This window comes from Papaver somniferum, unplaced genomic scaffold (assembly GCF_003573695.1).
Source record: "Papaver somniferum cultivar HN1 unplaced genomic scaffold, ASM357369v1 unplaced-scaffold_118, whole genome shotgun sequence".
NCBI lineage: Eukaryota > Viridiplantae > Streptophyta > Magnoliopsida > Ranunculales > Papaveraceae > Papaver > Papaver somniferum.
In genome coordinates, this window is record NW_020620825.1 from 15,528,808 (window position 1) to 15,600,896 (window position 72,089).

Here is a 72,089-nt window from a genome sequence, read left to right on the forward strand (position 1 = left end):
AATAGATTGATGAATTCTTGAGAGTAGTTACTTGAGAAATTATGTGTAGACAATTGCTGATAGCTGGTGATCATTCTTTGTTTGTTGTTCATTCAATCATGGATTCAGAGACTTATATATATTGTCAGAGTTGTGAACACCTTGATTGTAAGTGTGACGGTTTCTTAAGTGAAAGAGTGGGAGAGTGGGAGATCGTGGTAAAACCAATTATGGATTGTGCGGAGACTTGGTTTATCATTCATCCACTACTTTGCTAACTCCCTCAACCGTTGACACGACTTACTCACACTTCTCGTTGTGGATGAACCTACATGTTGTAGGCCGCCAGACCAAAACCCTAGTTATTATCCCCCAATTTGACGTGATTGATGTGTCACGAATCATGGAGTCTGCATGACAGACGTGTATTAGTGAGTCAGTTGTTGACTGATTAGACAGTGAGTCTAGGTTTTGTTGAATCGAGCATGAGTGGTGAATGATCAACGATTCATGGATCGAACATGTAATTCTATTAAATGGTGTCAGTATTGTAGATTCATTGATGAATTACTGACCAGTATTTGAGAATCTGACGAGCAACTGAGCAAGTATTTCTCAGTTCGACAAAATACTGAATGTTGACAATTTTGACGAGCAATTGAGCAAGTATTGCTCAGTTCAACAAAATAATGAATGTTGATGATTTGACGTATAATTGAGCGATCAATTAGGCAAATTACTGAATCTTGATAATTTTTCGTGCAATTGAGCAAGTATTGCTCAATTCGACAAATTACGGATAAATTACTAAATATTGATAGCTGGATCAATATTTGAGCAACTGAGCAAGTATTGCTCGATTCGACGAAATATTTATTGGTGACGTGACCCAATAAAATATTAAAATATTGGTAAGCTACCAAATATTATATAATTAAGTCAGATGTTGGTTGCTGAATCCATCATAAATTCATTAGTGTTTGAATCGTGCTCAGAGTGATGATTCGTGGAGCATTTATTCAAAACCCTAATTTCAGATCATAGTTGATGAATCACTAAAAATAGGTCGTGAGTGATAGAGGGACCGAACACATGGGATGATGGGCGTCCATGTGGTGCCCAGTGCTCGAGTGAGCATGCACCAGGGTTCTCAGTTTGAGGATTGGTGAAAGAATGATGATTAAATGCTGGTTTCATCATTTACTGAAATATTGCTGGGTTCAGCATTAGGTGATAAAACCCAGATATGAAGGATGGGGACCGACCAAGAGAGCATGGGACCGGATCTTGGTGGTCACATGGCCAGTTGTTGGCCGTTTGATCAATCCCCAGGTTGGTTGGAGATAGTTTGGGCCCAATACGAGCAATTGAGAAAATTAGGTCAGAATTATGAAAATGTGTGGGACCGGCTTTGTGCAAGCCCTAAGGATGACCCTGGTCGGTCATGAAGGCATGCATGTGTTGCCGTGGTGCCCATACTGAGAGTTTCAGTATTTTCTGATGTGCGTTCGAGCAACGTTGTGAATTTTTAGAAGAGTTTCATCTTGACTGAAATTCTTGATTTTTGTTGGAATGAGCATGTATGCCCAATTGATCCATATTTTGTAAATATTAAAATAAGTGTATTTTAACATTTAAAATTGCCGTGGGAGGCTAGCTGGTCGTGTGACCATGTTGGCTTTTGGTTTTTCATGATTCGAGCAAAATTTGAGAAGTTATGACGAAATCATGATTTTTGCTCAAACCCAGGAGTTTCATGCATTGAGGTAAGTAATAATTATAAAAATCTAGGGACTGTGAGGTGTGGGACCGGCCACGGCTTGGGCATGCTCGGCCGGCTAGGTTGCCCGATCCCGCACACCTTTCTCTATTTTATAATATTATTTCATGAATCCATGAAGTTGTGGGAAATTCATGAGTTTTGCACAAAAACAAGGAAAGTTGCTAAAATCAAGGAGTTTTCATGAGTTCATGAAAAGTAACAAAATAGGGCAAAATAATAAAGGAGGCATGGGACCGGCCACGGCTAGGGCATGGCAGGCCGACAGGTGGGCCCGGCCTCTGGGCGTCTCTTATTATTTTATTTTTATTTGTTGTTTTCTCCAGTTTTGCGCAGAATTCCTCATCCGTCCATGTTTTTGGATGCTCGTTTGTGCATCCGGGTGCTCAGTCGTGCATCATTGTCGAGTACACTTGCACCATTTTGTGGGGCTTACTCAGTGATGGTCCAGATGCCCGATTGTTGAGTATTTATTACTAATTTATGAAATTCAGTGGAGAATGATTCATGAAACTAAGTAATAAAAGTGAGTAATTTTTTATGATCAATCCATAGGATCAGCCGTGGATTCGACCATGAATTCGGAATAATAAAATGAGTATTACCATTCCATGGGATCTCGGATTCGACCATAAAATCAGAGTAATGGTTGTTTATTAGCATTTCACGAGATCAGCCGTGGATTCGATCATGAAATCGGAGTAATACATTTATCTATTACCATTCCATAGAACCAGTCGTGAGTTTGACCATGGAATAGGAGCAATAAGATAAGATAGATAATTTTCTAGGAATTCAGTGGTGAATATGACGTAGAATTTAATCTCTTGCGTATAGTCAGTGAATCAGCGAGTGTTGCCAATGTCCCGAAAACGTTTTGCCCTCTCAACATTTCATGTATGGAGGACCGCCTGAGTCTATACACGGACACTCTACATAGTCAGGGAACAGTGAATGTCACCGGCCTCCTGAAGGCGTTATTGGTCTCAATCTTACGGAGAACCTCCCAATCGTTCTTCTATGTAGAGGCGAACTCCTCTATGTAGTCAGGGAACAGTGAGTGTCACCGGCATCCTGAAGGCGTTAAGATCTCAATCTTACGGAGAACCGCCCAATTACGTTATTCTACATAGAGGCTATGATAAAATGCCCAGTGTCGAACGCTGCGGAGAGGCCTTTCGAGGACATATGCATCATACTTCGTAAAACACGAATTGTCACATGGATTCCTGCAGCCGTGTCAGAAACATGCAGTATCATGATTTTACGGTTTTGACCTTTGTTGAAAATCTACCATCAACAAGAAGCAACACCGGGAATATAGCGAGAGGTAGATGGAGATAAGCATCCTAATGCACACCATCCAACAACACCGGAGAACCAAGGTCTATAGAGTGATGGAAGGGTCTTTTTTGCATATATATGTTGTTAAGGACAAATTCTAAATGAAGAACAATTGTTGTGTTTTGTGATTTTTTAAGTTAACTCATGGTTCCAATTATTACTCAGAATATCGGTCGAAGTATGTATGTGTATTTCTTCAACAGTTTGGATTGTAGTTTTCTTAATATGGATATTCTCTTGGTACATTTTTTGGTATCGTTTTGTGCTTGAATTGGGTTTTTCTTGGTTAAACATGTTGTAAGTTTCATCATGTGAATGGGTGCTTTCTTTTTTGTTGAAAAAGATTTGGTATTCATGAAAAAATGTCGTGGATGATTGAGCTTTTATAGGCAGGGTTTTATAGTAGTACGTTGAGTTAGTATGTATGATGGGTTTGAGATGAGGATTCTTTCTATAAGGAATAACAGGAAGAGTCGTTTGAAGGATAAATGAGGTTTTGAACTGTAATTAATTTTACGGTATCCTAGTTTCCTATCATAGTTTGAACATCCTTTCTTAAAGGTAGAGCTATAGCGAGGGAGGTCACAAGTAATGAAGAATTTAGGGGTGTTGTTTTAGAAGCTTATATTCCAATTGTAACAACAATTGAACTTGTGGTACTGAATAGGTAGCCAAAGGTAATTACAAGTACTATATTGCTTAGAGTTTAAATATTGATTGTTGGGGTTTATCATAGTAATTTTCATTCCCTTGTAAGGAAAAAAGAGACCCGAAAAGTGATTGATTTCTAGGTTGTGTTGGGGATGAGTAACTTGATTGGTCTTAAAATTATCCGATTCAGACTCATAGGATGTCTTGATTCCCGTAGTGACAGTGATGACTTCTTGTAATTGAAAAAGTAGACTAGTTGTTGATTGTAATTTGTAAGTTGAGGTGTAATTGAGTTTAGGGGTTGTAGTGATTGTTGTAGTTTCATTGGTATCCATGATTTTAGTGAGAGTAGCTGTTCCCGGGTGCTTTTTGATTCTTAAACAGACGATGATAAGAAAAAAAGAGAGGAACATAGATTAAAAACTTTGAAGATTGAGATATTCATGAAGATCCGGCAAGGATACCCGCAAAATAATAGCTAGAAGCCTGTGAAAAACGATCGTTGATAGGCTAACGGTAATAAAAGTTAGAAAAACCGACAAGATTCATGCATAAGAGAGAGGGCAGAGCTCATTTAATAAAATTTAAAAGGACATCATCGAGAGGATGTGATATAACTTGAGAGGCTTTGATATCTATCGAACTTGAGAATTTAGGGATCACATTTTGCTCAACTTTAATTTTTTGTTGTTCCGTAAAACAAACAATTAATCTACTTGAGCCACATCTGACTAATACTTCCTTAGTCCATAATTAGATGACCTAGTTCAAATTTGTACAATTATTAAGGCAAGAAGGAGATGAGACTATTTTTAAGTATTTTTTTAATAATTATATCCTTATGGATAATAACTATAAAAATTTAGAAATGATTTATTTCTTAAACTATACCACGGATATTCGTAAATTTTATATCGTTGAAAAGTACTTTAAAATAATTACATAACCAATATAAACATGGGTCCAGATCGTCTGTGCCACTGCTTGGGTGTGCCCTATGTGCCACACCAATAGAAACACGGTATTTTCTCTTGGATTTGTAATATCTTCTTTAACTAATTAATTATCTTTCCTAATCGATTAGTGTTGTATAAATAGAAAATCTATTTAGTTAGTCATGGTTAATGAGAGGAATGATGTGGCATGTTTCTATTGGTATGGCACATAGGGCACACACAAGCAGTGGCACAGACGATCTCGACCCTATAAACATGGCTATCAAATCATACATATTTCTTATTCCAAGGATAATCAATTAAAAGGTAATTTTAAAAATATCCCCTTATTTAGTGATATAGGTTATTTATTAGTGGAATTTTTTTTACAAATAAATAGGTCATCTATTTAGGGATGGAGGGAGTATTATATTTATATTTTTTTGTACAAAAAAGAGGCAGCGCCTCATTCATTTGCATAGTTTTCATAATTGATAAAGGGGATACCAATTCAGAAATTCAATGGTCATGTTTGTTTTGTTTTATATGGTTTGGTATCACCCAGCTAATATTGATATCCCCCGTTATCAATCATCTTCATTTGGTACATAAATTTGATGAGGTGAGATCCAATGGTTAGAACAACATTATTATGACATGACTACACAATTTTTTTCTACAAAATCCAAATGGCGATAAATTTGAAGCTAATTTTTTAACGATATGTTCCTCTTACAAAGCTCTACACTCCATCCAAAGTGGAGTTCATTGGCTTGAAAGAAGTTAGGTGGGAACCCATTAGGACTTGGAGCTTTATCTCCTTCCATACTGAATAAGACATTCCTGATTTCTAAAGTGTCAGGTATTGACATGAGGTGTTCATTTTCAGCAAAGGATGTGGATGAGGGTATGCGGTTGATGATATCTGGGTTAATGGTGATGATGTCAGCAGTAGTCATTCTTTCAAATGATCTGTAAAGAAATTTGTTATCTCATAACTTTCAGTGTTACAGTCACCTTTATCATTTTGTATAGCAACATTCTTGTTTTTTTTCATTATTTTTTGGGCTTAATCACGAAAGAATTTAGTGTTTCTATCCCTTTATCTAATAGATTGATCTCTTCTTTTTGTTTTCCAGAAACTTTCTTGAATGCCATACCAATGCTTTATGTTTACATTGGCTTCTCTAATGGAAACACCTCTAGAGTTTTCAAAGATATTTTTGGTGATCCAATCCATCTTAGCTTTACAATCTTCAATATTAGTTTTTGTGTTGCCATAAACTTATTTATTCCAGAGTTTAACTTTGATTTTGACATATTTCATTTTTCTAGCAATCATATAGATAGAGGTTCCAAAGTGACTTTGGTTCCAACATTTGGATATAATATCCTTACAATCCTTATGGTCAAGCCAAGGACCAAAGAGCTTGAACGAGAATATAACCATGATTCCAGTTAGGATTGGTATTAAGTAAATGGAATCTTGGTTAGAGACAATAGCTAGAAAATTGGATACAGTACTATTATGGAAGATGGTGAACCAACTATCAGTAGCCAAACCCCTGTCAAGTCCTTGCTCAACAAATAACTCACCAGATCTTCTGTTTTTCCAGGTGAACGAACAAGCAATATAATATATCCAAGGTCATAGAAAGAGAAAGAGAGATCATCAATTTTTCTAGTGAAAAATATTTTCTTTAGTAGTATCAATATTTTTTTTTTAGACAATCAAAGGGAAAGGTACAAGATGGTTCAAAAAATTAACTGCCAACAACAACAGTCCAATTGCTAATAAGAGTACTTAATGAAAAGCCTTCAAAGATCTTATAAGGAATTCCCCAGTTAAACAAAGTACACTTGATGGAAATGATAAGCTGCTTCCAATTTCTGCTTCTCTTTCCACCATACAAACGATCATTTCTTTCCTTCCAAACCATCCACCAAATTGCAAATGGAATAAAACCCAAAGCTTCTTTTTCATACCAGTTTCCTTTTTGTATGGCCATTCCCAAAGAGTAATATTTACATTTTCAGCGAAAGCCCACTGTAGTCCGAACCTGTCAAAAATGTAACTCCAAAGCTTTGATGTTTCTTTACAATGGAGGAACAAATGCTCATTAGTCTCCAGCTCTTCGTTACAGAGAACTGCAATTACCTGTATTTGACCTGCCAGTTCTTGCCAAATAATCATTAGTTGGGGCACCATTGAAGCAAAGAGTCCACACCAAAAATGAAACCTTTAGAGGGATTTTTGGGTTCCAAAGCTGCTTATGAGGGAAAGATAAGAAACCATCCACATCAAGTGAATCATAACAGTTTGCAACACTGAACTCATCACCTAGCTCCCATTTCCTCTGATCATCTTCCTCAGCTGAACCCAAAATCACAGAAGAATCTCCCAAAACTTGTAGAAGAGAAATAACATCACTTAGATCATTTTCTTTAAAATTTCTTGAGAAATCAAAGTCCCAGGCCATGCTAGAGGAAATGCAGTCTTTAACAGTGGCATTTTTCTTTCTTGAGATCTTATATAGAGTTTTGAAGGAGCATTTTAAAGGAAGATTACTAATCCACTTATCTTCCCAAAACAAGATTTTATTACCAATGTTAACTTTGAGGATAGTTTTTTGCATAATATGATCTTTGGACTAAAGAAAGTCATCCCACAAGCTATGACCAACAGAACTCGAGCTTGAGTTTGGTAGAAAAGAATTAACATTACCTCCAAATTTTTGGTGAATGATTTTTCTCCACAGAGCTTTCTTTTCTGCACCATAATGCCAAATGAATTTACAACGGAGAGCTTTATTAACCAACCTTATCTTCTTTATGCCAATACCTCCTCTATGTTTTGGGATAGTTGCTCTTTTCCATGACACCCAGCTTCTCTTCTTATTATTTGAAGTTGAACCCCAAAGAAAATCCCTCATAATCTTCTCAATGGTCTTCATAACTGAGCAAGGCATCTGAAACATTGCTAAATAGTATATGGGAAGGCTTGGCAAAACACTATTTATCATTATCAATCTTTGGCCTTTTGAAAGGTACTTTTTCTTCCATGTAGCTAATTTTTGCTGAATTTTCTGGATTATCACATCCCAAATAGACTTGCACTTTGATTTTCTCCCTAATGAAATGCCAAGATAGTTAATAGGCAAATGAACCAGATCACAACCAAAAATATCAGCACATAGATGACCACTATTGTTGGAGCCAATTCCAGCAATTGCACTCTTCTTGAAATTTACTCTAAGACCAGACACAAGCTCAAAAGCAAAAAGAATATTCTTCAGATTAGTTACCTGCTCAGCTGAATCATCTAAGAAGACAATGAGATCATCTGCAAATTGTAGACGTTGAATCATAGTTCCATCTGGAGAAACCTTGAAACCAGAAATAAGACCAACTTCACCAGCTTTCTTGAGCATTGAAGAAAGAATTTCTGCCACCATAATGAAAAGAAAGGGTGAAATTGGATCCCCTTGTATAATACCCTTCTGAGATTTGAACTTAGATGAGGCTTCACCATTTATCAAAATAAAAAATCTTGCATAAGAAATACACCATCTGATCCAGATTCTCCAAACATTACCAAAACCAAATCTCTCCATAACTATATCAAGACATCCCCAGTTAATGTTATCAAATGCCTTTTCAAAACCTACCTTACAAACAATGCCAGGCTTATCTTCACTTTTTCTTGAACAATTAGTTCTGAAGCAATTAAGATACAATCATTTATTTGTCTTTCTTGAACAAAAGTCCCATGATAATCGGAGATGATTGGAGGAAGAACAAGCTTAAGCCTATCAGCTAATAATTTGGATATAATTTTATAAACTCCTCCAATTAAGCTGATTGGCCTAAAATTGTGTAAAGAAACAACTCCACTGCACTTCGGGATGAGCTTCAAATTAGTGCAATTGAGTCTCCAATTCAAAGAAGAAGTAGACTCAAATTCTTTAATAACAAGCATTAAGTCATGCTTAATAATATTCCAAGTACACTTGAATAACTCCATTGTAAAACCATCAGGTCCTGGTGTGGTATCAATATGATGTTTACTAAATTTTTCATATTCATGTAAAACCAAGTTGAAGTCACCCATCACAAGCCAAGGCATATTAAAACTAGAAGCATTTTTTTCAAGAATTTTCGAAGCAGTAAGTTAATCATTGATAGAATATGGGATGTCATAGTCGTAAAGATCCAAGGGGTGCCATAATTTGTGTTGATTTGAGGACATATGTGATTATTAGAGAAGTCAAGAAAATCTAAGGATATGTAAGATTTTCAAGCTAATGCTATGCCTCCAGAAGTGCTTATGGCTCGCTTTGGTTAAACCAATAATTGGTCACCCCAATACCACCGAGGATTCTACTTACATTTGGGGATTTTTATTTTGTTTCAGATAAAAAGAAAATGTCAGAATTATTTTTATTTAACATATCATTTAGGTATCTACTGGTGGTATTTTTACGTATCCCTTGACAGTTTTAGGCTATAACTGTAAAGAACTGCCAAGAATAGGATAAGAGAAAATGGTAATGATGTATCCTATCATGCTGATATTATGGATATTGGTTTTTTTTTTACTATGAGCTTCTAAATAATATGTGATTATAATAAAATAAAAGACTTTGCTTGAGAAACTTAAAGTGAATAATTTTAGGGTATTTATAGAATTTTTTCCCTCAAGGTTGCTAGTAGTCATGTTGGTATCATCCTGCCTTTGCTCCTCCAAATTTTCATTTACCTTTGGGATAAAGCTAGTTGGATAATCCTTAGCTTTTTTTTTCTCTGAGATGGTGAAAACTTCATGGTGTCCAGGGCCTGATCTTTTAGCTTTAGATGGTTGTGAGTCATGGTGGTTCTTATCAGCTGAAGCTTTCTTTTCTAATTTCCTCTTATCCCATAACTGTTTCTTTCAAATGATGTAATCATCATTCAGATTAGCTTGAATTTCGGACAATGTTGGGAACTCATTGAATGGATATAGTATAGATAAACAAAATTTTGGAAAGATGTTAGGGATAGTACTTCCAATGGGTTCAGAACTGTTGTTGTGAAGTCTAGCAGTATCTTTGATATGGAGCCATTTTTTCTTAGCACATTGCTCCTTTATTTTGCTAGCAAAGGTGATCTTTTTATATTTCTTCTGGAAAACTATAACTTGAGGGTTTTGAGTTTGAATGTTATCCCGAGGAGGCACATGCAAACCATCTTTGAAAATTATAAGATCATCTGAGCCATCAAGATCAGGGGTGTTGTTATCAAGCACAATCTTCTTTTAAGGATTGCAAAGTTTGATAGAAAATTCAGGTTTTGCATCCTTGTCAGTATATCCTCTCCTATTTTGAATTATAGGAGTTGAGATTGGTGTTGGGGTGGATGGGATTTGAGGGTTATATGGTGTAGATGGTGTGGATAGAGTAGCAGGGGTTTGGTTTCCAGGGATGGAGTTCAATCTTTCTTCATAGAGGGGGCAAGCATGATCAAGGATCCGACAAACTTTACAAAAATTTAACCCATTTAAAGCATAGGCGGGGTCTTTATATGTATCAACTTCATACTTTAAGGCTCTTGTGTAACATCAATATCCAACAATACCTCCAAGTTTTTTTCCTCAAAATTTCTTTCATACGATTTTTTGGCGTCTTGGTAAATACCTGTAGGTATCAGCAAGCTACTAATGTCTGGGGGAATGTGTCTTGGTTCCATTTTGACAAACACAAAGATCTTAACAGCATAAAAGTTGGCTTCATTAATAAAGTCTGGACTTAAGGTGGGGACTTCAATGGGAACAATAAGCTAGACAAAAATTTCTCTAGTACCACTTTGACTGAACACTCTGTAATCATCCATGTTTCCCAGCTTGATGGAGTAGTAGTTTCTTCTTTTCTTCCAAAGCTCCTCCTCAGCACCGATAGAGTAGCACAATATTGGGGTACGTAAGCGCTGGAAGGTGTTTCTGCTGACAAATACCAGTGATGGAAACAAAAAGAGAAATAATGGCTCTGTAATGCGCCATCACACTTGCATTCGATGGTATTCGTATTTGTATTTGACTTTCCTTTGCAAAAATGATAAGAGACTTGCATTTGTACAAGTGATATAATAGCTATGAACTAGTGATGTTGGATCCTAACGCCAACTTGTTTGTGCAAGTCAATGGTATGATGTTTTCCATAATGAGAGATATCAGGGTAAGTCTATAAATTTAGTTAAGAATTCTTATGGATAAACTTATGAGCCGGTGATGTTGAAGCCTAATATGATAATCTTATTTGCACAAGTCAAGATTATGATGTGTTTCGTAATAAGAGATATCAAGGTAAGTTTATAGATTCATCAAAGAATTGTTATGGATAAACTTATGAGCCAGTGATGTTGAAGCCTAATATGTTAATCTTGTTTACACAAGTGAAGAGTCTGATTCTCTCCGTATCTAGAGATATAAAGGTAAGTTTATAGATTCAACTGAGAATTGTTATGGACTTATGAATTCATTTAGTAGACGAATATATAATTAATGAATAAACCTCAAGTACTTAAGGTTCACGTAGACGCTGTTGTATAGGATCTCACTTGTTATTGAGACTCTCAATTATTGATACGGATCATTTGAGAACAAACGTGAATATTCTTAGTAAGTATCATCCTGATTATGTACCGTGAATACAATTGGAAATCAGTATTGCTCAATAAGAGTCTATATGCTGAGTAAATATGTAAAACGAGTTCAAAGAATTCAGCTGTGGAAAATTGCAACTTGATACAATTTAAATATTGATATGTATTATTGCTAAGCATTAATGATGGATATCCATCAAGGAGCTTGATATTTATTCGAGAACAATAGCATGTCCTGAATATATATTTTGTATAGTCAAAAAATATCTGGGAAGAACTTGCAACCAGCACCAGGGGAATTCTAAGGAACGTTGCTCTATACTCGTGGTCAATCCATATAGGAAATCTCCAATCAATGCATATTCGATGCGTAGGTGAGTATAATATAAATGATGAGATAGTATACCCAATTGTTAGAGCATTGTTCGGTTGAACCCACCAAGCGTTGGTATGTCAAGTTTGGTTGTCATATTTTAGTGAATCAAAAACATTTAAAGAGTCACTTGATTATATACTAGAGTCAACTTCGTATAGGTTATCTTGAAAATATTAGGATTTCAGACTTACAAGTATTACTGAAGACTTGAAGACGTGAAGAAGTATGGACCTACAACAACAAAAATCATCCTTCATCTTGAGGTTAGTAATATTTGACTTGATATGTTTCATTCCCTAACGTATCTTTCAAGTCGTGAATATTGAAAATAAAACTGCGAAGCTGTGTATGAACTCTAGATAGACATAGTATTAAGGAATATGATACGAGGTTTATTGCTTAACCATTAAACTTTGTGTATAAGACATCGACATAATCGTTTAAATGTTATTGTGATTATGTATGGGTGTGAGTGAACATTTCATCCTAGGAAAAAATGTTTACATTTGTTTAAAGGAAGTAAGTTCACAAACTTGTTTGTGGATCGAAAGGGAAATCGTTAGGCTTATTGGTAATGCTATTCATATTGCAAATCTATTGTGAACTACCAATGTGCGTGATGTGTATAACCCATCATAAACTTGTTTATGTGGTTGGTAAAACTATTCACGGAGGCCTGTCTTAAGTTACTGGTGTAAATTTTATTAGTAAAACCGATCTTAAGAAATCACTCAAGATAGTATGATAGATGCCTTACAAAATAGTAACTTTTATTAGTGAAAGGGGAACCGATCCTAGTAAGAGGTGCAACAAATTTTGTAAGAGGGGAATCGATCCCTGTAAGAGGTACCACACGTAACTAGTGTGAGGGGAACCGATCCTATGAACATGTGCAACAAGTTATTAGTAGTGAGGGGAACCGATCCTATGCACATGTGCACCAAATTACGGGTTGTTACCATATTATGTGGGGAACCGATCCTAGTACCTAGTCAACCGAGTTTTGGTAACTAGTGTGACTATGTAAAGTACTCACAGGAGGTATAACCGAAACTTATTTTGGTAGAACCGTGATACCCATGATTAGTGATTTGATAGGATGATCAATCACATGGTAATCGAATTTTCGTTTCTAAGATTGTAAGTATGAAAGAGGACTTACAAAGTAAGGATGTCGTCATTCTTTGAACACGAGTTGTAACTCTTATCATTAATTGTTCAAAGATATTCCTTGATAGCTAAGGAGAATCCCATGATCGAAATTAATTGAGAATCTTTTTTATTAAAGGTTTCTTGATTTTATATGGTATTTAATTTCCAGCAATTAAATAACATATCTTTAAAAAATATTATTTAGTAATGTGCATTTACTAATTAAAGAATTTTCTAAGTTAATTTCGGTCAATATTTGGACAAAGCATTTCTAGGAATTATGAAAACCGAATCTGTGTTTATTGCATATCTTGAGAATATTTTCGGTTTTGGAAATTCCTTGGTGTCCAAACTTCTTTGTCTATAAATATCAAAGTTTGCATCTCTAGCAAACTAATCCTCAGAGCCAGCAAAACTATCTCAGTTGTGTTGTTACTGGTGGAGCCGCCTATTGGAGTGGAGAGTACCCTAATTAGGAGAAATCGCTTACGGCCGCTCGGTTTAAAGACTTCTTTGGGATTGAGAAGCTCTATTAGTACCGTTGGTGGGAAACTAGATAATTGCGGTTTATTATTAGTTTTCGATTGATTGATTGACTAACGGTGGCTGAACTTTGATTGCACCTAGTTTGTTTATTCTTGAGAATCTTCTCTTCTGATATAAGATTCACTCAAACTAGATCGAAGTTTCGACGGGGATCTTTAGATTGTCTGTAGATCTAAAGATAGTCTTGTGATAATCCAACGTTAACAGACTCCGTTCTGTGTGGATTAGATAATAAGAGATTCAAGTTGATTGTGTGCAGGTGTTTATTTAAGATTAAAGAAGATTTGAAGACAAGAAGATTTTTTGGTTCATAATCTTTGGTGTACACAATACTTGTTTCGGCTGGAAAGGGATCCAACTATAATCAGATTCCTTGTGATAATCTTGGATTAGATAGTTGTGTAGATATGCATCAACACCATTCTTTGTGATTAAGAGTGTTGATTGCGTGTATCTTATAATCACTACGGTGATTGATAAGAAGGAGATCTAAGGACCCGACAAAGGTGTTTATGTGATTAAACGAGAGATCCTTTGTCAGACTCATATCACTTGGTTGAAAAGAGTTGTTACTGAACAGATTTGTTGTTCCTTTACTGTTTGGAATACGAACCAAAAGAATTGTTCCAAGTGAGTGACTTATTGGAAGTTGGAGGCGCATGGATACTGAGGAAACTAGGTAAACTTTAGAGTTAGTTACTTGGTCTCAACTATACGAAGTTGGTTTAGATTTTGTATAACGGCTTAATTCTGAGCGTATTCAATTTGGACTAGGTCCCGGGGTTTCTCTGCATTTGCGGTTTCCTCGTTAACAAAATCTTGTTGTGTGATTTTACTTTTCTATTTCCGCAATTATAATTGTTATTATAATTAGAAGTAAAATACACAAACGTTATATCCCATTTACTTGATAAATAATCCTATAGAGTTTGGTTAAGTCTGAACCTATTATCAAGTAAAAACACTTCGTTGATTGTATTGTCTCGATCTTGTATCCATAGACGATCACTCGAAGTGCGACACCGATTAGTTGTATTGTCTCGACTCAGTCCATAGACGATCACTTTCGGAAGAAGGGACTTATAGGTGGAAAAGTTTTAGATTGAGGTATATTTGGATACCCTCGTCTTTTCACCAATAAATACATCAAATAACATAAATATTTAGAGTTCAACATACATAAATCCCATGGACATTTATTGAGCCTATAAGTATAGACTATGTATTTCTGATACGAGTTTAGAGGGGATTTTACGATTTCTTCATTTGTCAAAAATCCACCATCAACAACCATTTTTTAGATAAGCCTATTTTCGACATAATTTGAATTAAAAATCCTCATTGGGAAAAGGCCTTTGACATATCGTCTATCAGTAAAAGTGGGTACGCTAAACGTCAACTATGCTTGACTTGTATTTATTGCACAAATAGTGCTTCAACCATCTAACCGAGCCATAAAAAATTTCACAACAAAAATTACTCATGAAACGTCTACTATTACTGCCTAGTGATAGTGTTGTCAGTCTTGTGAAATATAGAAAGGGAAGAAGAATACACAAAGTAAAGAGAAGAAGAAGGGAGAAAATTATATTAATGTGTATGATAGACAAACATTAAAAACTCTATTTATAGGGCTAGACACAAGGGCATCCCAGTAATAAACGAGATTTACCCTAGATATTCTTAACATAATTACACGTTTATAACACTCCCCCTGATGACATTGTGTCTAAGATAATTACCTCGTTAAAATTTTGTCAGGAAACTCCAAAGGGACAAAACCTGGTCGAAGGGAAAAGAGTGCAATTGTGAGTAAACTTAGAATGGAGCTGGACATGCATATGTTTCCTCATTAAAACCTTGAAAAGGAAAAACCTAATGGGACAAAACCTTGACGAAGGAAAAAGAGTGTAACATGATAGTCCAGTAAATACCTTTACTATGATGCTCCCCCTGATAAATAATTCAGTTGAATCTTGGATTGCAAATCTTCAAGTTGAGACTTCCAAATTTTGGTAAACGAATTTCTTGAATGTTGGAGATAGCAATGCTTTTGTGAGAAATTTTCCAGTTGATGAAGTCTTCTTTTGTGTTAGTCTTCTAATGGTAGTGCTCTCGAGTCTTCATGCTTATTTGAATACATTGAGGACTTGCTTCTTGGATTGCTAACTTCTCAAAGATGATTTTAACTAGTTCTGCAACAAAGTGCCAATATGCAGTTATAGTACCATAGGTATACAAAATTTCTTGTCATACTTTATATGGATCAGAATGATATCCAAATTCATAGGAGATGGTTATGTTGATGTGGTCTAACAAAATGACCTAGTTAATGGTGTGAATCCACCAAATTTAGACCTAGTTAATGGTGTGAATCCACCAACTAACTAAAATACATACAACTCCGCCTTAGATGACCACCATGTGAATAAATTGCCTCACTAAAACCTTGCCTGGAAAACCCAGTGATAAAAAATTTGGACGAAGGAAAAAGAGCACAAATATCAACATTTTGTAAGAAAATTAAACGTCAACAAGATGTTTCCTCATTAAAACCTTGTTAGGAAAACCACATGGGACAAAACCTGAAACGAAGGGAAAAGAGTACAACTTTTGACGTAAATGTGGATGCTAATTAACTCAAGTATATGAGTGTTATAAAAAACAAGCACCAAAATCATAACTATAGCCTATCATAGAAAATTTTAAGCAAGCATAATATTTTAACTGCAGATTTAAGAAAAAAAATATTTATGCTGCTAAAGCATGAATTTTTGTGTTTTTAAGGACTCCTCAAGAGACCTATAACGTTGATATCATCAACTAATTAATCCGGATTTTTGGTTTTGTACCAAATTTCTAAAAACACATAAAGGATTGGTAAACCTGACATAGTCGAGTCAAGTGGCTGTGTGAATATAATTTGAATCTTCTGAGGATCACAAATTCGAAAATGTTCTCCAACCACATAAGAGTCCTTCAAGGATTACCATGCCAAATGTGTCTTATAAGAAGAACAATTATTGAACCAATACTGGAGTCTGAGCAAAAAGAAAACCCTCAAATCATTTTTACAACGAACATATTTCTCGTTTAACACATTATGACTAGCTACACCAACCTGTAATTAATAGGATTGGCACATTTATGGTGTTAAGTCTTGGATCCAAAATTGCGTTAATCGAGAAATCAATCCAATTTAATTTGGATTGTATGCCAACTAATGACATTTATCGATATTCCTATGTAGAAGGGTCAACAAGCACCATCTTTTATTATTTCAGTATCTACTGTAAATGAATAATCAATAATATTAACTAACTACGATCCTACACAATTCTCAAGTGTTTGCATATCTTGAAAAATTCACAGAATTGTTGGTACCACCGCCCGTAGGCATTATAATCTCCTCATCTTTCAGCGAGAAAATATGAACTATGAGAATGTGAATATTTTTGATAGACTCTATAAGAGCACTATCTGTAGCCTGTTATATGAGCTATATTTTTTTATAGATGTGACTGGATATGCCTTTTCAAGAGGCGTAAGGTTATTGAAAGCATAATGAAATATTTTCGCGACTTATTTGAGATAGCAGCCTTTTTCGATTTGATCATGATGAGAGAGAAATTTATATAACTTTTAAGTTGATGAGCACCAACATCTGGTAGTGTATGCCCCCCCCCCCCCCCCCGAACTATGGAGGAAATAGTTTCATCTCACATACGAAAAAAAGTTTCGTAAAGTATTCTCCGATTAATTCGAGACATATACTATTATGAAATATGTCGTTCGACATAAAAAAAAAAGTAGTCTTAATAGACATGCATATTTACGATCAACCATGGATTGCTTTTGGAACAAAAATAAAAATAAAAATTATATGTCAAAACCAAAAGCATTGGAAATATGCAAACAAATTTCCAATAACTTCGTGACCTCAAGGGCCATCAAGATAATGATTTTGATTGAATTTATTGACACTTTACTTATGAAAAGACGAGGGTACCCAAATATACCTCGATTTAAAACTTTTCCTACCTATAAATCCTTTCTCCGAAAGTAATTGTCTATGGACTAAGTCGAGACAATGCAACTAATCGGTTCACACTTTGTGTGATCGTCTATGGATACGAGATCGAGATAATATAACGACGAAGTATGTTTACTTGATAAAAAGGTTCGGACTTAACCAAACACAATAGGATTAACTTATCAAGTAAATAAGAATTAACGTTTGTGTGTTTTACTTTAAATTATAATAAAGACAATTATAATTGCGGAAAATAAAAGTAAATGACACATCAAGATTTTGTTAACGAGGAAAACCGCAAATTCAGAAAAACCCCGGGACCTTGTCCAGAATTGAATACTCTCAGGATTAAGCTGCTACACAAAATTACACCTAACTTCGTATAGTTGAGACCAAACAACTAAACCTATAGTTCACCTAGTTCTGTATGTATTCCCACGCCTCCAACTTATAAATAAGTCACGTACTTGGAACAATTCCTTTGGTTCGTATTCCAAACAGTAAAGGAACAACAAATCTGTTTGGTATCAACTCTCTTCAACCAAGTGATATGAGTTGGGCAAAGGCTCTTCTGTTTATCTTAACATAAACTCCTTCGTCCGGTCCTTAGATATATCTTATGTTCAATTACTAAAGTAATCGTTAACATTTTGCAATCAAAACTCTTAATCCAAAGAACTGTGTTGATCCCGATCTACTCAATTAATCAATCCAATTCTATCACAAGGATAAAACCGATTATTAATTGGATCCTCTTTTTATCGAAACAAGTATTGTGCACACCAAAGATTATGAAACCACAAATCAGAAATCTTAAATATCTTATTCATCTTCAAATCTTCTTAGATCTTCAATTAACACCTGCACACAATCACTTGAATCTCTTGTGATCAATCACGTACAAAACGGAGTCTGTTAACAATGGATTATCACAAGATCGTCTTTAGAACTACAAACAGTATAAAGATCCATGTCGAAACTCTGAACTAGTTTGAGTGAATCTTATATCACAAGAGATGATCCTCAAGCATAAACAAACTAGGTGCAATCAAAGTTCAACCACCGTTAGTCAATCAAATCAATGAAAACAAAAGATAAACCGCAATTATCTAGTTTCCCACTAACGGTACTCGTAGAGCTTCTCAATCCCAAAGAAGACTTTAAAATGAGCGGCCGTAAGAGATTTCGCCTAATTAGGTTACTCTCCTCTCCGAATAGGCGGCTTCACCAGTAGCAGCACAACAAGAGGTAGTTTGCTTTTATGAAGGATTAGTTTGCTAGAAATGAAAACTTCATGTATTATAGACTAGGAAGTTTGGACACCAAGGAATTTCCAAAACCGAAAATATTCTCAAGATATTCATTAATGCACAAATTCGGTTTTGTTAGAGCATTCCTCGGTCGAACTCGCATGCATTGCTATCTCAAGCATGTTTGTCAATGTTAGTGATCAAAACTATAAGTCTTGATTTTTAGTCTACTATAGATAAGTCTCGGACTAGGATATAAAATGTAGTTGATCTCAAGGACTTCATGGAGATTCGTCATGCAAGACGAAGAACTACTCAAGGAACCGGTGGAACTTCTCGATAAAAAGGTATGTGGAGACTTGAACTTATCTATCACTCAAAATTCTGTCTACTCTATCTCCTACTCTTTGAGACAAAAAGTCGTATGCTATATATAGACTTTGATTATATACATTTGGTATTTCGAGCCGAGTATTCCTCGCCTATCTATATCTCAAAATATGTGTTGGTAAGATTTTCGCTTCGATCAAGTTTATCTTTACCTAGTGACGAAATTCATGATATGTTTCAATCACTTTGAAAATTTATTTGACGAGAAATGGTGTAACAACTATATAACGTCCTCTAAGCATGTTTCAATAATTGAAATGAGAGTTTAGATTACATAACCAATGATGGACATAAGCATTGTTGTGGAAACATATTTATGTATAAGTCCTATTCCTTGAACCAAAGTTTGCGAACTTTGTTGATCAAGAGAACCGGAAGAACGGCGTGAGCCAAGTCCGCGGACTGCCAAAGTTCTCAAACCCGAGAATTTCTGCTGGAGTTGACAAACTATTTGCGTGAAGCTAAGTCCGCGAACTCAGTCCGCGAACCCAATCCGCAAACTGACGAAGTTCTCATACCCGATAATTTCTGCTGGAGTTTGTAAACTCTGCCCGGTAACTTAATTCCGCGAACCTAGTCTGCGAACTTGAGAAGGTTATATATCTAAAGATGATTTCTGAACTTAAACTTAAAAAGGCTAAGGAATGCAGTTTGCAAACCGTGGCTATAAAAGTTCATGAACCGATTCAAGTGAATCAAATCATCTTTGCTTCAATTGTGTCTTGTGTATTACATGAGATTTCCTTGCAATTGAATAACTCTCTAACTAGTTCATCTTGAAGTCATTTGAACTAGTTATGGTGAAGAAGAACATGGTTGATATGAAATGCTCATATGGCTAACCTTTTGGTTAACTATTGTTGAACCACCAATGTACACGTTTGGGTACGGTTAACAAACCTAGAAGCGTGCATTTCATTTATGTGTAACAAGTGATAAGTGCATAATTCATATGATTTTAGTGTCCATTCCATACTTGTTTTAGCTATTATTCTTGCATATTTTTCGTATTATTACTCTTGTTTTATCTTATTTGCCTCTATTAGGTGGATCATCCAAAAAAGAGCTACAAAGTGCTGAAAAGAGATAGGAAGAGAAGTATTCCAAGTATCCAAGCGCCCAAGTCCAAGAGAAGTTGAAGAATGCGACGAAAATGAGCAAAACGCTCAAAATCAAGATAATGACCAAATACCGATATTCACTCATTCAAATTAAAGATTTCTCGTCCACATATTGAATATAATTGAAAGATAAAAATAATGCAAAAAGAATAAGGTCATTCCGAGTTCGGATGAAGAAGTTGTGGCCAAAACAAGCTCTTATTGAATACCAAAGACAGTGAAGTCCGCGAACTAGGTTCGCATACTTAATTCCGAAAATTTCTGCTGGATTTTGAAGTTTGTGGACTGGGTTCGCGCACTTAGCAAATGAGAAACGTGTATTCACACCAAGGAAGACCTAAGGGCACGTTTGGATTCGTTATTTCGTTATTTTGGGTCGGGTTCTTAAACCAAACTAAATACGTGAAGGCCAAGCAATGTAAACCTATAAAAAGGTATTAGGTTATGTGAAATCATATCATGTCATTAGGTCACGAAATTGTTAGGTTTTGGAGAGAAGAAACATCATAGAGAGCTATTATCAATCGTAACGTTATCTCTTTAATTTTCTCATATGTATATCATGGATGTTTCTACATCCATGAGTATCTAAACACCTATTGATTGAGGATGAATTCTAAGTTTTAAACAAGATTTGAGTTATTATATTAATCTACTTTGAAGTTCTTCATATGATTATCGTTTGTTTATACTATTTGAATATTTATGATTGATTGATAGATTGTTTAGGTGGCCAACTAAATTGATTTGTTTATTCATTCTATTGCTAGTATTAAGTTAGGAGATAAGTAATCGTCTAATAACTTGTACACAAGTAGAGAACACAAAACCTTACAGAGGGATTCTGTGGAGCGATTGTGTGTATAAACAACACTAAAAAGTGGACCTTGATCTAAGAGACTAGTAGGATCAACCTATAAATTCACAAAAGATAAAGCATTCAATTGGATTACACCTTGAGTGATCTACTACTTGGTGGTTCGTTGAATAGAATCTGGTAGGCGAGAACTTCCGTATCCAGTGATATAAGGAATTTAGGGGATATCACTGATCTAGCTATTATTATACGGTTGGTGATAATCTATGATTAACGACAAGTAGGCAACTATAATAACTCATTGACAGTTTATATACGAAGAAGGATTCCTCGATCATATCTCTCTCTATTAATTACAATGCAATTTTATTTGCTTTGATTATTTATTTTTTTCACAATCTAAAACAAACCCCCCTCCCCCCCTCTGTGACACTTTGACAACTAAAACTTACTGCTCTTCGTGGGAACGATCCTTACTTCCATTATATTACCAGTTAATTGTGTGGGAATAAGATTATTTATTTGATTGCACTTACGACACCCATCAAATTTTGGCGCCGCTGCCGGGGAGCAGTCGGTAGCTTTAGTTGTTATTTTTATTAGTTTTAATCTTGTTTTAGAATGTCTTTTTAGTTTTTAATTTCGTTTTCTAGATTTTTGTTTTCAGGTACTTAATCTATGGCACCGAAAGAATTGGAATACCAGAGGAGTATGAAGGGAACAATACTACAAGCACGTCATCACTTGCAACAAGAACCCTCTATAGAAGAGATGGTTAATACAGACGATGAGATAGATCCTCCACCACCTACTCCTCCTACAAGGAGGACGCTCAAAGATCTAACATCTCCATTGTTTGATCAACAAAAGCTTTGCATCAACTTAGATGATTCTATTGAACTTAAATCTCAGTTGATACATTGGTTACCGGAGTTTAAAGGGTTACCTGGAGATGATCCGAATAAACACTTGCTATTATTTCAACAATGTTTGACAAGTTTGAAACCAACTGGAACTGACAAAGACAAAACTTTACTTACAACTTTTCCATTTTCTTTGACAGATTCCGCGGAAGAATGGTTTTACAGCCTTCCACAAGGAAGTATTGCATCATGGAATGATATGCAGAATTTTTTTTTTAGAAAAGTACTTTCCCGCTTCCAAAGCAGCAACTATCCGTAAAGCAATAAGTGGAATTGAGCAAATTGTTGGTGAAACTCTTTACGATTACTGGGAAAGGTACAAGAAGTTGCTGTCTAGCTGTCCACAACACCAAATAATTGAGCAACTCATAGTGCAGTACTTTTATGATGGAATGCTTCAATCGGAGAAAAATCTCATAGATGCGGCTAGTGGTGGTGCGTTAACCAATAAAACCATTGATGAAGCCACCGAACTGATCGAGAATATGGCTGAAAACACGCAACAATTTAATACAAGAGGCTCATCGATGGCTAGGAGGGTCAAGGAATTTAGTTCTTCCTCACACTTAGAGGATAGAATGGGTAATATCGAGAAGATGATGCAACAAATGGCATCCGTGCTCATTCCTTCTTATGAAGAAGATGCCGAACAGGTGAACGTTGTGTTTCCAAATCAGAGGCAAAGGTATGATCCCTACTCTAATACTTATAATCCTGGTTGGAAAGATCATCCGAATTTCAGTTATGCAAACAAGAAAGCTGCTGTTTCGAACCCTGTTTTCGGACGAAAAGGTGGTTTTCAACAATCACAATTTCATCCACAACATCAACAGCAAAACCAAAGCTCTAATTTAGAGGAGATGATCAAGGTTATGATGCAAGAAACAAAAGGTATTTCCCAGAAACAAGATACAATATTGCAACAAAACCTACAATATCGACAAAAGAATGATGTTGTTGTCAAAGATCGACAATTACAAATGGGGCAAATAGCAACCGATGTAAATTTGTTAAAGGCACAAGCTTCAAAAAAGTTTCCATCACAACCATACGTGAACCCAAGAGAGCACGTTAATGCAGTAACTCTAAGAAGTGGGAGACAGACTGAAGAGCCACATAAACAAAAATAGGTTAGTAATGACGTCGAAAAGGAAGTAGAGGAGGAAACCGTCCCAAAGGAAAATCCAACCTCAAATGTCCAAGGACACGGTTCCCACTTTTACCGTACCACCTCCTTTCCCTAGTCGTTTTTCCAAGTCGAATAAGAAAGCTCAAGACAAGGAGATCATGGATATTTTTAGCAAGATACACATCAACATTCCATTTATTGAGGCCATCAGAATCGTAACCAGGTATGCCAAGGTTTTGAAGGACTTGTGTACAAGTAATGATAAGTTGATTGCTAACGAGATTACTCAGGTGGGCGAAAGTGCTACAACTATGCTACTAAAGAATATGCCTACAAAGTGTGAAGATCCTGGTGGATTCACAGTTCCCGTTACCATTGGTAACCGAAGATTCGAGCGTGCTTTGATTGATTTGGGAGCTTCCATAAGTGTTATGTCATCATATGTTTATGATTCTTTGAATCTCAGACCTTTAAAAGAGGCAAAGATTACTATTCAATTGGCTAACAAGTCCAATATATATCCTAATGGAGTCGTGGAGGACGTGTTAGTTCAAGTGAATCAGTTAATCTTTCCTGTTGATTTTTATATTGTGGATATGCACAATGGAGATAATTGTTCATCTACTTCTTTACTTCTTGGGAGACCTTTTATGAAGACTGCAAAGACGAAGATTGATGTTGATAGTGGTGCAATCACAATGGAATTTGATAAGGAGATCATACGGTTCAATATTTTTGAAACCATGCACTATCCTAGTGATGTTCACTCAGCTTTCTCAATTGATGTTATTGGTTCGTTAGCGCAACAAATGTTTGATTTGAATAATGAAGATGAACTTGGAGTTGTGCTACGGAATAACATTGATTTGGACGTTCACGGACATCCGAACCTGGACGTTTACTTAGCCAAATAATTGGTGGAGGTGTGTGGTACCTTAACAGCATTACAAGAATCTAAACCGGGTAATATTTCTTATATTTCTTTACCCGTAACTAATGAGGCTCCATTACCTTCTATTGTGCAGGCACCGAAACTAGAATTGAAGCCACTTCCATACCACCTAAAGTACGTGTACTTGGGTGACAAAGAATAACTTCCGGTGATTGTTGCAAATAACCTCACCCCAATACAAGAAGAACGTCTACTTAGGGTTCTGAAAAAGCACAAAACGGCTATTGGTTGGACAATTGCTGATATCAAAGGCATTAGTCCATCCATGTGCATGCATAGAATCCTAATGGAAGATGATTTTAATCCAGTACATGATGCTCAGCGTAGGCTTAACCCCCCAATCATGGAGGTCGTGAAGAAAAAGATCCTCAAATTGCTTAGTGTGAGGGTGATTTACCCAATTTCTGACCACAAATGGGTTAGCCCGGTACAGGTGGTACCTAAGAAAGCAGGTGTCACTGTTGTTAGAAATCAAGATGATAAAATCGTTCCTACGAGATTTCAAACAGGATGGAGAGTGTGCATAGACTACAGAAAGCTTAATTCCGCAACCCGGAAGGATCATTTTCCTTTGCCTTTCATTGATCAGATGTTAGAGAGGTTAGCGGGACATTCACATTATTGCTTTTTGGACGGTTATTCAGGGTACAATCAGATTGTTATTTCACCAGAGGATCAAGAGAAAACTACCTTCACTTGTCCTTTTGGTACGTTTGCCTATAGAGGGATGCCGTTTGGTCTTTGCAATGCGCATGCCACTTTTCAGAGGTGTATGGTCAGTATATTTTCTGACTATGTGGAACGCATCATTGAGGTATTTATGGACGATTTTAGTGTTTATGGTGATTCATTTGATTTTTGTTTACAAAATCTTGAACTAGTGCTTAAAAGATGCATAGACACTAATCTTGTTTTAAATTGGGAGAAATGTCACTTTATGGTAAACCATGGCATAGTGCTCGGCTACATTGTGTCTTCTCGAGGGCTTGAAGTTGACAAAGCAAAGATAGACTTAATAAGAAACTTACAATATCCCACTTCGGTGAGGGATATTCGTTCTTTTCTTTGTCATGCAGGTTTTTACAGGCGGTTCATCAAGGATTTATCCAAAATCTCAATGTCGATGTGCAAATTACTGCAAAAAGAGGTTATATTTTACTTCAACAAGTAGTGCAAGGATGCATTTGATAAATTGAAAGAATTGTTGATAACTACACCAATTATTAATTCACCGGATTGGAGTTTTCCATTTGAATTAATGTGTGATGCAAGTGACTATGCAGCTGGAGCCGTTTTGGGTCAAAGAGTAGACAAGCTGTCTCATGTGATTTATTACGCATCTAGGACCCTAAACGATGCACAAATCAACTATTCTACCACCGAGAAACAATTTTTGGCTATAATGTTTGCACTAGAAAAATTTAGATCATATTTGGTGGGTACAAAGGTGATTGTATATTCCGATCATGCAGCACTTAGGTACCTACTAAAGAAGAAAGAAGCTAAGCCAAGACTTATACGGTGGATTCTACTGTTGCAAGAATTTGATTATGAAATAAAGGATAAAAGAGGTGTTGAAAATACTTTTGGGGATCACCTAAGTAGACTTGTTGTTTCCGAAGAAGAACTTCCTTTACCAGATCGTTTTCCAGATGAATAACTTTTTTCAATTGAAGATTCAACACCTTGGTACGCGGATATAGTGAACTACTTGGTTACAAGACAAGTACCTAGTACAATGTCTAATTTTCAAAAGCTTAAGCTTAAGAAAATAGCCAAGCAGTATGTGTGGGATGAGCCCTACTTGTGGAAATACGGTTCTGATAAAATCATCCGCAGGTGCGTACCTAATTCTGAATTTCAATCTATTCTTACATTTTGTCATACTTATGCATGTGGTGGTCACTTTGTTTCTAAACGTACCGCTTTCAAAGTACTTGAAAGTGGATTTTATTGGCCTACTCTACTTGAGGATGCATATATTTTTTGCAAATCTTGTGATAGATGTCAACGAACTGGAAATCTAGGTGCTCGAAATCAAATGCCACTCACACCAATTCTTTCTGTTGAAGTATTTGATGTGTGAGGAATTGATTTTATGGGTCCTTTTGTCAATTCTAATGGAAAATTTTGTATACTTCTTGTCGTGGATTATGTTTCGAAATGGGTGGAAGCTAAAGCCACCCCTACTAATGATTCTCAAGTTGTTTGTGAGTTTGTGAAGGAATATATTTTTTCTAGACATGGTACACCAAGAGTGGTTACCAGTGACGGAGGTTCACATTTTCACAGATCATTCCATGCTCTACTCAAGAAGTACAACATAACACACAAGGTTGGTACGCCGTATCACCCACAAACTAGTGGGCAAGCCGAAATCTCAAACCGTGAGATTAAATCGATTCTTGAGAAAACCGTGAACACTACACGGAAAGATTGGAGTTATAGGCTTAATGATGCACTTTGGGCATATAGAACGGCGTACAAAAAACCGATTGGTATGTCTCCGTATCGGTTGGTTTATGGCAAAGCTTGTCATATTCCGGTTGAACTTGAACACAAGGCTTATTGGGCGATAAAGATGTGCAACATGGATTATGACAATGCGGAGAAACAAAGGAAGTTACAACTTAACGAGTTAGAGGAGATACGTAATGATGCTTACGAGAGTTCTCGTATTTACAAGGAAAATACGAAACTTTTCCATGACAAGATGATTTCTCGAAAGAGTTTTGTTGTGGGTCAAAAAGTTCTTTTATTTTATTATCATCTTAAACTATTTCCTGGTAAGGTAGGTCCATATGGATTGGACCGTATGTTGTTACTAATGTTTAATCTCATGGCGCAGTTGAAATCTCTAGCCTTAGAGATGGAACAAATTTAAAGGTGAACGGCCATAGATTGAAGCCATATTATGAAAGCATTGCTTATGTGGATATGGATGTGCAAGAATTTTATGATTATCTCCCTCTGGAGGAATAATTGACGGAATGCCAAGTCGGGCTGAGGACATTAAACTAAGCGCTAAATGGGAGGAAACCCATCGGTTTTGTATCTTTATCCCTTTTGTTTTTGATTTTATTAGTTTTTCATATCATATCTTGCATTCCCATCTTAGATTTTACAAGTCCTATATCTATAATGAAAGTTTTGACGAATTCTCGTCAAAAAATTCTGACTGCGCACTTGTCACGAAAATAGCTCTCGAGACTTCATACGAAGTCCGATCTGAGTGGTTGACCCCAACTTTTAAATAGGACAGACTCACCTTTCTTTTAAAAAAATAAAATCTGAATTCGGAGTCTGTTAAGTTGGAGCGATAGGCCTGGACATTTGAGTTTCGGTATTTTTCCAGAACTTTTTCAGATTGCATGTCAGTAGGTCCGGAGGCCATAAAAGTCACACAATTTATCGAAACACTGCGAAAGTTTTACACCTTATAGAAAAGACGTAGGTGAACAACTTTCATTTAGGATGTTTTTCCTAGTTCCCTACCCATTAGTACAGTTTTCGATTTTTTCAGGGATGTTATGCCAGATATCAGAATTTCCGGTTTTTAACATTGAGGACAATGTTGAGTTTAAGTGTGGGGGAGCATTTAGTATCATACTATTTGCATATACACATAAATAAATAATACTCTTTGATTTCTTGTATTCTTGAGATTTCATATTTTGGAGTTACTTATGAGCTAATTAGGATGACACTCTAAACCTTTTAAGGTTGAAACAGTTCTTACAGTTGTAGATTAAGTTCCATTTATTTCAATCCTTAAATATATACGTTCATAATTGAATAAGAAACTCCGCTATGGTAGTCATTTGAAAGAGTCATCCTCGCGTTTAATTATTACTGAATCACTTTCTTTTTATTTTTGCAGTTATATGTTTCTCTAAAGTGATTTGGTGGGATCCTGATACTGCCGTGGATGTTGTAGCAAGGTAATCATTGGTTGAGTTTGATTAAAAGCCCGATAAGAAAATTGTCTTACACTCATAAAGAGTGAGCCGAAGTAAAAAAGAAAAAAGAAGAAAAAAAAACATTTACATAAGGCTCCTCTTCATTTATCGATACTTGGATAGCAATACGTGTGAAACTTTGTCCCTGTCTCCGTCGCCTAAGCAAGCGTGGAACGCAGGATCCAAGGAAACTATCACGTATTTGCTGAAAAGGAACATGCTCTTAGAGTATCTAATCATGTAGTCGATGAAAATAAAAACCTATCATCATTGTATAGCAAGTCAAAAAGACTATTGATGAGGTTCTTGACACTTGGGTGGCAGTATGAGTGAAACGTTGTCCCTGTCTCCGTCTCCTAAGCAAGCGTGGAACGCAGGATCCAAGGAAACTATCACATACTTGCTTAAAAGGAAACATGCGCTTAGATTATCTAATCATGTGATCAAGTTAAATGGGTGCTTCTCTCGACTATTGCGCCATACATAAATATCCTTTGACGACATTCATACAAGTATTGTGGGTAACATCTTTCACTTTAGTTAACATTTGCATACTCCACTTTTCTATTTCCATTTTCTTATCTATCCATGTGATTTTAGTATGCGAGTGCTGTGACAAACGTTGCAACAAGTACGATGACTATCTTAGTAGAGTTTTGCAATCAGGTTGAATGTCACACATAAGTAATTGCTTTTGTGTGATGATTGGAATGTATGTGGGATGTTTGTGGCAAAAGAACTTATGCAAGCTAATTATTTGGATTTTTACTTTGTGTCTAGCCTTAGTGGTTCTTCCAAGGAAAGAGATTGGAATAAGTTTTGTGGGTATACCTCTTGTAAGCCCTCACGAGACTATAACTCGTCCACTAGGGACACCTAGGGGTTTAAAGGCCTGTTATTCATGCTAAGAGTAACCGTATCCTCACGACATGGAGTTGTTGCATTTAGGATTAGTTTTATTTAGTTTGCTCCAGGACTATCAAAATCTAAGTGTGGGGGAATTTGATAAGTGAATAATTCATATGATTTTAGTGTCCATTCCATACTTGTTTTAGCTATTATTCTTGCATATTTTCGTATTATTACTCTTGTTTTATCTTATTTTCCTCTATTAGGTGGATCATACAAAAAGGAGCTACAAAGTGCTGAAAAGATCTAGGAATAGAAGTATTCCAAGTATCCAAGTGCCCAAGTTCAAGAGAAGTTGAAGAAGTGCGACGAAAAGGAGCAAAACGCTCAAAATCAAGAGAATGGCCAAAGACCGATCTTAACTCATTAAAATTAAAGATTTCTCATCCTCATATTGAATAGAATTGAAAGATAAAAATAATGCAAAAAGAATGAGGTCATTCCGAGTTCGGATGAAGAAGTTGTGGCCAAAACAAGCTCTTATTGAATACCGAAGACAGTGAAGTCCGCGAACTAGGTTCGCATACTTAATTCCGAAAATTTCTGCTGGATTTTGAAGTTCGTGGACTGGGTTCGCGCACTTAGCAAATGAGAAACGTGTATTCACACCAAGGAAGACCTAAGGGCACGTTTGGATTCGTTATTTCGTTATTTCGGGTCGGGTTCTTAAACCAAACTAAATGCGTGAGGGCCAAGCAATGTAAACCTATAAAAAAGTATTAGGTTATGTGAAATCATATCATATCACTAGGTCACGAAATTGTTAGGGTTTGGAGAGAAGAAACATCATACGGAGCGATTATCAATTGTAACGTTATCTCTTTACTTTTCTCGTATGTATATCATGGATGTTTCTACATCCATGAGTAGCTAAACACCTATTGATTGAGGATGCATTCTAAGTTGTAAACAAGATTTGAGTTATTATATTAATCTACTTTGAAGTTCTTCATATGATTATAGTTTGTTTATACTATTTGAATATTTATGATTGATTAATAGATTGTTTAGGTGGCCAACTAAATTGATTTGTTTATTCAATCTATTGCTAGTATTAAGTTAGGAGATAAGTAATTGTCGAATAACTTGCACACAAGTAGAGAACACAAAACCTTACAGAGGGATTCTGTGGAGCGATGTGTGTATAAACAACACTAAAAAGTGGACCTTGATCTAAGAGACTAGTAGGATCAACCTATAAATTCACAAAATATAAAACATTCAATTGGATTACACCTTGAGTGATCTACTACTTGGTGGTTCGTTGAATAGAATCTGGTAGGCGAGAACTTCCGTATCCAGTGATATAAGGAATTTAGGGGATATCACTGATCTAGCTATTATTATACGGTTGGTGATAATCTTTGATTAACGACAAGTAGGCAACTATAATAACTCATTGACAGTTTCTATACGAAGAAGGATTCCTCGATCATATCTCTCTCTATTAATTACAATGCAATTTTATTTGCTTTGACTATTTATTTTTTTCACAATCTAAAATAAACCTCCCTCCCCCCCTCTGTGACACTTTGACAACTAAAAATCACTGCTCTTCGTGGGAATGATCCTTACTTCCATTATATTACCAGTTAATTGTGTGGGAATAAAATTATTAATTTGATTGCACTTACGACACGCATCAATAAGCTAAGTTTTCAATCTAACGGTTGAGAAATATTAGCTTGAATCTAAATCAGGTTTTCATCTAACGGTGAATATTGATTTCTTTGTTACCAAGGTAATTTAATTGCAAACCCTGATTTGAAAAACTATATAAGGGGAACTCTAGTATCTGTGCAAAACTAATATCCACACCTTACGTGTGATGCTATTTTGCGTGCTAGAGTCATTTCTCCTTTAACCTTTGGTTTTCTTCTTATAAAACCAGGTTAACGACTTAAAGACTTCATTGGGATTGTGAAGCCAGACCGATATTACTTTTATCGTAGTTGTGTGATCTGATCTTGCATCTTCTATCGTATGAGTACAATCATATTGATTGGCTTGAGATTGATATCTCTGATAGGCAAGATATTAAAAGTAATCACAAACATCTTCGTCTCATTGTTTATGATTCCGAAACATCTTGTTTCGCTACCATACAATTAAGATTGTTGTGAGGTGATTGATAACTTTAGGCTGTTCTTCAAGAATATAAGACCGGATTATCAATTGGTTCCTGTTCACCTTGATTATTATCAAAAGATGGAACAAAACCTTTTAGGGTTTATCTGTGGGAGACATATTGATCCTTTGATAGACTTGTCTGTGTGAGACAGATTTGTTTATTATCAAGTCTTCGACTTTGGGTCGTAGCAACTCTTAGTTGTTGGTGAGATCAGCTAAGGGAATCAAGTGTTCAGTATCCTGCTGGGATCAGAGGCGTAGGGAGTACAACTGTACCTTGGATCAGTGGGAAACTGATGGGGTTCAACTACAGTCCAGTACCAAGTTAGCTTGGAGTAGGCTAGTGTCTGTAGCGGCTTAATACAGTGTGTGTTCAATCTGGACTAGGTCCCGGGGTTTTTCTGCATTTGCGGTTTCCTCGTTAACAAAATTTCTGGTATCTGTGTTATTTCTATTTCCGCATTATATTTTTTTATCTTTATAATTGAAATAATACAGGTTGTGCATTTAGATTATCAATTAGAATAATCCAACCTTTGGTTGTTGATTGTCATTGATTGATCCTTGGATATTGGTCTTTGGTACCATCCAAGTTATTCCTTGTATTTGATTAGAATTCGCAGTTCCTGCTTGAGTAAATCAAATCAAGAGAGAGATATAAACTCGTTGATATACTTTTAATTGATTAAGTCTTGTTGATTCTCTTAAAAGTATATTCGAGTTTGTCCATACAGATTGCTAAGCGAAATATTGGGTGGTGTTGTTAGACCCATGCTTTTTCAGGTTTCCATAATTCCTGGAAATGCTCTGTCCAAAAATAATGATCGAAATCTCTCAGAAAATCTTTAATTAGTAAATGCACATTACTAATTCTTATTTTCCTAAAAATAAAATTAATAACCTTAATTAAAAGATTCTTAACTTATTTATGTTTCGATCCTGGGATTCTCTTCCCTTAGCTATTCAGGAATAATTTTGAACAATTAAAGATTAACATTCACAGCGCATGTTCAAAGTATGTCGACATCCTTCCACATTAACCAAATATATTTTCGGTATCTCTAATATTTCTAGAATAATATAAAATTCGGAAAGATATTTTTGGACAATTTTTTTGTGTTAAAAACACAAAGTGCTCGGATTTGATTGAGACGTTTTGTGGCCGATTTCACATGTTCAAAGGATCGGTTCCCCATTGTTGCACATGTCCATAGGATTGGTTCTCCTTTGCCTAAAAACGTGTTGCACATGTTCATAGGATCGGTTCCCCTTTCTGCTATAAAACTGCTGCACCTCATACAAGGATCGGTTCCCCTTTGTGATGTACTGCACCTCTTACTAGGATCGGTTCCCCTTTTCCCAGATTTTGTCAGACATAAAATCACAAACCCGATCATACCATCTCAGGTGATTACTTAAGATCGGTTTCACTAATAAAAGTCATACTAATACATAAGTCAGGTCTTTGTGAATAGTTTTACCAAGAACACAAACAAGTCATGAGCGGTTATACTAAATTACACATATTGGTTTTTCACAAGATATGTAATGAATAACAATACCAATAACACCTGGCGATTTCCTTTTCGATTCACAAACAAAGAATGTTAATGAACTTACTTCCTTAAAACACGTGTAAAACATTGTTTCTTAGGATGAAATCCTCACCTTATACCCATACATAATCACAATAGCATTCAACCGATTATGTCTATGTCTTATCTACGAAGTTTAATGGTTAAGCAATAAACCTCGTATTGTATTCCTTAATACTATGTCTATCTAGAGTGTTCATTTTGTTTTCAATATGAATGACTTGAAAGATACGTTAAGGAATGAAACAGTTCAAGTCAAATATCACTAACCTCAAGTGGAAGGATGATTGTTGTCGTTGTAGCTCCCTGCTTCTTCACATCTTCAAGTCTTTCCAATACTTGTAATGTCTCATATCCTAATACTTTCAAGCTAACCTATACGAAGTTTACTCTAGTACATAATCAAGCGACTCTTAACATGAGTTTTGATTCACTAAAATATGACAACCAAACTTGACGTACCAATGCTTGGTGGGTTCAACCGAGCTATGCTCTAACACTTTATCAAAAGAAAATTAAATCAAGATCAATATAGTCACTACAATGACTAATAATATTGGCTACCAAGATGGATGCACACCCATTGATCTTGAGTATCCAATTATATTCTAATTCCAATTGTAACAATTCCAAAATCTGGAGATAATTATCACGAGGAAAATTAAAATTGCAAGAATATCCAATAAGAATGCAGAAATTCCTCGTTTTATTGGTATTTGCAGAAATAACACCTATTATTAGTGATTATGGTTTTATTGGAGGAATAAAAACCGTAGCCCACCTTTCAATGGATTGTTTTTCTTTCTCTATGTAAAAGAATAGAGGAGAAAGGGAATCAAGCTTGTATGGAAAAGCTGATCACACATGTATCAATACCGTTTTATATGAGGGATGATTGAGAATTCAAAAGAAAATAAATATTGAACGTTAAGGTTGTACTATATAATGATTCACATCCGCCACTTTTTCATCCGTGGTATTAGCGCTGTGCCTTTTAGGTCATGTTTCCTTGAATGACAAACAATAATACGTACTGTAGTTTTGTGTATAAAATCCATCCAACGGAGGCGAATTACATACAAGTACGAAAACGAGAAAACAAAGTTAGTGGACTGTTAAAAAGAAACATTATGTACAATGACTGAATCAAAAATAAATAAATAAACGAAGTGAAATATTGTTTTTCCGTGTCCGTTTTTTCCTTTGAAAGTTCAAAGATGAACCGATTTGTATCAACACCCTCTCCACTTTGTTACTAGAAGGCTTAATGTAAGGCGTGCCGACGATAGAGCAACGTGCATGATAACGTATTATGAAATAGAAAAATGGAAGAAGAAGACACAAAGTAAAGAGAAGAAGAAGGGATAAAATTATGTTCATGTGTATGATAGAAAAACATTAGAGCCTCTATTTATAGGGCTAGACACAAGGGCATCCCAGTAATAAACGATATTTACTCTAGATATTCTTAACATAATTACACGGTATAACAATCAGTACCGTTTGAAACCACCAAACTTTTTTCTCTCACCAAAATTTTCTAACGAAAACCTTCTATGCTCAGAGGAGCCGATTTGAGCAGATCAAGCATCTATAACTTCACTTTTTCTCCTTGATCTAGTCTGTAGTGTTTATTTCTTCTTTGGTCTTTTTACTGTTGCTTTTTGATGGCTTTACTCCATGGATATCTGGTTGTTTATGTAGATATGGGATGGGATCTTTTGCAGGGAAGAACCATGAGCATATCATCTCTTCTCCATGATTTATTTGATCAAGTCAAAGCAACATCAATGGATTTAGTTTACTACTCTTGTTTTGGTTCTTTGCAATTTTTCGGGTTTGTCTTCTGGATCTTGTTTGTTGCTGCAAGTATGCTTTCTTTTGTATTGCAAATATTAGATCAGAGCATATCATCTACTTCGGTTTCAGCAATGATCTACAAGAAAATCGACGCAACTCCAATCATAGTTTCAGCAGCATCTCCGACAATAAGGAGCATATCTATTTTCCTCCACGGTTTAGGCGTTGCTCCCGATTTACCTTTCTTATTACCTAGTTTAAGATTTCAGGGATAATTTAAGATTTATTAAAACTGTTTTAGTTTTCTAGAGTTTGAATTTTTAGTTATTTTCAATCTGTTGAAGTGCTTCTTTGGACAAAAGTTACCCATAATTTCAACAAGAACTAAATAATTCAAGCTACGGAAAAAAAAAACAGACACAACAAGATGAAGTTATTCTTCTACTTCATCAGTTACAACCACTGTTACCAAGACTCGTAAGCTGATTCAGTTCGATTTGTCCCGATCCAGACTGCTTAAAATTGATTCAGATGATCTTTGTTATGATGACCCTTGTTACGTTAGAAATCGTTCGTGTTACTGTTCCTGTTACTTAGATTTAGGTAGATATTGTCACTTTGAAAACATATCATGTTACTTTATTGTACATGAACTTCAGAACTTTGGGTTGGTTTTGATCCAATCACACTTTACGCAGTCACACAAATTGATTTTGTTACAAAATCAATTTGGTCCTTTATCAAGGCTTGGACCTCTTGGAATTCTGAATCGATTAGTATGTCTATAAAGATAAGATTGTTCAAGAATTGAGGAAGATACTGTAATTCCGATAGATGTGTATGATAAAAAAATCTCTTTACTGTTTCCGGTTTTCGTAATCGGTATTATCAATGTATTGCACGAGGTTCGCCTCTTTTTTGGGAAAAAAAAAAAAGCCAGTTCCGTCCTCCAAAAGGAATCAAAGAATCACGGGGCATATTTATAGAAGGAAAAGGCAGTTAAAAACAATCCAATCACGCCCTTAGTTGTTTTTTCATTGAGTCGTGATAGGGTGCATACAACTTTTACGCTTGGTCTACTCATTTATGTCGTGGCGTACATCCAGACACTCTAACATCCTCGTCGGTGGGGGAAATATCCCATCCGATGACCCGGCACTTGGCACGTCACATCTTTTTGACCTTTTAACTAAACATATAAAGCCTTTACTATTTAGAATAACTTCCCTATTCTAACTTGCACTCTTTCGGGCTAGGGTTTCCCCAAATTTGTTCCCCCATCCCCCTCTTTGATTATCCAATTTCTGCTTCAGAAAATCCCCACCTCAATCTCTGGTTTCTTAGTACCGTTATCACTATCATCGTTGAAAAATGTTGTTTTCACCAGGCCATTCTCCTCGTCACATATCATCTCCATCCCCTTCTTTATCATCTCAAAAAACCCTATCAAATTCTATTGAATCCGCAAAATCTTCCAAGAAGCATAATTCTGTTCTTGATGAGGATACTTATGTAGCATCCATAGAGAAAATTATTGAAAGGGATTTCTTTCCTGATATACCAAAGCTTCGTGATCGTCTTGATTGGCTGGAAGCTTGTAGATCTGGGGATCCTGTTTTGATTAAAGATGCTCAGTTGAAGATCATGGAGCGGCGATGTGGAAAAAAACCCTTAAATTCGGATGATGCTCAAGGTAATAAAACTTTTCAAACACCCCAGAAGTCGAATTCGAGGTTATTTTCTGTATCTACACCATTTGATTTAGACAAAACACCTCAACAATCATATGTTCAATCAGAAACTAGTGAATTAGGTGAGAATAATGAGTCGATTGATGTTTCGTTGTCTCTTGATGAGTTTATGCGACGTTATACGAGCGAAGATAATGATAGTTTTAATAAAATTATGGAGAAAGTTAATAGGAAGAGGAAAGAGAGATACGGGCATTTGATTGAAGGTGAAAAGGTGGAAACATTAAGTTTAGGAAATGAAAAAATTGCTAGGATTACTGATGGGTATGGGACGTCTGATCAACCTGTAAGTACACTAGAAGGATGGAAATATACTGCAAAGAACTTGTTAATGTATAATCCATCAGACAATGGTGAATTTCCATTGACGGAAGCGGAAAGAAACGAAAGGGTTATGGGTTTGACAAAGGAAATCAGTCGAACAAACACTCGGTTTCATGGAAAAATGATGGATTCTGGTCCAAGAGAGGAGGATACAATTGCAGTGATGTATACTCCCGTGGCTGGGGGTACCCCTGTACCTTTACCGTTTCCAGGTCGTGAAGCAGAGAAAACTAGAAGATATGACTTGGAAGATTTGAGAAAAACACCTAATCCATTTTATGTTGAATCTGAGAAGAAATCTGAAAATGGGTATAACTATGTCAAAACACCTTCTCCTGCACCTGGTGTTGATGAGTCACCATTCATTACTTGGGGAGAGATAGAAGGGACACCATTAAGATTGGAGACTGAGGATACACCTGTTGGGATTGGGGGCAGTGGAAATGGTCCACAATTTAGTATTCCATGCCCACCATCAAGGGATTTGAAGGCCCACTCGTTATCGAGGGATGCTGCTCGTAAACTGAGGGAGAGATCAAAGATGTTTCAGAAGCCACCATTGCCTTCACCAGCTAGTGGAGGAAGTGCGAGTCCAGGTGTTCGAACACTTTCACATGCTGCTCAGAAATTTGTTAGGAATGCAATTGCAAAATCATCTTCTTCGATGGATGAATCACTACGTGCAAGTTATCGTGGTTCAAGTCCGGCTGCAGTTACTCCAAAATCTGGGAGAAGCTTGACAAGGTTAGGAACAAATTCAATCTTGGGTTCAAGGCCACCTTCTGTTAGAGATGGTTCCAATCCTGTTAGAGATGGGTCCAATCCTCCCTGGTAATTTAGTTTCCTTCTTTTTTTCATTTGGCAACTAAGAACATGCTGTGTGTTATGCTTATTTTTCTATGACTGTATATATAAAGCTCTGAACTTGAGCTTCTTGTTTCTGAATTATGAGCTCAGAAAGGGAAAAAGACTGTTGAAGCTTATTTTGTATGACTGTATACTGGCTTTTACATTCTTCCTTTACTTTAATATTGTTCATTAGGTATCTTTATGTGCTGCTAGAGATTTATCTAACCAATCTATTTGAAATTTGGTAATTTTTCACATTGATACGTGCTTTCACACAAATTATCACAACCAACCATCTGTAGAATGATTGGGTATACATATGTTATTGGGCTTATATATGTGCTATTCTTATCGATCATCACACAACTCTGTATTGCGCTATTGCCGGTGTTATTGCCTCATGCTTAGATGAACTTCTATAAAAAGGATATGGTTTTGGATCTAGTAGAATTTCTATGTTCATTGCAGCCGTTATCTGTGAGTGGGAAGCTGAGTTTGAAGGTGCTGTTATTGCTTTGTCACATCTGCTGATAACTCACTCGGATAGACAAGGCCCACGGGTGCGTGAAGCTTTCCACCCGCAGGACCTTCCAAATGTGACAAATTCTGCATGAAGCCTTCTACCTGAGGACCTTCCAAATGTGACAAATTTTCCCTCAGTTTTGTGCCTGTTTACTCCCAAGGGTTCCGCATTGTTCTCCTGTCAGGTCATAGGATGCTTGTCGACAACAGGGGTCATATCCCATTAAGTTGTTCTACGCAGATTACGCCTGTAACTTGTCCATCATTCTGCGGCGTTCCTTGCGAATTTGTTCGGAAAGTTGAATTGCTTACTACATCACTGCCCTGTCAAGTTTGTCAGACATGGCTGCCAATCCCTTTCAGGCGTTGTTTTATCTTGTGTTTACGATGTCAGCTTGTGCTCTGTTTCCTGAGACTTGGGTTGAAGTTTATGGTTCTTCTGCTAGAGATGTGGCTGAACAGGTCAAGGACAAGGAGCAATAATAGCGATGCCAGGGCGTGTGGACTCCAAATTTACAGAAAGGAATTGAACCGACGCATCCCAACGGCAGAAGCAGCTTTTGCAATAGATTCCTAGAGTTACTTTTTGATGATTACATCCACATTTTTCTGTTTCGTTAGCCAAGCAAAGAAATTTGGCTACAAAAGACCACATCCAATGAAGAAGTTGATGTTTCAGACATGATTATACCGGGACACTTGTACAATGGTGGGAAACTGATTTTTAGGGCAAAGTGTTGTTGGTAGGTCGGTCATGGACTAGATTAGGAAATCTAGTTGGTTAAGGAAGCCAAGTACTTGTGTCCCAAGTATAGAAGCTTAAGAGGTTTGTCTCTTAGAGCTAAGTTAGGAAACCATATACTTGTAGGAAAGTAATCCTTGTTAAGGAATGTGTCCACTCTTATTGATGTGTATAAATAGCCATAGAGAGAACTAGAGAAAACACACCAGAACTAGTAAGAGTTATCTTCTTCTCTGCTTGAGCTTTGTATATTCCAACCTATACGGTGATATATAAAATTGTTATTCCTTCCCGAGGATTCAACCTCGTTAAATACTTGTTCTTCTTGTGTGTGTGATTGTGTTCTTGGCGATATTGAGCTACCTCGTAGTAGTGCAAACCTAAACGCTTCCGCAGGCTTTGGCGCAACGATTGGTATCAGAGCAAGGAGACGCTCTTGGATACAGGTATCCGAATTGCAGTAGAAGTGAAGGTATTTTTTTCCCTGAAGATTGCTTGAGGTAATACAAATCTCAAAGGTTCTGTTTTTTATCCATATTTGGTTGTTTGTGAACAATGGTTGACGGAGACGAAGATCCGAAAAATCCTTTAAGAGAACATTCAGAGTCCACAGATAAAGATAAAGAAACAAAAGAAGAAATACTTCATTCACATAGATCACAAATCAAGGTAGAAAAGTTTACATGAACCAATAACTTTAGTTTATGGAGAGGGACGTAATGGATGCTCTTGTTCATCTTGACCTAAAAGAAGCTCTAGAAGGTCAGCCAGTGGAGATGTCTGAAAAGCAGTGGAACAAGATGAATAAATTATGTCTTGCTTCGATACGAGGGTGTTTAGCAACTACAGTAAAACTTAATTATCAACACGAGACTTCAGCTAAGGATCTCTGGGAAAAGATAGAGAAGGAATACCTTGTGAATAACGTGGCCAATAGGATACATCTTAAAAGGAATTTGTATCGCTATAACATGAAGAGAGGTGCAACCCTAACCGAGCACCTAGATTCATATAATAAACTTCTTGCTGAGTTGGTTAACTACGATGAGCCAATCGACGACGAGGAACAAGCTTTGTGTCTGATAAACTCTCTTCCTGAAAAGTATGAACCCGTGATTAAAGCATTAATGCACGGCAAGGATAAGATAACATACGCTGAGGTCACTACAGCATTGCGTAGTGAGGAGTTCAGGAAGATGGACCGTGAAGACCTTGCAAGTGAAGCTAATAATGATGTGCTTCTTGCAAGAGGTCGTTCAACAGACAAGAGAAGGAAGACTGGTGGTTATGGTAAAGGTAGAGGACGTTCTAAGAGTAGAACGCGATTGCGGAAATATGAGTATGCTTGGTTCCATGACTTTGGTCATTGGGATAAGGATTGTACCAAGCGTAAGGCGAGAAAAGGAGATAACGGTAATACCAAGGTGAAAATTGCTAAAGGTAATGAAGAATCAGATGATGCTTCTGATTTCTCGCTAACTGTGACACCATCAGCTTGTACTATTACAGATGATACATAGGTATTAGATAGTGGAGCAACATATCATATATGTGCATATCGGGACTGGTTCTCAAGTTTTGAAGAGCTTGATGGAGAAGTACGTATGAGAAACAATCATACCTGCAGGGTGATTGGGATTGGTAGTGTTCGTATCAAGATGCATGATGGTATGGTTAGAGAGCTGAGGGAGGTAAGATTTGTACCTGCCATAAAGAAGAATCTGATTTCACTCGGAACTTTAGAAGCTAAGGGATATAAGATAGTCGCTGAAAATGGTGTTCAAAAGGTAATATCTGGATCTATGGTAATCATGAAGGACACACGTCATCATAACTTGTATTACTTGATTGGGAGTACAACAACAGGGGATGTGTTTATTTCTGAACACATCGAGAGAGAAGCTACCGAGAAGACGAAGCTATGGCACACGAGACTTACACATCCAGGTGAGAAGTCGTTGTATAGGTTGATTCAACAAGACTTGTTGAAAGGTGTTATTTCCTGCAAGTTAGCATTTTGTGAACATTGTGTTAAGGACAAGAAAACAAGAACAAGCTTTGGCACAGCTATCCACAATACTAGTGGAGTTCTTGACTATGTTCACTCAGATGTTTGGGGTCCTTCCAAGAATGCATCATTGGGAGGGAAACATTGGTTTGTGTCGTTCATTGATGATTATTCTAGGCGCGTATGGGTGTACACCATGAGGCATAAGGATGAAGTACTAGAAATCTTTGTGAGGTGGAAAAAGGCAATTGAGAATCAAACTGGCAGAAAGATCAAAGTACTACTTTCGGACAATGGTGGAGAGTACAAAAGTGATCCGTTCTTGCAAGTATGTCAGGATGAGGGGATAAAGAGGAACTTTACAATTAAGAAGACACCGCAACAGAATGGGGTAGCTGAACGCATATCATACTTTGATGGAGAAGGTACGATGTATGTTATCTAATGCTGGATTAGGTAAGGCGTTTTGGGCTGAGGAAGTTACGTATGCGTGCTTCCTCATTAATAGGTTGCCATCAGCTGCATTAGAAGGTAAAACTCCTATGGAGAAGTGGTTTGGTAAACCAACTTATGATTATGACTCAATTCATATTTTTGGTTGTCCTGCGTGGTATCATGTTAGTGAAAACAAGCTTGATAGCCGTGCTGTAAAAAGAATCTTTGTGGGTATGAAGAGTGGAGTAAAAGGGTTCAAGATTTGGAATCCAGTTGAGAATAAGATAGTCATGAGTTGTGATGTCACATTTGATGAGATGTCTATGGTAAAGTCTTGGGGTTCTCGGCAGGTGGAGGACAGAAGCACCAGTACTACTAAGCCTTTGCAGCAGGTGGAGATTGATGCAACTCCACCAATTCCAGTTAAGTCTGTATCTGTTCAGAATACTTCTGAAGACATTGGATCTGCAAGAGAGGTAACTACTGAAGTTCCAAATGATAGTGACACTGTTGAGGAAGAGGAACAAGAGTCATTAGAAGATACAGAAGCTACGGTCACGGAGACCATATCAACCTGCAAACCGAGAAGATCAACCAGGAAGCCTGGTTGGATGAATGATTACATTGCTTATGCATTACCAGTTGTTGAAGATGGTACTCCTACTTCCTATTTAGAAGCTGTACGCAGTATAGAGTGTAAAGAATGGGAAGGTGCAATGCAGGACGAGATGGAGTCTCTTTACAAGAATGGCACATGGATTCTTATGAAGCTTCTGAACGGTAAGAAGGCCATAGGGTGCAAGTGGGTATATTCTAAGAAAGAAGGATATTCGGTGAATCAAGAACGCTACAAGGCAAGGTTAGTTGCAAAAGGTTATGCCCAAAGAGAATGGATTGACTACAATGAGGTGTTCTCTCCGGTGGTAAAACACTCATCAATCTGTATTTTGTTGGCCTTGGTAGCACAATATGATTTAGATCTAGTTCAGCTATATGTTAAGACGGCGTTCTTACATGGTGATCTAGAAGAGGAGATCTATATGACTCAGCCGAGTGGGTTCAAGGTTGCTGGAAAAGAAGATTGTGTATGAAAGCTGAAAAAATCGTTGTATGGGCTGAAGCAGTCTCCAAGACAGTGGTGCAAGCGATTTGATCAGTTTATGATTGGCCATACATACACAAGAAGTCACTATGACCATTGTGTATACTTCAAGAAGCTACGTGATGGATCTTTCATATATTTTCTCTTGTATGTCGATGATATGCTGATTGCATCGAATAACAAGAAAGAGATCGATAATTTGAAGTGCAAATTGTCATCTGAGTTTGTGATGAAATATCTGGGAGAGGCTAAGAAGATTCTTGGTATGGATATTCAACGTGATAGAGAGAAGGGTAAGGTTTGTTTGTCTCAGAAGGCATATTTGAAGAAAGTGTTACAGAAGTTTGGTGTCTACGAAGGAACTAAATCTGTAAGTACTCCCCTTGCTGCTCATTTTAAGTTGAATGCTCGTATGTCTCCACTACTGAAGAAAGGCGAAAGTATATGGCCCAAGTCCCATGTGCTGAGGCTGTTGGTAGCTTGATGTATACGATGGTACGTACAAGGCCGGATATTTCACATGCAGTTAGTATGGTCAGCCGTTATATGCATTGTCCTGGTAAGGGACATTGGCATGCTATGAAATGGATTTGAGGTATCTTTATGGTACAGTTGATGTTCGCTTGGAGTTTGTGAAGGATAAAAGTAACAATCAGTTGTGTTTTGGGTATGTGGATTCTGACTATGCTGGTGATTTGGACAAGAGACGTTCAACTACAGGGTATGTATTTACTGTAGCAGGGGCACCAGTAAGTTGGAGATCAAACTTGCAGTCTACTGTGGCGCTTTCAACTACGGAGGCGGAGTATATGGTAGTGACTGAGGCATTTAAGGAGGCTATATGGTTATAAGGTTTACTAGATGACTTAGGAGTTGTACAAGACCAACTGCCTGTGCATTGTGATAGTCTAAGTGCAATTTATTTGGCTAAGAATCAAGTGCATCATGCTAGAACCAAACATATTGACGCACGTTTTCACTTTGTGAGAGAAATTATTGAAGAAAAAGACATTGCACTTGCGAAGATCGATACCAAAGACAATCCAGCTGATATGTTGACTAAAGTAGTATCTGGGATCAAATTTCGACATTTTTCGAAATTGATCCACATCCTTCCGGTTTAGTGAAAGGCCCTTTTTGGGTAGAGGTTCTTAGAAACCTGGTGGAGGTCTTCTAGCAAGGCCATTTGAGAGAACTACGGTCGGGTTTGATTCCTATTGAGGATACGTAGGCAGCCAGTGATGGTTCAATCGACGTTGGAAAATGAAGGTGATTTTACCTATTGATCATCTCATGCATGAATGCATGATCCGAGGTGGAGAATTGTTGGTAGGTCGGTCAAGGACTAGATTAAGAAATCTAGTTGGTTAAGGAAACCAAGTACTTGTGTCCTAAGTATAGAAGCTTAAGAGGTTTGTCTCTTAGAGCTAAGTTAGGAAACCATATACTTGTAGGAAAGTAATCCTTGTTAAGGAATGTGTCCACTCCTATTGATGTGTATAAATAGCCATAGAGAGAACTAGAGAAAACACACCAGAACTAGTAAGAGTTCTCTTCTTCTCTGCTTGAGCTTTGTATATTCCAACCTATATGGTGATATATAAAATTGCTATTCCTTCCCGAGGATTCAACCTCGTTAAATACTTGTTCGTCTTGTGTGGGTGATTGTGTTCTTGGCGATATTGAGCTACCTCGTAGTAGTGCAAACCTAAACGCTTCCGCAGGCTTTGGCACAACAAGTGTATCATAACTTCGTAACTGGGAGCTAAAAATGTTTGGAACGCATTCTAACGAGTCGTGATAACAAGTTCATTAAGCCCACACTATTATTCGATTTCATGTCATACTCTGAGCTCACTGACGCAGCAGCTTCCTAAAAGATTTCGGAATCCAACCTACAGATTAAGAAGTGATCACAGTAAATCATGTACAAAAGTTGTCTCGCAATGTTGTGGCTCTGGGCCTCTCTGAAGATTGACGCATATTGTGAGACATGCGTCACGAATCGACTCGTGTGAATAATCTCTGTCGTCAGTCATCTGAGTTTCATGGGCCATGAGTAACTCTGTAACTTTTGAAATGATTCAGCATACACATGAAAAAACAGTTTAAAAAAGCAAACGCAAGAATGGATCAAGATGTCTTATTACTCCAAATTGTCTTCTTTTTATGAAATATTACTACAAACTGTTACATAGGTGTTTTTGAACCTTTTAGGGTAACACAATGGCAAACGAAAATGAAACACTAACGTTACGTTCTATGGCTTTCCTTCCATAGTACTACTAATTATTTGTAAGTTCTGACTTCTCCTTTAATTCCTCAGCGCTATTATCATAAGCAATGGGTTGCGGCTTCTTGGTTTTCTTGTATTCCCCAATAAAGTAGGAGACAAAACCCCACAAACATAATGCAAGTGACATTCCTTTTTGACCAGTAAATTTCTCGTGGAAAGCAATTGATGCAGCGACCTGAGTGAATGGGAGTAAACATGTAGTGAAAATTCCAGTGAAAAGAGACGATGTACAGTAGATGATCCCCAAAAACCCTACTGAAAAGAATTGCCAAATAATTGCAAGTGCAACTATTAGGAAATAGTATTTCCCTTCACCCAATCCAAAATTTCTTCCTTCTCTTGGAATAACCTGCGATAACAAGAACATAAAAGATAGTTTTAAAATGGTGTTAGGTCGTCGTAGATTCATAATAATCCATTTGGAGGAATGAAATAGCTTGCTAGAGGCCTAGAGCTAGAGACAAATATTTCTACCAATATTCATAAATAAATGTTTGGAGATTAGGTTAGGTTAGACTCGGTATATAACTATATATGCATCCTTGTATGGCATCCTCATGTATCACTCCAATAATTAGTGAATCATTTTCCCTCCACAAATGAAAATGGACAATTTTTTCAATCATACAGCACATGGATATAAAATTTAAACGAGTGATGACATGACAGCCTCTAGTCTTCTTGGCTCATGCGAGACCACATATAATATATTCCCTTCCCCGGTGCCCAAAACACACAACTAGATCTGGCCACTCATGCAGCATGCTCTTTCGTCCAGAAACCCATATCAATCAATGAGTTTTTAAGCACCAAATGACTTTCTAGTAAATGATGCTTAATATTTCCGATCTACGTTCTAAAACTCTGATTTCTTCGGACGACAAAAAGAAAGAAACTGCATGCTTAAACCAAACATAATCTTTGGAGAGAGAGAGAGAAAGAGTCGAAGTACCTGAAAATCCTTGTTGATGGCCATTCCTGTTATGCAAACCAGAGTAGAAAAGAAGCTCAAAACAAACTGAAACTGCATCACAACAGAATATGTGATAGGTTTACTACTTTTCCCATAAGCAAGTTCGATCAAAGGCATACAGAGCCCCAGTAAAGCAGCACCGGCAAGAGTTAAGAAGAATCCAAAGTAATATTGTGCTTGAGTAGTACCAGGAGGTCTGTCACTACTAGTATTCAATGCCAAAACAACAGCTCCAAGAGTCAGCAGAACTACTGAATTGAATGAATAAAATGTGAATTTTTGTCTCACAATTATGAAAGAAAATATTGCTGTAAAAGCAAGTTGTGTAGAAAACAACAGTGATGAAGTTGAGACGGGAATATAAAATAGACCAGCTGAGTACATATAGTTATCCAAGCCAAGCGCAACTCCTATTATTGCACTATATACGAACAATTTCGGTTCCATCATGAAAACCCATGAAGCATCATATGATGGTCCATTCACTTTCTTTATGTAGATATAAGAAAGTGGAGCTACTAACACCGGAAACCCAACGGTTTGTAACATACTCGAAAACCATTTACGACCTCCGCCGTGAGTGTAGTACAGTCTCTGTAACAAGGGTCCTCCTATGTAACCAAAAGCAGAAAAGAAACAGAATAGTATGAGGAGTTTCCAATTTATAACTCTTTTTTGAGTAATTGGGTTGACTGTTTCTTGAAGATCATCTTCATGATCATTTGGTACTACTGCTAGGTTGTTATGATGATTTCCTCCATGGTTATAATTTGCTGCTGCTCTCTCGTTAGTGGAGGCTGCTTCTATATCCATGGAAGAAGACATTCTCTCTTTTTCTAAGCTTGGTCTTTGAATATGTACATCTAGGTGTGTTCTCTGTGATTCAATGGGTATCATTTACAATGCATATATACCAGTACCCTGCTGATGCAACGACAGCATTACCGCAGTATTCTTCTCTCTCTCAAATAAGAACATAAATCGCAATCAGCTTAGGGTCCATGGTGTTATTAGTTTGACATTTTAAAATTGAAGGCCCTAGCTAGTTGTTGCAACTAAACTGCTAGCAGCTAGTGCAAGTGGAACGGTTAATTAAGGCAATAAGGACAAACGGTCATGGTCTATGACCGGGTCTGAGTCGATGATTTTATTTTTTATTTTCTTCCCACGAGACAATGGTGTGTCTTTGCATCAAGTCTTAACGTGCGCAACACATGAGGGGTGGTTAAGTTTTCTTCTCTGGAAAAAGATTTATGGAAGTTATAGACTAGAACACCGTTGCTATTACGGTGATGCAAGTGACGCATAATGATGACGCGTTACAGAGTTGCAGGCCAAGTCAGTATAGCCGTAATGGCGCATCACGGAGCCACAATAGCGATATACGGTATACACTGTCAAGTGCTAAGAATGGCATAACCTCGCAGGGCCAATGAAGTGCAAGTACAACACTTCATTGTAAAGACATTTGGCTAAGGAATGAAGCTATTGACCGACACGATGGAGCTTCATTAACGCAAATGCAAGACCAGGCCAAATTTGCAAGATGCAACATGCAACATGCGAGTTGGCATGTTGGCAGGTCCATGGAATTGAGTTAGCCCAAACTCAAGGACGATGCAAGCAAGTGGAATAGATTCAGAGTTAGTCTATGTATTAGTTCCAAGCAGGGCCAAAAACTTGGAAAAGTGCAAACAAGTTGGTTATGCAGGCATTGCCATTGTCATGCAAGTTGGCATAGATGGCTGTCCCATTATTATAACTGATGACAGCCACCTTGGCACTGCCAAATTCTTGCTCTAAGCTCATGCATGTACCATCCTTATGCTTTCATCACCAATGCCAACTCCTTAAACTCACTCTAGTTACTCTTGGCGTCATATGAGCAATATGGGACCAAAGTCCAGTATGGCGCAACAAGTGGCGCAATACAGCTCAAGTGGCGGTTATGAGTTGGTTGAGAGCTTCACAAGCATGCCGACCACGCGAGACAAAGAGGGAACGTTTGTAAAGGGAGTTTATGATCGTGAGAGAAGGTTGCCAATTGCAAAAAGACAGGTGTTGGATGATTGGCGCGAGTTAGAGAAGAACTAGCCAGTTAGCACAGTTATGGGCGGTTATTAGGGCTGTTCATGGTCGGTTTTGGTTCGGTTTCTAGCCAAACCAAAACCGAAACCAATACTATTGGTTTCTAAAAATCTAAACCAAACCAATCCATTAATCATTGGTTCGATTTCCAAATGGTTCCAATTAGTTTCGGTTTGTCCCAATGCTTTTTGGTTAACCAATAATTATGTCAAACCAAAAAAAATAAAAATACACAAATTTACAGATAAAAAAATAGTAGTTGCCAATAGTATTGGTTTACACAAAGTTACAGACAAAAATAAATTAAAAAAAATATCAAGAATAGTTAAAGCTTACTCTAAATCTAGAGATTAAAAGAAGATATATAATATATCTTAATTTAGTTATTGAAAACTAAAAAAGAAGGAAGATGGGAAGAAAAAAGTCGAGTAGCAGCAGCTGTATGTAATTAGGGGGGGGGGGGAGAGAAGGGAGGCGACTGAGAGAAGGAGAAAGAGAAAGAGGGAGAGTATCATAATGAAATATTGGATTTAGGGTTTTCATTTATCCTCTAAATCAATGGGTAGAATCTAATACTTATAAATCAACGGTAGAAACTAAGTATAAAAATTAATCGGTTTTCCAATGGTTTTTGGTTCGGTTTTAGAAATCAAACCAAACCAAAACCAACACTATCGGTTTTCCAGTTTCTACACCGTAACCAATCCATTAGTAAATGGTTCGGTTTGGTTTCTTCCTAATTGGTCTGGTTTGGTCCGGTTCCAGCGGAAAACCGAAACCATGTTCAGCCCTAGCGGTTATGCAACTGCTTCATGGGATAGATGGCTGTCCCTGGCGTGTGCATCAGTTGTGCACGGTTTTGGCAAGTAAAGCTGTTGTAGAAATACTCCTAAGGCAGGGGAAATTCAGCAGGCTAGCACATGAAAGACTCGAATTGAGAGAGTTTTTTTAAGGTTAAGGCTTGGTTCAAGGTGAACAAGTCTGTGCAAGTCCCTATGTGGGAAAGTTTTGTATATCTTCCCTTTGATGCAATAAAATGAGATGATTGTGTCATGTTCTAAGTGTTTTTGGTTGGCTGATTGTTGTTAGAAAAGTATGACATGAATTGAATGTATTATGGGGTACATTTGAGAAGTTTAAGCAAAGAGAAAGAAGAGTAAAGGCTTCCTCTAGTGAACTTAAGAGTTGGCTGCTGCATTGGTGCAAACTTATAAGGCTGAAGTGCAGGTGGGCAAAGTTTCATTCGCAGAACCACTGTACTGCCGGGTTACACTTTCGCAGAAAATATCTGGGGTGTTTGAAGGTGTGACAGTACGGGTATCAGTGTTGTGTTTGGTACACAGTTCAAGCATATTTGTTGGATAATACGTTGATATTTCTTTCTCTCTTAAGCTATTTTACTGTGAGCAAGTAAGTTGTTGCATTGTATTCAGAAAGTTTGCATTAGAAATGGGTACTAATGGCATGGTGATTGACGAAGAATTACCGGGTTCGTTTGATCAAGTAGAGGAGTATGGTGATCTTGGAAACATGACCATTGACATTGGTGCAGAAGGCCTTGATATTCCTATTGTTTCTGAAGATAATGGCAGGTTGGATTTACTTGAAGGAAGAACGCCAGATCGGTTTAAAGAATTCGACGAGAGGGTAGGTGCAGTCGAGGACAAGGTGTACGATGCAACCCTGTTGAATTGCGATACCAATGCTGAAGTGACTGAATTGAAGGGGAAATTCAGTGACATAAAGACGATACTAACAAGTCATGCGATGCAGATGTCAGATGAGATGGAAGATATTTGCAAGTTAATCAGTGATGGCATGTTTGCAGGGGCAAAGGTGCATGGAGAAATCACTAATATTATCTCCGAACCAAGAATTTACGCTGGTTCCAGAAATGCCAGAGAAATTGAGAATTTCTTATATGACGTTGAGGCATACTTTGAGGCGAATGGAACTGGGGAAGGACAAAAAGTAACTCTCGCAGGTAATTACCTTGGTGATGATGCAAAGGTTTGGTGGAGAACTATGTTTCAAGAAGATGAAGATGCTGGTTATGCCAATCCTATGTCATGGAATGACATGAAAGATGGACTGAAATGTCAGTTCTGGCCGAGCAATGATGCGTGGTATGCAAGGAAAAGTTTACGTAGGCTAAAAATGGCGGGTACACCACAGGCCTATGCTGAAAACTTCCTTGCATTGGTGCAAGAAATACGTGGCATGAGTGAAGATGATCAGATGTTCCAATTTCCGAGTGGCGCGAGTTCAGTGCTCATTGCTGAACTCAAAAGGCGCAAAATTCAGAATATCCAGATGGCTATTCAGGCGGCAAGAGAGCTTGCCAGTTGCACAATGATTGAAGATGTGCAAAGTTCTGAAGGTAAGGCCAAAGGAAAGGAAAAATCTGTTGGCAACAAGCGTAAGCATGAACCGAAGGAAGATGAATTGTTCCCTTCAGCCCGGAAGTATAGGGGATGTTTCATTTGCAAAGGTTTACATTTCGTAAGAAGCTTTCCACTCAAGGAGCAACTCAATGCATCAGTTGGGGATGACTATGAGAGTCATTCTAGCAAGACTTGTGAATGCTGAAGTGAAGGTTCAAGGAAGAGACCACGCAGCGAAGTTGTTTAACACTTCGACAAAGGTAGAAACTAAGCTAAGAACAAGAAGTTGTGTTGTTGTCTCCTTTGGCAACACCTAGTGCAGAAAATGAGGCATTTTCTGATCTTGTTTGGCATAGCTTTAGTTTGTTGGTTGTTGCAAACTCTGTACGTAGAGTTTGGTTGTACAGACTTTTATTTGAGTCTTCAAGTTTGTATATACTTTTCTTTGGTGTAAGCAAGTTGCTTTGTTAATGAAGTTTTAGCTTTCCAAAAGTGATCAAGTGGATCAATAATGTAATGGTGCATGGTCTTGTTGTGTAAGAGTAGTAATGAATGAAGGTGTTTTTGTTTATAAAGTCTTGCCTCTTTATTTACGATGTAAAGCTAGTTCATGGGAGATGCTGCAAGTAGCATACTTAGCCTAACGTATGCAATAACAAGACAAGTTGAAAGTTAATAAGCAAAGCATATGATAGGGGTCCTAGTTGATGTAGATGTGATATTGCTGTGTGGGATTGCAAAATGGCATGACAGCAGATGGGCGGCGACAGTGCAAGCAATACAACAAGTTAAAAATTACATCATCAACAAACATGAGTTGGGTAGAACTCATGGCCTTGGCGAAAGACACACACTTTCCAGGCAACAAGCAATACAGTTCAAAGAAGTATTTGGAGGCATATTGGCTTTGAAGGCATGGCGAATGGACAGCTAAAAGGTTAGCTAACGTTATGTCCAAAAGATAGTTAGTCACATTTTTGTAAATGGGCTGTGCAACTCAATAGTTTTGCTGTATGGAAGTTGAGCAAAGAAAATTCACCATTCTAGTACGGGTATGCAAGATGGCATAAGTATAGAGCTTATACTTGGTGGCCACATTCAGAGAAATGAGTCTTGAATGAAATTTGCATAATCAGAGCTTGGCGAGGCATGAAGTATTGAATACGAGTGTCTTATGCAAAGAGAACCTCTATTTACTTTGTGACGTTCTTAATGAGGATCACGGAGAACAACAGTTCAAAGGCGGGTTGCCAGCAAAATTGATTGAAAATAAGGCCAAGTCGTTTATAAGTCCTTGTATGTTGAGTAAAAGTCAAATTCGGGAGACGAAAGGCTATAGCAATGATCGTAGTGATCAAGTTGAAAAGAGTCATTTTGTGCATACACTTAGGCGTAAATGATTCGAGGCGGAATTCAGGCCAAAGTTGGAGGAATTGGCAAAGAAAGAATTTCAGGTTGCATTTGGGTATTGATGCATGATTTGGGTGGCAGCTGAAGCGTGGTGCACAACCCTAATGTGTGGCTCAAATAGATGGGATCAATGGAAAAGCAGTGAAGCTAAGTGATGTGGATGCAATCGGAGGGGACCATTGGAAAGGGTTTAGCCAAAAGTAGTTGCCGATTTTCAGAAAAGGTTCTGAAAGCAGATGAAGCAAAGTTAAGACAAGTGTGGCGTTCATACTGAGTCGCGTTCAACGAGGACGTTGAACAAATTAGGTGGGGGACGTCTATTACGGTGATGCAAGTGACGCATAATGATGACGCGTTACAGAGTTGCAGGCCAAGTCAGTATAGCCGTAATGGCGCATCGCAGAGCCATAATAGCGGTATACGTTATAGACTGTCAAGTGCCAAGAATGGCATAACCTCGCAGGGAAAATGAAGTGCAAGTACAACACTTCATTGTAAAGACATTCGGCTAAGGAATGAAGCTATTGACCGACACGATGAAGCTTCATTAAGGCAAAGGCAAGACCAGGCCAAAGTTGCAAGATGCAACACGCAACATGCGAGTTGGCATGTTGGCATGTCCATGGAATTGAGTTAGCCGAAACTCAAGGACGATGCAAGCAAGTGGAATAGACTGAGAGTTAGTCTATACATTAGTTCCAAGCAGGGCCAAAAACTTGGACAAGTGCAAACAAGTTGATTATTGAAGAGTGGCATTGCCATTGTCATGCAAGTTGGCATAGTGAAGCATGTGACGCCAAAAGTAACTAGAGTGAGTTTAAGGAGTTGGCATTGGTGATGAAAGCATAAGGGTGGTACGTGCATGAGCTTTAAGCAAGAATTTGGAAGTGCCAAGGTGGCTGTCATCAGTTTAAGGCCAAAGTCCAGTATGGCGCAACAAGTGGCGAAATACAGCTCAAGTGACGGTTATGAGTTGGTTGAGAGCTTCACAAGCATGCCGAACACACGAGACAAAGTGGGAACTGTTGTAAAGGGAATTTATGATCGTGGGAGAAGGTTTCCAACTTCAAAAAGACAGGTGTTGGATGATTGGCGCGAGTTAGAGAAGAACTGGCCAGTTAGCACAGTTATTGACGGTTATACAACTGCTTCATGGGACAGATGGCTGTCCCTGGCGTGTGCATCAGTTGTGCACGGTTTTGGCAAGTAAAGTTGTTGTATAAATACTCCTAAGGCAGGGGAAATTCGGCAGGCTAGCACATGAGAGTGTGAGACTCGAATTGAGAGTGTTTTTGTGAGGTTAAGTCTTGGTTCAAGCTGAACAAGTATGTGCAAGTCCCTAAGTGGGCAAGTTTTGTATATCTTCCCTTTGATGAAATAAAATGAGATGATTGTGTCATGTTCTAAGTGTTTTTGGTTGGATGATTGTTGTTAGCAAAGTATGGCATGAATTGAATGTATTATAGAGTACATTTGAGAAGTTTAAGAAAAGAGAAAGAAGAGTAAAGGCTTCCGCTAGTGAAATGAAGAGTTGGCTGTTTGCATTGGTGCAAACTTATAAGGCTGAAGTGCAGGTGGGTGAAGTTTCATTCGCAGAACCACTGTACTGCCGGGTTACACTTTCCCAGAAAATATCTGGGGTGTTTGAAGGTGTGACAGTTGCTAGCTGGGAGGGTCGACCGAAGAAAAACGAAACGAATAATATCTTTCCCTTTTTTCTCGCAAAACAACCCAGGGCAAATGACATGCCGATAGAACAAAATCTATTTCCTATCCTACCTGGTCGGCATATATTACCTTCGTTTCAGGAAAAATGATATTTTCATAGTTTCATTTTGCCTAATAATAGGCCAAATTGATAAAGTGTTCACTTTTCCTGAAACAAAGGGAAATTGAAAAGGTGAAAGTATCTATTTTGCTGAAACGGAGTGAAAGTATCATTTTCCCTGAAACTTAGGGAGTACATCGTGTTATTAGTTGCAATGGAAAATTAGTTAGATGCATAAACCAAAATGTGGCTACATGAAGTATTATGTATCCTTTGTGGTGGTTTGCATAATGGATATACATATAATTTTTTAAAATTGTGCCTAAAATGATAAATTCTTCCGAATTTTTCGTAAAAACTCTAAATTTAATATTGTTGTTTGTACTCATTGTGTAGATTTTTTATAATTTTTCCAATGAGAAAAAATTTGTAAAATTCTAAGACACGGATTTTTAGATATGTTATATTAAAGTTTGATTGTCAATTATACCTCTAAAGAATAGGATACATAAGGAGTTATTGTAATTGGACTAAAATGAAGGGATATTTTAGTATTATCAAGTATACGTTAGGTTTCATTTTACAAAAAAAAGTAATTATAAAAAAGACTCCCTTCCTTCGGGCCCTCGATCGGTCCAGTAATAGGTACCTAAGGTATGGAGCTGTACTGTCCAACACTTCATTCGGGAACTATTTTCCCTGTCTTTTGGAGGCTGGCTACAAATAGCACGTCCAAGTAAATACATGCAGCATTGAGTAGGCCTACGTCAGCTTAACCCACGTGAAAGACGTCTTTATATTTTATTTAGTTGTAGATCAGTATTTTGTTTTATCATCGGAAAGTCAGTCTAATTCTGACAACTTACCTTACCTTGTTACCATCATTATACTCATCCAGCATCTTATCTAACGCTACAACTTAATATAGGTGGTATATATTTTTTTTCTTTTCTGACGAGGAGAAAAAAAAGGGAGGGACGACTTACAAGGAGAGATCATAAGGGAGTGACGACTTACAAAAAAAAAAAAAAGAATCGAAGTACTCGGAAATTACCAATCACAGTATTCCAATTACAAATTAGTGTACTCAAAAAGTAGTCATCAAAAATCTTAGTAAATACAGTTTGCCCAATTGAAAAGAGTGCACTTTACAGAAATTATGAGTTGATTAACATTATTTATTTTTATTCTCAAACAACCTTGCATTTCTTTCTCGCCACATTGCCCACCAAATGGCAAAAGGTATAAGACCCTATAACTTCTTTTTCATAGCCATACTCTTCTTGTTAGGCTATTCCCAAAGAGTAGATTTAACACTATCCGCAAAAGCTTAATCATACCCGAAAGAATCCAAAAAATAATTCCAGACCTTAGAAGTTTTAGAACAATGACGGAAAAGGTGCATATTAGTCTCATGTTCAGTGCTACAGAAACAGCATCTATCCGTATTTGATTTACTCCACTTGAAAATAAAATCTAAAGTAGGAGCACCTTTATAACACACAGTCCAGACTAGAAATGACACTTTTAAAGGAACCCGAGGATTCCATAATTGTTTATGTGGGAAGACGAGATACCCATCAACATCCAAAGACTCATAGTAGTTAACAACTTTGAAATCACCTCCTGCATCCCACTGTCTAGTATCATCCAATTCTGAATCACCCACAATATATACTGTGTCTCCAAGAATTTGAAGTAAGAGAACCACTTCACCCAATTCATTCTGATTTAAGTTCCTTTTGAAATCTAAATCCCAAACAAAAATAGAAGAAATATATTATCTGATTGTGACAGATTTATTTTTGGAAAGATTATAAAGAGAGGAAATGAAAGTTGCAAAGTGTTATTTCCTAGCCGCCCGACTTTCCAGAAAAGAATGCTACAACCACTGCTCAAATGAAATCTAGTGTTTTGAATAATATGATTCCTAGATTTCAAAATATCAGCCAATAACTTAATATATTTTCATCCATCTTTTATCTATAATGTAAGTGTTAGTTTCATGATCATTTGGAAAAAATAAATACAACATCAAATGAAGGATGATAGATATAGTGAAGGCAATAAAGGAAGTTAAGGATCAATGTACATGCCTAATGCATGCTAAGGAACTTGAAGATCGATGTACATGTCAGTGAGGGCAAGAATAGACGCAACATAATGTCTATTTCGGTTATTCGGCCAAATGTGCGCGATACATGGAGGGACATTCAAAGAGGTCAGTATGAAAGTTGATCGCATGCCTTTACACTACTTGAAAGGACCTAAAATGCAGGAGAACATGAGAAATCGTTTAGATTTTTTTTTATAGGATAGAACAGTGGTCTCTGGAACTAAACCTAGGTACCCTATCTATGATATTTGTTATTAAAGGGGTTCGATCTCTAATCTCCCCTAAGGGAGGAATCTTGGAAACTATCAGACCACTTGATGGTCTTCGGATTAAACAATTTGAACACTAGTATGTGAAAAACAACAAATATTGATGTGGTTGAGGCAGTTTTTAAGGTTGTTACTAGCTTTTAAACGTACAACTGAAGTGGGATAGCTAGGGGATAGTTTCTTTTATTGAATCAATTCCTACATATAGGAAGTCACTAGTTCATTGCGTATGCCCAGATTAACCTAATATTATATGCCTTTCTTTGAGACAAAGGACGGTCTGAATCAACCGAATTTGGATGGAAAGAGACAAAAAAAAAGGTTAGGATTGCTCGGAATTGGACAAACCTTAACTTAAACACTTAACCATGTATCTAATAAAATCCATATCCTAATTTAAATAGATTTCCTAATTAACGTCATATTTGCGATTTAAACATCTTTTATGGGTGGTGTCACCAACTGTGTGTGGATCAATCGGTCGATTAGATCTTCCTTGGTCATGCAGTCACAACTGTTCAGCAAGCAGCGCCTAGCTTAAAAACTGCTCATAAGTGATATTAGTAGGCTAGAAAATGGTCACATATACATAACAATATTGCATACTTATGCATTTTGAGATACTTAGGAAATACCCAAGGTAAATTGGCATCACCCGATATATGGTTGCTTTAAGGTCAACGAGGATGGATGCTCTTTAGGTAACCCAGAACCAGCCGGCTGAGAAGTAATTTTCCGAAATCATAATAGCTTGGAAGTTTAAGATGCTTCAAATAGAAGTATATTTCGCATATGATCTGAATGTGACTTGATGCACTTCAATCCACTTTATATATTCTCATATTTGATTTAATCATGTCGGGGACATAGGCCTCGCATAATTATACAAATGGAAGAAATTAAACTCCATACTTTCACCTAACTTAACCTAATCATGCTTAGATCATATGTCTAAGCTAACCCTAAATATGCATGCCGATGCCTTCTCTATGAGACGAACGCTCAGGATAGACCGGATTTTGGCAACAAATATCATTTCATATCCGAATGTATACCGAACCTTAATCTAAATCCTTACCTAACCATGTATTTGCCAAAACACATGTCCTAATTTAGCTTGATTTCTTATTCAATGTCACGTAAAAACAAGTTCTCAATTTAACTATTTAAGGTTAGTCGAGGTTAACGATACCATTTTGGTTAGGTTAAAATTATGTAAAACTAAGAATTTTAGTTTTTTTGTACTTTTAAGATTAGCCGAAGCCCATGTCCCCATGGGTGTTGATTAGTGTCAGAGAGTTGTTAATTATGATTATGAGTAGAAAATATAGCTAAATTAGGAAACATAGTTAAAATAGAAAATATAGTTAGATTCACGTATTTTAAAATTACACTCCAAGAAAGATTTCGAATCGAAGACTCGCGGCTTGCTAGTTTTCCGAGGCAATTTTTAACTCCTTAAAGTTTTCGGGTTTTGGCAAGTTCTAAGTCTGATTTCCCTGAGCTTTGGCGAGTGCTACGTCTGATATTCCCAAATTTTATTTAACATGGACGATTCTCCTTAATTTTGATGTTAGCAAAAATATATATAACCAGCGGAGCTTTACAATTGTGAGTTCCAAGTCCGAACTCATTGCTCATTGTTGGGATATTTGTTTTAAAATAATTCTTTTATACATTTATATCAACAATTCTAGCTTGGCCCAGTGGTTAAGCATTTTGGGCCTGGAGGGTTAGATCTCAGGATCGAATCCTTCCCCCTACTGATTGTGCATATATATTATTATTATTATTATATATATATATATATATATATATATATATATATATATATATATATATATATATATATATATATATATATATATATATATATATATATATATATATAACATTAGTCCGGGAGCGGGGCCTTGGGGCCTTGGGAGGTCTCTTGAATTTGGAAATTATTTTTGTTGTTTTTAAAAGATTTTTTCATACCGTTTTTTTACTGCACTTAATTATGTATTAATTGCACTAATTATGGCATGCTTTATTTGCCCGTTTTTTGACTGTTTCGAATGGAATTTTTAATTGCAGCAATTAATCCAATTTATTCTCCATTAATCTGCATTGACTGCCTGGTTATAAAAACAGTTTTGAGAACAGAAAGAAAAAAAACAAGTTTTTACACTATTGTTTTTCTGAGAATCAAGAGACCAAAAATACTAAGCAAGAATAAAGAGAGTAAAAGTGATCGATTTCTCATTGTGTGCTTGAGAGATCGAAAGAGAGTTTTTCTCGGCTGTTTTATCATGGGGGCGTTGTGACGGAAAAGAACTGCTTGCACAAAATTCAAGGCAGAGCCACGAAACGTCCTAAAGAGAGCGACCTGGTCGTGACTCAGCCGTCACTTTTTTTTGTGTCTTAATCTCTGTTTTGCAGGTGTGAAATCGGCAATTGTTCCAACAATTTTAGGACGTTTCGTTTTGCCATGGAATCTGAAAAGAAAACAGTTGCTGATATCAACAAGCCGTTCAAGTTTGAAGGACTTCACTTCAGAAGATGGAAGCTAAAGTTGTTTTTCTACCTCAAACTGATGAAGTTGCACATGATGGTGACCTCCATCAAACCAGCTGATCCACAAGATGCAGAAGCTGCAGAAAAAGCATCTCCAGTCGCAACAAGTGCAACTCCTCAACCAACTGAAGAACCTGTTGTGACCCAAACTTCTGAAGAAAAACAAAAAGCCTATGAAAAATGGATTGATAATGACCTTGATTGTAAAAACCATATTCTGAATACTTTGTCTGACGATCTATTTGAATATTACTCCACATTTGATACTGCTAAAGATGTGTGGGATGCCTTACAGAAAAAATATGATACTGAAGAAGCCGGATCGAAGAAATATGTTGTAAGCCGCTACCTGAGATATCAAATGGTGGATGAAAAATCAGTCGTTGCTCAGGCTCATGAACTTCAGAAAATAGCTCATGAAATTATGACGGAAGGTATGAAAACTGATGAACAATTTCAAGTATCTGTATAGATTGATAAATTACCCCCATCTTGGAAAGGTTTTCGTAATGCTTTGCGTCATAAAACTAAGGAATTTTCTCTTGAAAGTTTGGTTGTTAAGCTCAGGGTTGAAGAGGAAGCACGGAAACAAGACAGAAAGGAACAGATTCTTATCGTTTCCAATAATAAGAATCAAACTCAATCGAGTTTGAAACCTAAGAAAAAACCGATGAAACCTGACCAGAACCAAAGGAAAGGAAAACATAATCAAAACAAGAACCCACACCCATCAAGGAAATTTCAGAATTCTGATTCTGAGTTCCTTTGTCATACTTGTGGTAAACCAAACCACATGGCTAGGGATTGCAGGAATAACAAATGAAAGAATAACGCACAAGCTAATGCTGCTGAAAGCGCTATAATTGCCATGGTTTCTGATCCAGAGATTCACATGGTTGGTGGAACCGATGGGTGGTGGATAGAAAGTGGTGCTTCACGCCATTGTTGTTTTGATAGGTCCCTATTTAAGAGCTATGCAGAAATCAAGGATAAGAAAGTGTTGTTGGGAGACTCCCATACCACTATTGTGAAAGGTTCTGGTATGGTAGAACTGAAGTTTACCTATGGGAAGATAATTATGCTGAAAGATGTCCTCCACACTCCAGAAATGAAAAAGAATCTTGTTTCCGGCTATCTTCTCAACAAGGCTGGGCTGTATCAAACTATTGGATCTGATGTTTACACAATTACTAAAAACAGAGTGTTTGTAGGAAAAGGTTATGTTGCTGATGGAATGTTTAAGCTTAATGTTGAAATGAATAAAATTGCATCTTCTTCTTATATGGTGTGTACTTTTAATGTTTGGCATGCTAGACTTTGTCATGTGAACAGTAGATCAGTAGATACCATGAGCAAGCAAGGTCTTATTCCAAAACTATCCATGCATGATTTTGAAAAATGTGAATCTTGTAGTCAAGCTAAGATAACCAAGAGTTCCCATAAATCTGTTATTAGAGAATCTGAACCATTGGAGTTAGTGCATTCTGATTTGTGTGAATATGGAGGTATATTAACTAGAAATGGAAAGAGATATGTCATGACTTTTATTGATGATTATTCTAATTATACCTATGTTTACTTGCTAAGTCATAAGAATGAAGCTATTGAAAAATTTAAGGTTTTATTGCTGAAGTTGAAAATCAATTTGGTAGGAAAATTAAGAGATTTAGTAATGATAGAGGAACTGAATATGACTCTAAACCATTCACTGAAATTTATGAATCTTCTGGAATTATACATGAAAAAACTGCGCCGTATAACCCTGAAATGAATGGAAAAGCTGAAAGAAAGAATCGTACATTTACTACTCTTGTGACTAAATGTTTGCTGAGTTCTGGTGCTGCCCCTCATTGGTGAGAAGAAATTTTGCTGACTGTTTGCTATGTTTTGAATCGTGTGACAAATTTAAAACTAAAATTTCACCCTATGAACTTTGGAAAAACAGAAAACCAAATATATCTTATTTTAAAGTATGGGGTTGTTTGGCTTATGTTCGTATTCCTGATCCTAAAATATCAAAGCTAGCTAGTAAAGCTTATGAATGTGTTTTTGTTGGGTATGCTCAAAACAGTAAAGCTTATAGATTTTTTGATCTAAATAATAAAGTTATTATTGAATCTATTGATGCTGATTTCTTTGAAGATAAATTTCCTTTCAAATCTAGAAATAGTGGGGGTTCTCTACCTAGTACAAGTTGTGAACTTAGAATAGAAGGACCTAGAACTGCAGAGACTAGAGACGCTGAAATTGAACCCAGACGTAGTAAAAGGGCTAGGATTGCGACAGACTATGGTTCTGATTTTGAAGTTTATACCCTAGAGGAAGACCCTTCTAGTCTTCAAGAGGTACTTAATTCTCCTGAATCCGTTTTTTGGCAAGAAGCCATAGATAATGAAATGGACTCCCATAATCTTAATGGAACTTGGCACCTAGCAGATTTACCACCTGGTTGCAAAGAAATAGGTTGTAAATGGGTACTTAAAAGGAAGTTGAATCCTGATGGTTCAGTAGAAAAACACAAAGCTAGGTTGGTAGATAAAGGATTTAGACAAAGAGAAGATGTAGATTTCTTTGATACTTACTCTCCCGTTACAAGATTGACTTTTATTCGTGTTTTGATTGCTATTGCTGCTGTGCATAATCTTGTTGTTCATCAAATGGATGTTAAAACAGCTTTTTTAAATGGTGCATTAGAAGAAGAAATTTACATGGAACAACCTGAAGGTTTTGTTGTTCCTGGTCAAGAACATAAAGTGTGTAAGTTAGATAAGTCATTGTATGGTTTGAAACAAGCTCCTAAGCAATGGCATGAAAAATTTGATAATTTGATGATTTCACATGGTTTCAGAATTAATGAAAGTGACAAATGCATATACTATAAGTTTGAAACAATACATGCATCATGATTTGTTTATATGTGGATGATTTGCTTATTTTTGGTTCAAACTTGTCTGTGGTTGAAGAAACTAAGAATATGCTTAAGTCTAACTTTGAAATGAAAGATTTGGGTGAAGCTAGTGTAATTCTGGGAATTAAGATTACTAGAAATAATGATGGTATTTCTTTGGATCAGTCTCATTATATTGAAAATATTTTAAAGAAGTACAACTATTTTGATTGTAAACCTGTGAGTACTCCTTTTGATGCTAGTGTTAAACTGTTTAAGAATACTGGAGATAGCATTCGACAATCTTAATATGCTAGTATAATTGGTAGTCTTCGTTATGTAACTGATTGTACCAGACCAGACATTGCATATGTTGTGGGGGTTTTATACATGTTTACCAGTTGTCCTGGTTTGGAACACTGGAATGCAGTGGAGAGGGTTATGCGGTATCTTAAAAAGACCGTTAACCTAGGATTAAACTATGAGATATTTCCTTCAGTCCTTGAAGGATACTGCGATGCTGATTGGAACTCTCTTTCAGATGACTGCAAGGCCACTGGTGGATATTTGTTTAATATTGATGGTGGCGCTGTGTCTTGGAAGTCAAAGAAATAGACAATTCTGGCTCAATCTACGATGGAGTCTGAATTGATAGCACTAGCAGCAGCTAGTGAAGAAGCAGGATGGTTGAGAAACTTGCTTTCTCAAATTCATGTATGGGATAGACCGATACCAGCTATTATGATCCATTGTGATAGTACCACGGCTATTGCAAAAGTACATAACTGTTTTTATAACGGTAAGAATCGACAAATGCGTCGAAAGCACATCACAGTTAGAGAGTTTCTCATAATTAGTGTTGTACGTGTGGATCATGTTAGGTCGGAAGAGAACTTAGCTGATTCTTTGACGAAAGGATTATCTAGGGAAAAGGTATTATATACCTCTAAATGCATGAGACTTTTTCCCACTAGAAGTTGAGTCATTTTGTGATGGATACCCACCTAGAAATAGGTTCAAAGGGAATAACGATTCACAAATGATATGGAGATAGAATCATGCACCTTTCCCATGGCATGATATCCTGAAACGAGTTAAGGTTGAGTTTTTTTTTAAACTCTTAATGAAGTATATAGATCTGTATAGGTGGGGTACCAAGCTACAGGAGTACCTTTGATAGACTCACCTATGTGAATGAGAAAGTGTGGCCGCTTTCTATGAGAACATGGGCAGTTCTCTAGAACATTCATTGAAACTGGGATATGCACGTGGCCATAATGTGCTGGCATTTAAGACTTTACTCTTAGTATAGTTGTGTGTGTTAAGTAATTTGTTCCCTCCATAGAGTTCAAAGACATGTGTTCACTTTGTGACAGAGTTCAGAGAATTTAATACTATGTAAAGGTTCAAAATCAAAAGATACCTTTGCTTATGCACATAACTGTACGAATCTTGCTCAATGATTTTAAAAATATAAGTGAGGGATTGTTGGGATATATGTTTTAAAATAATTTTTTTATACATTTATATCAACAATTCGAGCTTGGCCCAATGGTTAAGCATTTTGGGCCCGGAGGGTTAGGTCTCAGGATCGAATCCCTCCCCCTACTGATTGTGCATATATATTATTATTATATATATATAACATTATTCCGGGAGCGGGGCCTTGGGAGGTCTCTTGAAATTGGAAAGTACTTTTGCTGTTTTTAAAATATTTTTTCAAACCCTTTTTTTACTGCACTTAATTATGTATTAATTGCGCTAATTATGGCATGATTTATTTTCCCGTTTTTGACTGTTTCGAATGGAATTTTTAATTGCAGCAATTAATCCAATTTATTCTCTATTAAGCTGCATTGACTGCCTGGTTATAAAAACAGTTTTGAGAACAGAAAGAAAAAAAACAAGTTTTTACACTATTGTTTTTCTGAGAATCAAGAGACCAAAAATACTGAGCAAGAATAGAGAGAGTAAAAGTGATCGATTTCTCATTGTGTGCTTGAGAGATCGAAAGAGAGTTTTTCTCGGTTGTTTTATCCTGGGGGCGTTGTGATGGAAAAGAACTGCTTGCACAAAATTCAAGGCAGATCCACGAAACGTCCTAAAGACAGCGACCTGGTCGTGACTCAGCCGTCACTTTGTTTTGTTTCTTAATCTCTGTTTTGCAGGTGTGAAATCGGCAATTTTTCCAACACTCATCGCTCCCAAATCGAGTAGGTACAATGAGCAAATCAAGGAAATCAACAATTAAGTTACGCTAACTTGGGATAAGGTGAATGCTAACTTATTCAAAACTGGTAATCTTACTCGTATTTTGTCCTAATGGAGAACAGATGGTTCCTGGCCGTATTTTGTTGTTGTTTTTTCCCCTGGGAAATGTGGCTTTTCATTTCATTAGTCTTATAGATAAAAAAGAATGCATTTTCTCTTTGTAATACCTTAAAAGCATGTCAATTCTCGGATGACCATAATTAATATTTAACCTTGATCTAAGAGGTGCTGATAACATTATATCAAAAATTAATAACTATATACGGATTATGGGTCCCGATTAACACCAAAAGTGAAAACGAAAACTAACTTTAACCTAGCTATGCCATCCTATTAACCTCAAAACTAAAGTTGGATGTCGTAGGCCGAGATGATACCTAATGCATACTGTTACAAAATCAAACATCCTCATAGAGTAATACAATCTCAAGATAAGGCCGGTTTTTATGCATATTTTTTCTTTTTGATAGTTTGTCATTTTTGCACCCACTATGAGTATGACAAAGTGGCAAACATATATGGATAAGTGGTATATTTACCACTTAGTCAGCGGCGGTAGAGACTCAATTGTTTGGTGGTCTCTAGTTCTCTCGTTAGTCATTCCAACACCAGCGATAGGCTTTATATCGCTCGACCCTATGATCATTGCTCATGGTTCATAATTTAGCGGTCACAAATCTACCCCTATAAATACTTAACTTCAAATTTGTTCAATTTACACCATCTCAACTTCAAATTCATTTCAGCTTGGCTAGTGCTCGCTACAGTGATATGGCTAGTGCTCGCTTCACTCAAGTTCTCTAGCTCGTTTTTGGATATCAGTTACAAGCGATGGAGATTTCAATTTAACCTCTTTTAGTTTATGAGACAGTGTGTTTCAAAGGTTTATGGCGTTTTCCAGTAATAAAAAATTCAATGCAAACAAATAAGAGCGCTCAAATAAGATTTTCCTTTATCATTAGGGATGTGAGAGAGTATGCAGAAATTTGTGAATGATATAGTGGGATCATCCTAGATTGTCCGTCGATGAACTAGTGAGTATCTTATTAACTTTTTTATTTTCTTAACGGCTCAATTTTATTTAATTAAAATCATATTTAATTATTATTTATCTATTTTTTAGAAAATTAAAGAGTCACTCCAAATTTGTTGAAGCCACCAGAAAAGAGTTTAAGGATGGTGAATGCTATGAACTCTATAAGATTCATGTGCAAGGATTTATTTAAATGTTATATAATGCGATTGATTTTTTTTAATTAAATGTTGTTTTAATGAAAATAACAAAATGTAAAATAAGTTTAGATTTGAACATTAGTTTTAAGATAGTTTTCATGAACAAAAACAAAACAATTACATTAGAAAGATTAAAATTTAATTACATTCATAAACTATTTATTTCCCGTCAGAATCGCGATTCAAGATTGTTTTTTAACATAGTAGAGATCTCACTGGCTTAAGACTCACTTGGTGGTTGAGTCTTATCAGAATCATCAAAACCTTGAAAAGTAACCTGAGGGAGATCATTCTTGAGGAGGGAAACAAGATAGCAATACGCAAATGGGTGAGATTGAATTGGTCGAAATGATGATGTGGTTGAGGCACTCTAGGTATCGAGAGTATGTTTTCTAACTGCTTCAATGTTCAAGCCACCAACAAGAGTCATAGTGTAAGTTGGAAATTATTTAAACAAAGAGTTGTTTCCATCTCAATGACTTTATCACCTGATCGTACTTGAGTATCTAACACTACGTTTGGAGTAGAACTATCCATTGTTGCAATATGCATAGAACGACTTCTCAAACCTCTTTGACTTCCATGATTTCCACGACCTCTCAAACTTCGCTAACTTCCACCACCATGACTTGAACCTCCTGCCCCATCGGGACTTGAACATACACTACCATGACTGGATTATGCTAGGGTAGTGACGTGCTTTCCCTCATTGTTTGCCTTTTCCAAAGGGAATTTTTGAAATCCATGTACCAGATGGTTATAATTTTTCAACTTCCTCTAGTATTGTGTTGTGTAGATTTTATTCCCCAATATGGATAAGTCCGTTTTATACCTTCATTACTGATTACAACATTAATAATATTTCCTCCACAGAGACAGTCTATACTTCCCAACTAAATGGTGGCATAACCGACGATGAACCCAATTAACTTTGAGATACGAAATAATTCGGCCGTCTTTGGTGGAGGTTGGAAGAAACAGCAAGTGGTATGCTACCAAAATCTGGGAAATCCACTCTACCCAAATTTTGCGATTGCATATCAATATTTGGCTTGTATATCCTGTTAAACCAAGAAAGGTACTTAATGTCATCATGAACCTCCTGGAGCAAATTTTCATCTTGTTCCCAATGTGGACCATCCGCTATCAATTTATCTCAATCATCGTGAGAAATCTCTCCACTTGGATAGAGGTTGATGGCTTTCACATTTCTTCTTTGCAACTGAAGAAAGTGTCTTTCGTCATAACATAAAATGCTCTTTTCAGAAATAGGATTGTGTAACACAATCCACTTAAGGCTTATAGATGTGGCGTACATTTAGCTTCCACTCCTTCGAACTCAATGGTTGTTTTGATATGGCATAGTAAAAATGTTATTACTTTTTATACATAACCGTTGAGTCAAAGAAAACATAGAAATCATGTTGACCATCCTCAATTTGTTCCTTCATGTTGTGCTTCTGTATGACTGGAAAAATGACGGTGTTATTGTGAAGATAATGTTCACATATACAGAAGTAAGTATACCACGAATGCTTAAAATAATAATTGACTGGAAAAAGGGATTCTTATCTCCAACACTCCCCAGAAACCATCCAGGCTTTCTTTCAAACACGACGAGCATTGACCAAGGGTCAAGTAAAATTCTGGTAAAATTGACGATCCCCGGTCATATGTTGGTGCTCGCTCTAAATACTTTAATGATTCGAGAAACCCAAGTAATGTCACTGAGCTAGTATTTGAAAATAGACATTGGCATGTTGTCCACAACACAAACACACCTTCGATCTCCTCCTAATATTCGGGGAATAAATTAATTATTTTCTCTATCATGTTTTTTTTTTTGAACGATGAGGAAAAGATTTTATGAGCAGAAAAGGGGTACAAGAGGCTTGAACCGCCTAGGGGTAAATAAAGAAAGAAGAATGGAAAAGACTTGAAAAAACAAGTCAAAAACCAAAAAAAAGAAACCCTGAAACAAACTATCTAAGGAGGAAAATAAACATCAACCCAGTTCTCAACAACAGAATTAAAGGAGACATCTTCAAATTCTTTGATAACCAACGCCCATTCAAACAGATTGTATTTGATCATATGAATAACATGCTCTTTAGTATTAGCTTTGCCTGTGAATACTCTCCCATTTCTCTCCTTCCAAATGCACCAGAGGATCGCACCAGCTAAGATATTCCAAATTAGCTTCTTTTGATCTGTATTAAAATTCATTTGCCAGGATAATAAAACTGCAGGAACTGTTGATGGCATTGTGAAACGCAGCTTCAATTTTCCCATAAAATGATGCCAAATACCAGAAGCAAACTCACAGTGTACAAAGAGATGAGAGGCAGTTTCATCATTGACACGGAAAAGACAAGAACTTGATGTAGTGATACCTTTTCGAATGAGAGAATCTCTTGTAGGAAATCTGTAATGACTTAAACACCAAATGAAGAAAACCACCTTTGGAGATATCATGTTTTAATGCTGGAAAAAAATATTAAATCCAGACACCTTTAATTCATGGGATTTTGGTTTTCTATAATCTAAATTTTATTCTAGTTCATTTAAGTATAATTGAAGTCACTCTCCATATCTTCCTTCCAGCTCCCGATTTAATTTGTCAAATGGATGTACATTTCTGTCACATGTAATTATTTCTGTCACATGTAATTCCCGTCAGCATGTACAATTCTAACGATATAACTCTTATTGAACAATATTTTCATAATTCAAGTTGGTTGAATGAAAACTAAGTCTAAAAATTGAATTAAACTAGTTAAAAAATAACTTACCACATTCAAAATCTCTGCGGAAAGAAATGTATTTATAATCTTCCACCATCATTCTAAATAACTTGAACAGTTTGAGTCATACGGTTTCTAGGTTGCACAAAATATAAACGCCACCCACGATATTTTCTATCTCTATCTTGAACGACAAGAGAAAGTAACATGAAGAACGTATGGAACTCAGACCATCCACCTCTTAGAGCGACTGAATTAACTCGCTCTGGATAAATAAATACGTGTATATCGAGTATACCATCACCAGCTAGTTGTCTAACATTTTGAAACTCATAATCTTCATCTTGTTCATAATTTAATCCAATCGCTAAGGCGCTGATTGATCCTTTAAATTTTTTATTTCTTTTTGTTCTTGGTTTCCTTTTGCGGAAAGAATTGGTACAATAAAAATTTGGAGAGAAACAACTAGGGATCACCGATCTTGGTTTAGGAAAAATTAAAAAATGAAAAAAAAGGTGTGAAGAAGGAACGGCGAAAAGTGTGGATAATTATAAGCACGAGATAAAATCGACCGATGGTAATATTAATGACTCGACTGTTGACAATATTAATTATATCGAGCGACATAGTTAAAATCACCAGCAATAAAGACTCTATCGCTAGCGCTATGGATAAGATCAGTCGATAACATCTCCATCGCTTAATTATTTTCTCATAAATGGCAAGGCTGGTTTACCAGGACGCCTGACATTGCAAATAAAAAAAAAGAAACCGGTGCGAATGGAAACCGGCCTAACAACAACCACACATGTATCATTCGGTTTTACTTCTTGATAACAAACACGTTGTATTATTTGACTCAAGTTAAAGAAGCTTATAGGTTACAAATTCTAACATTATTGTATATTAGAAAATAGCTTAAGTGAAATACGAATAACTAACATTATATATTGTGTATTTGGATGATAGCGTTTGTCTTGGAACAAATTCTTTACACTCGATTAAATTAATTTTGAATAGAAAAAAGATATTACAAATTGCCGTGTCTAGGCATCCAATTCAAGACTTTGTTTAGCTAGTGGAACTTAATTATCCGTCGGGTGCGGCGGCCCTCTCTCCTCTCTTCTTAGCTCTGACGATTACTTTTCTTCATAGCCTTCCTCAAATTTCTGCTAATCTTTCAACAATGCGTTGTGAGTAGTACTCTTTACTTGTGTTGATTCCTGAACTAGGAGGGACTCGGCGATGGGAGGGATGATAAGTATTAACTTAGGTTTGATCCAAGTTTTTACCTGTTTCCTTTTTGGAATCAACAAATGTTTTTGGTTACTAAAAATTTTGAATCGTGGGGATGATAAGTGCTGATCGGAGACTGTTGGAACTTTCAACAAATGATAGATCCTTTTTATCTACATCGGATTTTGGCTGAGTTCTTTTTTCATCTTTTAAAAAAACAAACGCATATGCATTTTCATACTTCATTTTCTTTCATCTGCATTGCTGTAGCATTTTCATCTCCCTATTTCGATTTTAAAATTCTTGTTTGCTTCATCAATTAACAGTAGATAATAACATAAACTAGATAATATCTTCTTAATTTAGAATGCAAAATAAAACATAGAACATAGAAATAAATATTTAGATAGGAATATGAAGGGTAGGTAGTAATCTTAATCCCTCTTAATACTCGATCCCCTCTTCTGCCTCCTTCTTTTCCATTTCTTCATAGTGATTCTTACCTCGTTTCTGCAGATATCGCCTTTCCCTCTTCTGAACATAATAATAATCAGACCCAAATGACATTTCATTAAGATAAATTTGAGCATCTAAAAATATTCCTCTCTCTATCTTAAACCGAATAACCCTCTTAGTGCAAAGGCGAAGCTTCTCTTTCTCTTCTTTATTTAGATTGCAATAAGCCAAATACTGTGCTTGATTGGGATGAAGGAATACCTCCCTGCTGCAGTTTGAACACCTATAATAGTGGATTCGATGGAGATGATTCTCCCTGCATCGCATAATTCTTATAGAAGTTACTAATGCATCTTTGGGAACTAGTTTATGATCACAAACCATTTTAGCTTCCTTTCTAGATTACCGAAATGCATGCTCTCCCTCTCTGTCTCTTCTATCTCTCCGTGAATTTGTGTTTTCTTACTTCTGTATGAGTATTTAAACTCCGATTAGAAGACTAATTAAAGTGCATTAATGGCAATATTATCGCCTCTCCTAACTTCTCCGTCTGTGTCGTTTCCGCTAGGCTATTAAATTTCTAGATTCTTTGCATCTAGGATAATTGATAATGTTTACGCGCTTTGGTTTCTAAAACCCGTCCTTAGGCTTAACTTTCAATCTTTTGTTTACCTCTAATTTCCGCGAGTATCTAAGAGCTTTCCGTGAAAACAAATAAGCACCTATGGTCCCATAAAAACAATCCTAGAGGTCAGGAAGCTTGCATTGAAATAATGGATATGACAATTGTTCTTAAACATGAAAATAACTTAATTACCATTAAAATTACATAGTGAGAAAGTACATTTCTCTTAGGTTATGCTTAAATGTAGCGGATAAACTACATGATAAACAGAAAACAAACAACGCATATTACTAAATAAACTACTAGAGACCATTAAACTAGAGAAAATAAAATTACTAGAGAAAATAAACTTTCTTGGGCTAATATATTATTTCTCCCCTTGCTTCTGCCTTTTCTGCTGCTTCTATAGCTTCCTTTATCTATCGATTGGAATCCCTCTATCGATTTGTCTTTCTGTTACTGCCCTTACCTCTCCATCCATAGCTTCCTTTATCTCTGGCTTAAGATTGCAATAAGCTAAATACTTAGACTGCTCAGCATGCATAAATAAATCAGTACCACATAAATAACAAAAATAATAATGCACCATGTGTAGATGATCATCCCTACATCGCATAACCCTCGTCATGGAGATTGGAGCACCTTCAGGAATATTATCATGATTACAAACCATTCTGTGTTTTTTTTCTTATTGTTTGTTTCCCTGGATGTTTTAGTTGCAAGTATTGCCCTTTTATAGTAGTCTTATAATACCTCTCTTTATTGTTGCGTATATCTTTCTTCTTCTCTCTTTCTTCAATGCCTTTCTACAACTTCTTCTCTCCTCTCTGTATATCTTAAAATCTTTTGATGCTGTTATACGTCTTCTCTTATTGAGATTTGGAAATCTTATAATCTTCTCTCCTCTGTCTGTGATAAGTACCCCCTTTAAATCATAGATGTCTATTAGTATGATATTAATGCATATTATGACTAGTCTTATCAAATTGTCTCTTACGTTCAAGTGTTGAGTGCTCTAATTACACTGTTATAAAACTAGTTTAGGGGCTAGTACACTTAATCTTGTCTGTGTGCCTGTAATGTAACATTTATTCCTTTCTCTGTTTCCCTCTCTGTGTTTGGTGATGAGTATTCCCTAGAGTTATTAGATACTTATTTGCATGGGTATATCATGTATTTTAAAATTTATATTTAAGAAACGTGTTACTCTGTTAAGTTTCTTAGCCTTAACGGTTACGTGCATTAAATGCTTATGAAAGATCTCGACAAGGATTAGGCCCCTCTAGAATAAGGGTCCTTATTTGTACTTCCCTTTTTCTGCGTTTTTTTAAGGCTTAAAGTATCGTTTATTTAGCTTCGTAGCCAATGCGTGTCTAGAGACCAGTTGTAATTAGGCCTTGGATGTCTTCCCTTATTTTTGAACTTTATTTAAATTCCTTAAATCTTGGTTTCCCCAAATTTGTTGAGTCAAAAAGTCCTCTTCTTCCTTGTACCTTGGTTCTAGTTATATTTAAATTTTATTATGATGTCGAATTTCCATTGGAATAGCTTTCGGTGTATCTCTTTTCGATTTCATTATTATCATTCACATGTGATGATTTCGTCGTCATTGGTGCCCTATGACCTCTACTTATCCATCTTTATTTAACTTCCATTCTCTTTTTTTTCCCTTGCCTTCGTTTCTTTATTTTCTTCCTTTCTGCTTACAATGGGTGAACCTTTCAATCTTTATAAGCATCTCAGTGGTCTTTCCTTAGCCCAACGTCTATCAAACCACAGTAATGTCGGTCTTCTACCTACACCTCCTTCCTTTATTAGAGACTTTGGAATCAAACAACATAGTATTCTTGCTAGGGTTTTTTCAACAGAGTGTCTTCACCAATGGGAAGTAAGAGTGCCTGAATAACTTTTGGGAGAATCCGATTGTTTTCCAGATCAGGGAAGTAGATCCGAACTTATACATCATCACCTTTAGGAACGAGGAGGATTTTCACTGGATATCATCTAATGGACATTGGTACCCTTTCGACAATGTACTTGCAGCTACAACAGCTTACCAAGGAACGAAAATCTCTACAGACTTGGTAAAATAAATACCAATTTGGGCTTCTATTTCAAATGCTAAATGTGAGCATCATAGTGAGGAAATGCTAGGGATGATAACAAGTAAAGTATGACAGGTTTCTAGGATCTGTAGAAGTTATGAGACTCCATACTGTAATCCAAGAGTCCTTCTTTGGGTTAACATTGAGAAACCGTTCATTCACCATCTACTAGTTAAAGTAGGACGGTACCCTGTTACTTCCGTCTACTTCAACTACATCAACCTCCCTTCAAAATTCTGTTCCCATTATCTTAGGTTAGGACACAAAGTAGGTAACTGCGCAGTACTTCAAGGAAGACCTCTGGAAGATATTTATGACATTACAGTTAATTCTCCTTATCCTAGTGACGATATGAGTTGGTTAAGTAATGTTTTGGTCCAAGTTTGGAACCCTAAACACAATTTTGATCATACCGGGGTACCTGTCCCTGTACAAGAGTATTTAAATCAACCTGGAGTATGTGAAACATTCCATGACATCTTTAGAACCTATGTCGAGGAGGAACCTGAACTGCGGAATGACAGCCATG

The 72,089-nt window shown here is 36.7% G+C and overlaps 2 protein-coding genes across 2 annotated transcripts; one reads left to right on the forward strand and one right to left on the reverse strand.

The window, feature by feature from the left end:
- The first annotated feature begins 35,645 nt into the window (after window positions 1-35,645).
- LOC113330575 (splicing factor ESS-2 homolog) lies at window positions 35,646-37,586 on the forward strand. The gene has a single exon (XM_026577386.1). It carries the CDS (start codon window positions 35,779-35,781, stop codon window positions 37,315-37,317), a length of 1,539 nt encoding a protein of 512 aa, XP_026433171.1. The 5' UTR covers window positions 35,646-35,778; the 3' UTR covers window positions 37,318-37,586.
- A 6,673-nt stretch (window positions 37,587-44,259) lies between these two features.
- On the reverse strand, window positions 44,260-46,344 carry LOC113330400 (purine permease 3-like). Its single transcript, XM_026577219.1, has 2 exons — window positions 45,389-46,344; window positions 44,260-44,785 (listed from the first exon to the last, which is right to left on the reverse strand). The coding sequence occupies exons 1-2, from the start codon at window positions 46,304-46,306 to the stop codon at window positions 44,426-44,428; spliced, it is 1,278 nt and encodes a 425-aa protein (XP_026433004.1). The 5' UTR covers window positions 46,307-46,344; the 3' UTR covers window positions 44,260-44,425.
- Between the last annotated feature and the right edge of the window lie 25,745 nt (window positions 46,345-72,089).

Coding starts and splice junctions, on each gene's coding strand:
- LOC113330400 (XM_026577219.1), bottom strand. CDS start 46,306: ATGATACCCATTGAATCACAGAGAACACACCTAGATGTACATATTCAA. Junction 44,786..45,388: donor CCATCAACAAGGATTTTCAG/GTACTTCGACTC, acceptor TTGTTATCGCAG/GTTATTCCAAGAGAAGGAAG.
- LOC113330575 (XM_026577386.1), top strand. CDS start 35,779: ATGTTGTTTTCACCAGGCCATTCTCCTCGTCACATATCATCTCCATCC.